The 72,089-nt window shown below is 35.5% G+C and overlaps 1 pseudogene across 1 annotated transcript; it reads right to left on the reverse strand.

The window, feature by feature from the left end:
* Positions 1–2,898: 2,898 nt before the first annotated feature.
* LOC307057949 (neurexin-1-beta-like) lies at positions 2,899–40,591 on the reverse strand (annotated as a pseudogene). The gene is made up of 2 exons: positions 40,550–40,591; positions 2,899–4,145 (listed from the first exon to the last, which is right to left on the reverse strand). The product of its transcript is annotated as a neurexin-1-beta-like (transcript).
* Between the last annotated feature and the right edge of the window lie 31,498 nt (positions 40,592–72,089).

Here is a 72,089-nt window from a genome sequence, read left to right on the forward strand (position 1 = left end):
TATTTTTTTTTTTAAGGCAACACGTTACATGGATAAAAAGGCATATTCAATCAGAAAAGTTACAGTCTAGAGATGTAATCAAATTTATTCCAGGTAGTGTGAAATCCTCTATTAACTGCCAACTATGCATGGAACCCTGATACATTTGGTATGAAGATACTTGGGATTTTATTAATATCTTTTCTCTCCCTAGCTCGTGTTCCTCTCTTTTCTTTCCCCATTTACAAAGAAAGAAAGAAGAAAAAAAGAAAAAAAACTGCTAGATTTTGTGTAGGCCAATAACATTAGAAATATTTTTACCAACAATATTGCATGAAAATTAAAAATTTATGCTGGAAAGAAACACTGAAATCAATTCCAAACAACATGCTTCAGAGATATACTGCTTAAAAATACCATTATTTAAGTTATTTTCTATCACAATTTAGAATCTTCCCAGATGGAAACTAGTTCAAGTTCAGTAGATCAAATGGAAAAACAACCATTTTTTTTTAAACCTCAAGATGTAAATGAGTGGTTTTATATTTACCTTCTATTTCACTGGCTTTCCCTGAGTAAGACTGGATGAGAGGAAAACAACAACGACTTATGAATCCTTTAACCTGGCAAATTAAAAAAGAAGAAAATCTGAAACACAAGTAATGAATAATAAATTTTAGTTTTATACCTCTACTTTCTGGGTCATGAAAACCCTTTAAGACTTTTCATATATAGCAATTACTTGGCAACCATAGATGGTGGTGATTTGCTATGAATTATACATATATCTAAGGTGCTGTATGTCTGAAATCCAGGCCACGTCTTGGCTTTTTTCATCAACTGAAGTATCACAGAAGATGTTTTGCATTTTTTGCCTTTTCTGATTAAAGCTAATTGTAAAAGTATTCTTCTCTTCTATGAAATCTAATATCATTCTTTTAGGAGATGTTAAAGTAATGTGACCAATTTTTACTGAGGCATCACCTTCCAATCTAATATTGCATTTCCTTCTCATGCTAATAATTTATTGCTATGAACATCATTGAAACAATATGCAAAAACAAGTGAATAATCTATACATTTCTCCTTAATGTGTGTTAAACTAAAACTATATTTAATGATACATATGTAAAACCATAAGTTAAATTATACTCTATAATCAACAAATAATGATTTTCTTAAATGGATAGTAATACAGAATCAAAAATTACTGAAAATACTTTCTTAGTTGAGAAAGTGTGTACTTTCCAAAAATGTTTATCATGCACATCAGGTTCAGAGACTATATATACATACATACATATATATATATATATATATATATATATATATATATAATTTTATTGGAAAAATAGTTTTCATTTTCAGAAGCCAGGGTTAAGGTGTAGATCAACCAATTTTGCTTCCATAACCTGCCCACCTAATGGTTCATATTCATGCAGCAATATGCCATTGATAGTCTATTTGATAAGGAAATGTTCCATTTCATTAGGGACTAAAATCTTCTGGAGGTTTCCTGGGAGCATGATCTCAATGAAGTAAATCACCCCATTTGTCATCAATACCTTGGCACAATGATCTTCCTTTTTGCTTTTCAATGTGTCAGTAAATATTTGCTATTATATGTACGTCTGGGTCTTCCATCCTATCTGATGGGTTCCTCTGGATTTGTGTGTGTGTGTGTGTGTGTGTGTGTGTGCATATTTGTGATCGTGAATGAGGAATGTATGTGGGAAATGTGAGTAGTTGGGGGAGCAAAGAAGATTATATGTATATAGTTTACCTTCTAAATCACACCTTTCATACAAATACTAAAACTTAACTGCAACAGAATGAAGGCTGTACATGTAAGGAAAAAAAGGTAGCTGAGTCTTTTTATATACATTCATACATATCTTCCTTAGAATAAACACTACATTGTAATTTTTTTTAAAGTAAGTAATTGTGGCAATTTATAATGGTGGCAAAAAAGAAAACCCTGAAATAATTATTGATCTGATGTCATAAAACTCCCTATAGTTAGCAACACTTATAACATCGAATTCACCAAAAATGGCTGAAGAGCAGAAATATATTTTGCATTTTCTATACAGCAGGCTACAAAACGTCACTTATCACAGTCCAGGAAGCACACAGAAATGGATTTTATATAAACACATGTAATAACATATTAAGCGTGCATGGACATTTCCCAATGATTGCATCTATACCCTCTTGTTTTTTTCTTTCTGTTTTGAAATTTTAGTGTGAAAATGTGCCTTATCTTTCACATTGTTGAAAATAAGGCCTCCATACTTTGTTTTTTTGCCCTCACAACCAGAAGGAGGCTTTTTGAATGTGTTCCTACACAAGTCTTCAAAAAAGCCAGCACTTTGTTTCAAGTGCAAGTTCCAGCCACTGCTCCAGTTGTGCCAGGTAACGGACTCTGAAAAGGCTTGCAGGTCGAGTCACTCAAAATGACAGTCTTCTCTGGCAATTGGACTAACTGACTTCTCGGGAAAGTGCTAGCACTTTGGCTAAATCCAGGATCATAGGTAGCTTCTTTTTCTGTGTTGTGTTTTGTGTTATTTTTGTGTTGTGCATCCCGATGTTGTAATACTCCTTTGCTTTATGAATGCGTGCGATCACCACTGTCTTTTAGAAATGTTCCAGCAACATAAAGACAGGCAGAGTAAATTAAAACACTGTGGATGTTAGGGAATTTATTGACCTCTGCTTTTTTTTTTTTTTTTCCTTTTCTTTTTTGGAGAAACAAGAGCATGAGATACTTGTTATTATTTTTTAAAAACAGTCTTTCCTTCCTGATTGCATTCCCTGTCTTCTTTTTTATGTGCTTCATAAAAAGGAAAGTAAATAAGTTTATATTATGTCTCAGATAAAATGAAGACTTTCTATACAAGGGTCCTTCAGATCTTGGGATTAGACGTAATACTCTTTATCCTTGTTTTTCTTGTTTTTGTTGGCGCTTTTCACACTGCTAGGTTGTTTCTCCTTTACTACAGCCCCATTGGACTGTGCTGAGTTACTGATGTAGTTTCGACTCTCATCCACGTGGTATGAGCCTTCATCCCGGTTTCTGTATTTGTACATGGTGTAGAGGAGGATGGGATGCACAGGGTGGCAGCGGCTACGATCCCCACAACCATGCCCATGGTGCTGCTGGACTCCCGAATCACTTCTGCTGAGCCTGGGTATGGCTCTCTCCCGCCTGCCCGGGTTGGGTTGGCTAACCCACCTGAGCTCGGCTCACAGGGGTCAATGTCCTCGTCATCGCTGGGACACTCCGCTGAGGCCACAAGGATGTCATCTGTGGTCTGGCTAATGGGTTCTTTTGTAGGGGGCTTTCCTCTTCTGTCTGTGCTAGTACCCAGGGTTGTGGTGGTCTCCATAATTGACATGGACATCTCTGACTGCATTGCAGTGGCTGTCGACTCACTTGTCATAGAGGAAGGCACTTCACCAACCAGTCTCATATTTCCCACTATGGCAATGTTGGCATCATTTTCGGCTGCCATATTCAGAACTTTCAAGCCATTGTAGTAAAGCCCAGAGAGCTCACCCTGGAAGGGCTGGCCCTGGTCTTTCCCGCCAATTATTATGGTTGCTTGGCTATTGAAGATTGTGAGCTGACGCCCTTTGTCGAGTAGCCATTCATCAACTACTTGACCAAATCGATATGGAATTCACTGTCTAGCAATCGCCAGGCGCTCGTTATCATTGTTTCCTGCAGGGTAGCGCTCAATCACTGGCCAGCTGTCCACCTGTAACATGGCATTGCCACCACTCCTCGTGAAATGGACTACATGGTATTTCCCATCATTAATGATTACATTGGACTCTTTGATGGTGATGTCATCTGTCCCAACATTAAATTTAACTCCGATTTTTCCTTGATGTATATGCAGCTCTAGGTAGTCTCCCAGGCCAGAAGAACTGTCCACTCGCACCAATACAGCTTCTTTCTGAACAGTGCTAAACCCTATGGCCAGTCTGTCTGCTCGTGTACTTGGCCGGTCATTAGGAGGCCACTTATACGTGATTTGCCAACCACCTTTGTTAAAGATATATGTTGTCCCAGACGTCTGAAGCAAGGTCCTGAAGAGAACCCCATTGTGTGCGTGCAGCGGACTGCATGCCACACATGGCGGCAGACTTTGCTCTGGCTCCTGGGGTAAGGAGTATCATGTATAGTTTTAAGCAAGGGGTATTTGGATCCCCATGACAGTAAGCATTACTCATCCAATTTTAGGACCACAGGGCCATTCTCTAGTATATCAGTCTTTCTAAGACTGGAATTCCTAGCTGATGCTATTTCCACAAAGCCCGGCAACAGAAAGTGTATTAGAGTGGGTTGTCTTTGAATACATCTCCCATTTAAGACATTCTAAGGAGCAAATGTTTAGTTTAAATGCCTCCTACTTTTTTTATGTATGTACAGCTTTTTAAAAAGGATTCATTTTTGAAAAGATTTATTGATAAATGGTAACTACTTATAACCAGGAAGGTTGGTGTTCCAGAAATTCTGAGAACAGGAGGGAATCAGAAATATGACCTAATGTTTCAGGGTTACTCAAGTATCTATATATAAATTATTATCAAGATGACTTTTTTAAGAAGAAAAGTACTCTTCAGTAAAGACGTTTATTTTTTAATTCTAGAGAATAACGTCATATTTAACTTTTGTCCAGACTTATGTAGCAATTCCAAAAGAGAATGTCAAAAAATAGTATATATTCAAGTAAAGATTACCTTAGCTACAGATAATAAACTATAAAATGTTCAATATTTCACATAAAATCTTAGGTAAGACTGGAAAAAATGAATGAAAGCAGAAACATTGACACCCAACCTTGTTAGATCAATTAAGCAGTTTGCTAAAACATCTCTAGGCAAAAGATCATTATAAAATAGTAGTACTTATGTGAATGAAACTCAAACTACAATAAATGTAATAGAAAATTTAACTACATTGTTGACAAAATGACTTGCTTAGATTCCTTTGTAATATGGCTTTGGGGCCTGATTTATTTACATTAGTAATCATCTCATGAACTCCAAGTGGCAGGGTTTCACATGAAAAATAATATAGGATTACAATTTCTAGGAGTCTTGATGTTAGGCAATAGAACAAATAGACTAAGTTTATGATGTAGAAATTTTCTGATACAACGTGAAGCAGTCAGATACTAAGATTTTCTTTTATCCTCAGAAAGAATCAAATAAATCTTGAGTTGTTATACCAAGAGGACTTAAAAATATATTAACAGCAACACATGTAAAAGTGACACTCTTTATTTGATGTATAATTTGTCAGTCTTAGAATAATACCCCAAAATTCTATGGGTTCAGCTGCAAAATTATGGTTAATCAAGATGTCAATATCCTGTCTTGAAATAAGAAGTCAAATAGCTCTCATGCTTTTGGTGTAAGAGAAAACATTCTAAGGAAAATTCTGTACCAAACCATACTGGAGTATAGAACAGATGTGTGCTGTGTCTTCCCCAAACTCTTCCCCTATTTTTCTTCAGTAATAAACACAACTTGTCTGAGGTTTTCAAAACAATGACCCAGCTAGCAGGGTCTATCTTTTGGATAAATGTGATTTGAGCATTGATAGAAAGGTTCTTTCCCTACAAAATACATCCTTCTCTCCTTGATAATGTTAGTAGAAGTACATGACTTATCCAATGGTTTCTTCTTTATATATCCTGACATCACATATATAAATATTTTCACTAATTACGGAGTTAATTTAGTATAACTTTGGGATGATACAACAAGGCTATCATTAGGTTACACTAGGAAAAAAAAAAAAAAACTCAAAGCTGCTAGAGTTCTATCCAAACCCTTCCTTCCACCCTATGTCTTGGATAAATACCTCTTGACCCCTGACAAAGGCTAGCTAGTTCTAAACCTCCCGCCCCCCCAAAAAAGAAGAAAATTAAAATTTTGTAGAAAATAAGGAAAGATACACGAGAACCTTGGGAAACATCTGTATTTAAGAACTAAGAGAAACCCAAGTGTCAGTTAAAACAGGGAAAACAAGAGAAGTTGGGAGGGCAATAATAAAAAATTAGCATTATAAAGCCAGAAACGAAAGAGCTGATTCCAAAAGCTATCAAAAATTTGAAAATAAGCCATAGAGAAAAAGGACTGCGAAGAAGACCATTGGAAAACCATAGATGACTTTCAAGTAAATTTCAGAAATGTGGTGTGATGGAAGCAGGTGTGTAAGGTTAAAGAATTACTTGGTGATGAATAAATGAAAAATTTTATAGATATGAATCTTACCAAGAAATTGAGAAGTAACAGCAAGGCAAGAGGTAGGACAGTAGTTTAATAGGGAGAGGTTGTTTGTTTTCTTTTGTTTTCTCACAGTGTACTTGTTTATATGCAGAGGAAAACAAATCCATGGAAATGGTAAGCCCGGTGATGCAAGTGGGATAGAATGTAATTGATAGTGGAGGAGATGGCAGCAAGTGCCTGCAGGGCGACATTACTTATCTTTGGATTCCTAGTTCCTAGCATAATTTCTGGCTCAGAACAGAAGTGAATAAACTGGTTTTTAAATTAATGGGCACAATGGGAGACGTTAGACCAAAAAAAGAGGAAGCCACTTCTGAAACCATAGAAAATGATAACAATATGGGCAAACTTATAAAAACAGTGTGGAAGTTAAGAGAGATTGGAAATATAAAGGAATTTCAGAGTATAGAAATTTTCAACCAAGTAGGAGGCAGCCTGAGGCTGTTTTGGGAGAGTTAGTAATGGGGATAAGTGTGGGAGAGTGATTAGAGTAGAAACTTTTGGAGATGAGCCCTGTGTAGAACTAAACAGTGCTAGGAAAGCCAATTCTAAGAGGCACTGACTGTTCCAAATGAAATACAAAACTTCAGTCAATAAAACTCAGAGTAAACTACTTATGTTTTTGACAGATCTTTATGATTATATCACTTCTTCTCAAAATCACTTTGGGCTTAATCATTAATATTTCAGTTTGTGTTCTTTTGAAGAAATATTTCTGTCACTTAAGACATTTAATATAGCTGCTTAATAACTTCTGGAATTTGGAAAGATAATACCCAGTTGCTGTTACTCTTGTAGTAAAATAGTTTTCTGTTGCTAGAAGTCCAAGACAATTAATAAATACTATTCCATTTATATACAGTCGTATTCAGGTACTCCTTTTAAATTACATTGTAATTTAAACAAAATGGAACAATGTAATTTTATTTCCATATCTAATTCTCGATTGACTTTTAGTTGAATGGTAACAAGACTAGTTTTCCTATTTCCAGCAGTAGATTGGACCTAACAATGATAGATCAAAGCTATTAGTCTGTGCAGAAGATCAGTTAAAGTAGGAAGCCCCTCATCATAATCCTTGCTACAGCTGTCATTAAATTCCTCCTGCCGCATGAAAGGCTGGAACAGCTGGAAATGGAGAAAAGCAGTTAGAAAAACAACTGGGTTTTTTAATCAGAAATGTTGCCTTGTGTCTACTGCCTTTTGACAAGGAGTACTGCTGTGCACACAATGTGTCTAGACTATAAGTTGTCGACACTCTCTTCTCAATTTTATTCTTTGAAATTGAATGAATATGCAGTGAGAAAGGAGACAGTTCTGATTTGAATTTGAGCACAACATTCAGCTGTGTGGTTAAAAATCTCTCTTAATTCTTCTCCACCTGAATTCTGAACATCCTAATTACACTTGGCAATACTTTGAAATAGCATGATGGACTTGATAAAGGATGAATTGTGGATGAAAGCAGAAATGTGTTTTATTCCAGACTCAGCAGCTATCTTAAGTGTATGAGTTGAAGAAAGCTATTTAATCTGATGTCTTAGTTCATCATCCTTCAAATTCAGATAACACTAGGCACATCATAGTGTTGTTGGGAGAAGGAAATACAAACAAATCACCTAACTCGGTAGGTGCTTAATAGATGTATGTTTCAAGAATTGCCTCCGTTTATTCATGTTTACAGGAAGGAATCAGATTACGTTTGTTAGATACAGGTTCTCATTTCATTGGTGCATTTATTCAGGAAAATGTTGTTAGTTTTCTTTGAAGAATGACTGAAATGCCCATCAAATCTGTTTTTGTACAGTAATTAATTCACTTCCAATGCTTTCAATTAGCTTAATATAAGCCCATTGTTTAAATCCCTCATCTTCTTTGGATAAAATATTCTCTTTTGACCCCATGTTTTGTTCCTCACAAAACTAAATAGCTTATATCCTGTAGTTCCTATCTCAACGGATTCAGACAATTTAAAAACTGGTTTATGAAAGAACTCATAAATTTTACCTTCTAAAAGAATTGTTTTCTGAAAAGTAAGTTTTTCTATTTCATTCAATAAACACAATTATCAGCAAATAATATCAATACCTTAAATCTAATACGCCCACAAGTCAGGTTCTTTTGTAATTCCACAAGATGTAATTCCACTAGGATATATTTTACTGAGGTTTTATAGTATGCAAATGGATAACTGAAGTGTCTTCAATTAGATTTCCGTGAGTAGAGCATACTATTTCTTTATAGGTAGTTTGAAGAGAATTACAAACACATTCTGTAAATGTTTTCTCTTAAGGTCAGATGGGTTTTAGGGAAATGTAATCTTTATTTTTAAATCATTGATATTAAACTCATTTTTGAAACCAAATTAGCTTACTTCCAAAAAAAATCAGTTGGGTATTTAAAATCATAATAAATGGAAATTATTAAATCACAGTTTGTCCAGAAAGATTTCAGTTTATTTTAACACTAATCTTCAAAGTTAATCATGTTCATTTTTTTCAACCTTATCATCAGCTTTTCGTAATAATGAACATTTACGACCTTCATGAGTTTTCATTGATTTCGGTTACTATCTTTTTCAGTTGTAAAATGTTTTCTTTTGTATCTTCCCCTTCTGTGTTGAGACATTTTATTACATCACTGGGGTCATGCATATCCATAATTGCTTGTTGAAGCATTTTTGTGGTGACTGCTTTAAAATCTTTGTCAGGTAGTCCTAACATGGTTGTCATCTTGGTTTAGCATCTGCTAATTGATTGGATATAAATTTGAGGAGGAGGAGAAATAAATCTACCTGGACTGCCTTTTGTTACTAGATTGGGAGTCAGGAAATGCAAAGCATAGTTTATTTTTTTCTGTTAGGTGTGGGGCTCATAAGCAGCCCCTGCCACTATACTGTTCTTCCAGTCCTGGAGTCTCTAATTAACACTATCTTCCTCATTACATTTCAAAAACTTTTCTTTTGTCTTTCAGAATTATCCTTTATTTGCCTCTTGTGTTATTTCCAGAGTTATAGTTGCACCTAGCATGGAGTAGTGAATTTACATAATCTTTTCTGGCTGGAATCCCTGCACTTTTTAAAGGAATGAGTAACGGTGCTAACTTCAAAACACTTTGAAAATAAATACGTAATACAAAAATCACTTCTTAAAATTTATATTATAATCTAGATTTTATTCAGTGCAGTACATATCACAAAATGAGACATAACTATAATATTTGTTTAAAGTAATATTTTAAACGGGTAAAGATGAAAATGTGAAGACTATTCACCTAGAGCAGTTTTAAATAGCTTAAAATCTAAAAAGACTAGTTCTAGTAGGAAAAAATATCTATAAATGAAAGTAAAAAAAAATAGCAAACTAAAATGGACTGTCAGTCCAGATTCTGCATCTCATTTTTATTCAGCAATCATTATTCATGTTTCAGTTTGCCTCTATTCCTAATTTCTTGATAATGAACTTCAGATCATGACATCCAAAAGTTAATTTTAAAGTGGAAAATTACGGAGTGGTCTATGATGTGGCTGAATTACTATAAAGTTTTAGAAATGAGATAAAGTGATTGTGAGTGAAATAATGCTTTTGTTCATTTTATTGGAGCATTTGGAGGTTTAGAGCAAAGACTTGGTTTAATTAGAAGGATTAAAAATTTAATATCTTTCTCTTTTCCTCCACTTTCTGATCTCTGAAATCACTGTGTGTTATGTGGAAATCACCATAACATTACCTTTTTAAAAGTTGACTTTCAGACCAGAGGGCAGAAAGCAGAAGCAAGAAAAACTACAAACCAGCAGCCTGTGGAACAAAAACCACATTCGCAGAAAGATAGACAAGATGAAAAGGCAGAGAGCTATGTACCAGATGAAGGAACAGGATAAAACCACAGAAAAACAAGTAAATGAAGGGGAGATAGGCAACCTTCCAGAAAAAGAATTCAGAATAATGATAGTGAAGATGATCCAGGACCTCAGAAAAAGAATGGAGGCAAAGATCAAGAAGATGCAAGAGATGTTTAACAAAGACCTAGAAGAATTAAAGAACAAACAGAAATGAACAATACAATAACTGAAATGAAAACTACACTAGAAGGAATCAATAGCAGAATAACTGAGGCAGAAGAACGGATAAGTGACCCAGAAGACAGAATGGTGGAAGTCACTGCTGCGGAACAGAATAAAGGAAAAAGATTGAAAAGAAATGAAGACAGCCTAAGAGATCTCTGGGACAACAATAAATGCAACAACATTCACATTATAGGGGTCCAAGAAGGAGAAGAGAGAGAGAAAGGACCAGAGAAAATGTTTGAGGAGATTATAGTCGAAAACTTCCCTAATATGGGAAAGGAAATAGCCACCCAAGTCCAGGAAGCACAGAGAGTCCGATACAGGGTAAAACTAAGGAGAAACATGGCAAGACACATAGTAATCAAATTGGCAAAAATTAAAGACAAAGAAAAATTATTGAAAGCAGCAAGGGAAAAATAACAAATAACATACAAGGGAACTCCCATAAGGTTAACAGCTGATTTCTCACCAGAAACCCTACAAGCCAGAAGGGAGTGGCATGATATACTTAAAGTGATGGAAAGGAAGAAACTACAATCAAGATTACTCTACCCAGCAATGATCTCATTCAGATTCCATGGTTAAAAGCTAAGAGAATTCAGCACGACCGAACCAGCTCTACAACAAATGCTAAAGGAATTTCTCTAAGTGGGAAACACAAGAGAAGAAAAGGACCTACAAGAGCAAACCCAGGGCTTCCCTGGTGGCGCAGTAGTTGAGAGTCTGCCTGCCAATGCAGGGGACACGGGTTTGTGCCCCGCTCCCAGAAGATCATACATGCTGCGGAGCGGCTAGGCCCATGAGCCATGGCCGCTGAGCCTGCATGTCTGGAGCCCATGCTCCACAACGAGAGAGGCCACAACAGTGAGAGGCCCACATACCACAAGAAGAAAAAAAAAAGCAAACCCAGAACAATAAAGAAGATGATCATAGGAACATATATATCGATAATTACCTTAAACGTGAATGGATTAAATGCTCCAACCTAACGAAACAGGCTTGCTGAATGGATACAAAAACAAAACCCATATATATAGGCTGTCTACAAGAGACCCATTTCAGACCTAGGGGCACATACAGACTGAAAGTGAGGTGATGGAAAAAGATATTCCATGTAAATGAAAATCAAAAGAAAGCAGGAGTAGCAATACTCATATCATATAAAATAGACTTTAAAATAAAGAATGTTACAGGAGACAAGGAAGGACACTACATAATGATAAAGGGATCAATCCAAGAAGAAGATATAATAATTATAAATATATATGCACCCAACATAGGAGCACCTCAATTCATAAGGCAACTGCTAACAGCTACAAAAGAGGAAATCGATAGTAACACAATAATAGTGAGGGAATTTAACACCTCACTTGCACCAATGGGCAGATCATCCAAAATGAAAGCAAATAAGGAAACAGAAGCTTTAAATGACACAATAGACCAGATAGATTTAATTGATATATATAGGACATTCCATCCAAAAAGAGCAGATTACACTTTCTTCTCAAGTGCGCACGGAACATCCTCCAGGATAGATTACATCTAGGGTCACAAATCAAGCCTCAGTAAATTTAAGAAAATTTAAATCATGTCCAGCATCTTTTCTGACCACAACACTATGAGATTAGATATTAATTACAGGGAAAAAAACGTAAAAAACACAAACACATGGAAGCTGAACAATATGTTACTAAATAACCAAGATATCACTGAAGAAATCAAAGAGGAAATAAAAAAATACCTAGAGACAAATGACAATGAAAACAGGATGATCCGAAACCTATGGGATGCAGCAAAAGCAGTTCTAAGAGCGAAGTTTATAGCTATACAAGCCTACCTCAAGAAACAAGAAATATCTCAAATAAACATTCTAACCTTACACCTAAAGGAACTAGAGAAAGAGGAACAAACAAAACCCAAAGTTAGAAGAAGGAAAGAAATTATAAAGATCACAGCAGAAATAAATAAAATAGAAACAAAGAAAACAATAGCAAAGATCAATAAAACTAAAAGCTGGTTGAGAAGATAAACAAAATTGATAAACCATTAGCCAGACTCATCAAGCAAAAGGAGGAGAGGACTCAAATTAATAAAATCAGAAATGAAAATGGAGAAGTTACAACAGACACCGCAGAAATACAAAGCATCTGAAGAGACTACTACAAGCAACTCTATGCCAATAAAATGGACAACCTGGAAGAAATGGACAAATACTTAGAAAGGTATAACCTTCCAAGACTGAACGAAGAAGAAATAGAAAATATGAACAGACCAATCACAAGGAAGGACATTGAAACTGTGCTTAAAAATCTTCCAACAAACAAAAATCCAGGACCAGATGGCTACACAGGTGAATTCTATCAAAACATTTAGAGAAGAGGTAACACCCATCCTTCTCAAACTCTTCCAAAAAATTGTGGACAAACGAACACTACCAAACTCATTTTATGAAGCCACCATGCCCCTGATACCAACACCAGACAAAGATACTACAAGGAAAGAAAATTATAGACCAATATCACTGATTAATATAGATGTAAAACAAAATACTAGCAAACAGAATTGAACAACACATTAAAAGGATCATACACCATGATCAAGTGGGATTTATCCCAGGGATGCAAATATTCTTCAATATACACAAATCAATCAATGTGATACACCATATTAACAAATTGTAGAATACAAACCATATGATCATCTCAATAGATGGAGGAAACGATTTTGAGAAAATTCAACACCCATTTATGATAAAAACTCTACAGAGTGTGGGCATAGAGGGAAACTATCTCAACATCATAAAGGCCATATATGACAAACCCACAGCAAACATCATTCTCAATGGTGAAAAACTGAAAGCATTTCCTCCAAGATCAGGAACAAGACGAGGATGTCCACTCTTGCCACTATTATTCAACATAGTTTTGGAAGTCCTAGCCTCAGCAATCAGAGAAGAAAAAGAAATAAAAAGAATACAAATTGGAAAAGAAGAAGTAAAATTGTCACTGTTTGCAGATGACATGATACCATACATAGACAATCCTAAATATGCCACCAGAAAACTGCTAGAGCTAATCAACGAATTTGGTAAAGTTGCAAGATACAAAATTAATGCACAGAAGTCTCTTGCATTCCTATACACTAACAATGGAACATCAGAAAGGGAAATTAAGGAAGCAATCTCATTACCACTGCAACAAAAAGAATAAAATATGTAGGAATAAACCTACCTCAGGAAGTAAAAGACCTGAACTCAGAAAACTGTAAGACACTTCCAGGCGTCAGACTATACTACAAAGCTACAGTAATCAAGACAATATGGTACTGGCTCAAAAACAGAAACATAGATCATTGGAACAAGATGGAAAGCCCAGAGATAAACCCGTGTACCTATGGTCAGCTAGTCTATGACAAAGGAGGCAAGGATATACAATGGCGAAAAGACAGTCTCTTCAATAAGTGGTGCTGGGAAAATTGGAAAGCTACATGTAAAAGAATGAAATTAGAACACTCCCTAACACCATTCACAAAAATAGACTCAAAATGGATTAGAAACCTAAATGTAAGAGCAGACACTATCAAACTCTTAGAGGAAAACATAGGAAGAACAGTCTTTGACATAAATCACAGCAAGATCTTTTTTGATCCACCTCCTAGAGTAATGGAAACAAAAACAAAAATAAACAAATCATACCTAATGAAACTTCAAAGCTTTTGCACAGCAAAGGAAACCATAAACAAGACGAAAAAACAACCCACAGAATGGGAGAACATATTTCCAAACAAATTAACAGAGAAAAGATTAATCTCCAAAATATATGAACAGCTCATGCAGCTCAATATTAAAAAAACAAACAACCCAATCCAAAAATGGGCAGAAGACCTTAATAGACATTTCTCCAAGGAAGACATACAGATGTCCAAGAAGCACATGAAAAGCTGCTCAGTATCACTTATTATTAGAGAAATGCAAATCAAAACTACAGTGAGGTATCACCTCACACCAGTTAGAGTGGGCATCATCAGAAAGTCTACAAACAACAAATGCTGGAGAGGGTGTGGAGAAAAGGGAATGCTCTTGCACTGTTGCTGGGAATGTAAATTGATACAGCCACTTTGGAAAACAGTATGGAGGTTCCTTAAAAATCTAAAAATAGGACTACCATATGATCCAGCCATCCCATTACTGGGCATATACCCAGAGAAAACCATAATTCAAAAAGACACATGCACCCTAATATTCATTGCAGCACTATTTACAATAGCCAGGTCATGGAAGCAAACTAAATGCCCATCAACAGATGAATGGATAAAGAAGATGTGGTACATATATACAATGGAATATTACTCAGCCATAAAAAGTAATGAAATTGGGTCATTTTTTGAGACGTGGATGGATCTAGAGACTGTCCTACAGAGTGAAGTAAGTCAGAAAGAGAAAAACAAATATCGTATATTAATGCATATATGTGGAACCTAGAAAAATGGTACAAATGAACCAGTTTGCAGAGCAGAAATTGAGACACAGACATAGAGAACAAACGTATGGACACCAAAGGGGGAAAACTGTGGGGTGGTAGTGGTGGTGGTGTGTTGAATTGGGCAATTGGGATTGAGATGTGTACACTGATGTGTATAAAATTGATGACTAATAAGAACCTGCTGTATAAAAAAAAAAAAAAGATTTTTCCCTTTTCCCCTTTGTAGCCATACTTTTCTTCACCCCTAACTCTTGGCAAGTGCTGATCTGATTTCTTTTTCTTTCTTTTCTTTTCATTTTTTTTTCTTTTGAGAAGAACTAACATTTATTGAGCACTTCCCATACACAAGGAATTTTCTTAATCACAGAATATCTGTAACATAGGATATGTATTTTATTTTGCATGACTGTCCCTGCATAGTCTTATTACCCCATGCTTATTTTTATTTTTTTAACATATTTATTGGAGTATAATTGCTTTACACTGGTGTGTTAGTTTCTGCTATATAACAAAGTGAATCAGCTATATGTATATATATACCCCCATATCCACACCCACTTGTGTCTCCCTCCCACCCTCCCTATCCCACCCCTCTATGTGGTCACAAAGCACCCAGCTGATCTCCCTGTGCTATGTGGCTGCTTCCCACTAGCTATTTTACATTTGGTAGTGTATATATGTCAATGCCATTCTCTCACTTTGTCCCAACTTACCCTTCCCCCTGCCTCTGTCCTCAGTTCCATTCTCTACATCTGTATCTTTATTCCTATCCTGCTCCTAGCCTCTTCAGAACCATTTTCTTTTTAGATTCCATATATATTTGTTAGCATACGGTATTTGTTTTTCTCTTTCTGACTTACTTCACTCTGTATGACAGTCTCTAAGTCCATCCACCTCACTACAAATAATTCTGTTTGTCTTTATAGCTGAGTAATATTCCATTGTATATATGTGCCACATCTTCTTTATCCATTCAGCTGTCTGTGTACACTTAGGTTGTTTCCATGTCCTGGCCATTGTAAATGGAGCTGCAGTGAACATTGCAGTACATGACTCTTTTTGAATTATGGTTTTCTCAGGATATATGCTCAGTAGTGGGATTGCTGGGTCATATGGTAGTTCCATTTTTAGTTTTTTAAGGAACCTCCGTACTGTTCTCTATAGTGGCTGTATCATTTTACATTCCCACCATCAGTGCAAGAGGCTTCCCTTTTCTCCACACCCTCTCCAGCATTTATTGTTTGTAGTTTTTTGATAATGGCCATTCTGACCTGTGTGAGGTGATAACTCATTGTAGTTTTGATTTGCATTTCTCTAGTAATTAGTGATGTTGAGCATCCTTTCATGTGTTTGTTGGCAATATGTATATCTTCTTAGGAGAAATGTTCATTTAGGTCTTCTGCCCATTTTTAGATTGAGTTTTTTCTTTTTTGGTATCGAGCTGCATGAGCTGCTTGTATATTTTGGAGATTAATCCTTTGTCAGTTGCTTCATTTGTAAATATTTTCTCCCATTCTGAAGGTTGTCTTTTCATGTTGTTTATGGTTTCCTTTGCTGTGCAAAAACTTCTAAGTTTCATTAGGTCCCATTTGTTTATTTTTGTTTTTATTTCCATTTCTCTAGGAGGTGGGTTAAAAAGGATGTTGCTGTGATTTATGTCATCGAGTGTTCTGCCTATGTTTTCCTCTAAGAGTTTAATAGTGTCTCACCTTACATGTAGGTCTCTCTAATCCATTATGAGTTTATTTTTGTGTATGGTGTTAGAGAGTGTTCATTCTTTTACATGAAGCTTTCCAGTTTTCCCAGCACCACTTATTGAAGAGTCTGTCTTTTCTCCATTGTATGTTCTTGCCTCCTTTATCAAAGATAAGGTGACCATATTTGCGTGGGTTTATCTCTGGGCTTTCTATCCTGTTTTGTTGATCTATATTTCTGTTTTTGTGCCAGTACCATACTGTCTTGATTACTGTAACTTTGTAGTATAGTCTGAAGTCTGGGAGCCTGATTCCTCCAGCTCCATTTTTCTTTCTCAAGATTGCTTTAACTATTCGGGGTCTTTTGTGTTCCCATAGAAATTGTGAAATTTTTCATTCTATTTCATTCTATTTCTGTGAGAAATGCCATTGGTAGTTTGATAGGGATTGCACTGAATCTGTAGATTGCTTTGGGTAGTATAGTCATTTTCACAATGTTGATTCTTCCAATCCAAGAACATGGTGTATCTCTCCATCTGTTTGTATCCTCTTTATTTTCTTTCATTAGTGTCTTATAGTTTTCTGCATACAGGTCTTTTGTCTCCTTAGGTAGGTTTATTCCTTGGTATTTTATTCTTTTTTTTTTTTTTTTTTTTGCAATGGCAAATTAGAGTGTTTCCTTAATTTCCCTTTCAGATTTTTCATCATTACTTTATAGAAATGCAAGAGATTTCTGTTCATTAATTTTGTATCCAGCTACTTTACCACATTCATTGATTATTCCCAGTAGTTTTCTGGTAGCATCTTTAGGATTCTCTATGTATAGTTGCATGTCATCTGCAAACAGTGACAGCTTTACTTCTTTTCTGATTTGGATTCCATTTATTTCTCTTCCTTCTCTGATTACTGTTGCTAAAACTTCCAAAACTATGTTCAATAATAGCAGTGAGAATGGGCAGCCTTGTGTTGTTCCTGATCTTAGTGGAAATGGTTTCAATTTTTCACCATTGAGAACAATGTTGGCTGTGGTTTTCTCATATACGGCCTTTATTATGTTGAGGTAAGTTCCCTCTATGCCTACTTTCTGGAGGGTTTTTATCCTTCAGTTTGTTATTATAGTGCATCGCATTGATTGATTTGCATATATGGAAGTATCCTTGCATTCCTGGGAAAAACTCCACTTGATCATAGTGTATGATCCTTTTAACGTGCTGTTGGATTCTGTTTGCTAGTATTTTGTTGAGGATTTTTACAACTATGTTCATCAGTGATATTTGCCTGTAGTTTTCTTTTTTTGTGACATCTTTTTCTGGTTTTGCTATCAGGGTGTTGGTGACCTTGTAGAATGAGTTTGGGAATGTTCCTCCCTCTGCTGTATTTTGGAAGAGTTTGAGAAGGATCGGTGTTAGCTCTCCTTAAATGTTTCATAGAATTCGCCTGTGAAGCCATGTGGTCCTGGGCTTTTCTTTGTTGGAAGATTTTTAATCACATTTTCAATTTTAGTGCTTGTGTTTGGTCTGTTTATATTTTCTATTTCTTCCTGGTTCAGTCTCAGAAGGTTGTGCTTTTCTAAGAATTTGTCCATTTCTTACAGGTTGTCCACTTTACTGGCATATGTTGTTTATAGTAATCTCTCATATCCCTTCGTATTCCTGCAGTGTCCGTTTTTACGTCTTTTTCAGTTCAAATTCTGTTGATTTGAGTTTCTACCTTTTTTTTCTTAGTAAGTGTGGCTAATGGTTTATCAGTTTTTTTAATCTACTGAAAGAACCAGCTTTTAGTTTTATTGATCTTTGCTATCATTTCCTTCATTTACTTCTGGTCTGATCTTTATGATTTCTTTCCTTCTGCTAACTTTGGGGTTTTTTCTTCTTCTTTATCTAATTGCTTTAGGTGTAAATGAGGTTGTTTATTTGAGATTTTTCCTCTTTCTTGAGGTAGGATTGTATTGTTATAAACTTCCCTCTTAGAACTGCTTTTGCTGCATCCCATAGGTTTTGGCTCATCATGTTTTCATTATCATTTGTTTCTAGGTATTTTTTGATTTTCTCTTTGATTTCTTCTGTGATCTCTTAGTTCTTTAGTAGCATATTGTTTAGCCTCCATGTGTTTGTATTTTTTACAGTTTTTTTCTGTAATTGACATGTAGTCTCATAGCATTGTAGTTGGAAAAGATAGTTGATACAATTTCAATTTTCTTAAATTTAACTAAGGCTTGATTTTTGACCCAATATATGATCTATCTTGGAGAATCATCCATGAGCACTTGAGAAGAAAGTGTATTCTGTTATTTTTGGTTGGAATGTCCAACAGATATCAATTAAATCTGTCTTGTTTAATGTGTCATTTAAAGCTTATGTTTCCTTATTTATTTTTATTTTGGTTGATCTGTCCATTGGTGAAAATGGGGTGTTAAAGTTCCCTACTATTATTGTGTTAGAGTCCATTTCCCCTTTTATGACTGTTAGCATTTGCCTTATGTATTGAGGTGCTTCTATGTTGGGTGCATAAATATTTACAATTGTTATTTCTTCTTCTTTGATTGTTCCCTTGATCATTATGTAGTGTCCTTCTTTGTCTCTTGTCACATTCTGTATTTTAAAGTCGATTTTGTCTCATATGAGAATCACTATTCCAGTTTTCTTTTGATTTCCATTTGGATGGAATATCTTTTTCCATCCCCTCACTTTCAGTCTGTATGTGTCCCTATGTCTGAAGTGGGTCTCTTCTACACAGCATATATTTGGGTCTTGTTTTTGTATCCATTCAGCCAGTCTATGTCTTTTGGGTGGAGCATTTAATCCATTTACATTTAAGGTAATTATTGATATGTATGTTCCTATTACCATTTTCTTAATTGTTTTGGGTTTGTTATTGTAGGTCTTTTCCTTCTCTTGTGTTTATTGCCTAGAGAAGTTCCTTTAGCATTTGTTGTAAAACTAGTGTGGTGGTGCTGAATTCTCTTAGCTTTTGCTGGTCTGTAAGGTTTTAATTTCTCTGTCGAATCTGAATGAGAACCTGGCTGGGTAGAGTAATCTTGGTTGTAGGTTTTTCCCGTTCATTACTTTAAATATGTCCTGCCACTCCCTTCTGGCTTGGAGAGTTTCTGCTGAGAGATCAGCTGTCAGCCTTATGGGGATACCCTTGTATGTTATTTGTTGCTTTTCCCTTGCTGCTTTTAATATTTTTTCTTTGTATTTAGTTTTTGATAGTTTGATTAATATGTGTCTTGGCATGTTTCTCCTTGGATTTATCCTATATGGGACTCTCTGTGCTTCCTGGATTTGACTAACTATTTCCTTTACCATATTAGGGACATTTTCTACTATAATCTCTTCAAATATTTCTCAGTCCCTTACTTTTTCTCTTCTTCTTCTGGGACCCCTATAATTCAAATGTTGGTGCTTTTAATGTTGTCCCAGAGATCTGTGAGAGTGTCCTCAATTCTTTTCGTTCTTTTTTCTTTATTCTGCTCTGCGGTAGTTATTTCCACTATTTTATCTTCCAAGTCAGTTATCTATTCTTCTACCTTAGTTATTCTTCTATTGATTCCTTCTAGAGAATTTTTAATTTCATTTTTTTGTTGTTCATCACTGTTTGTTTGCTCTTTAGTTCTTCTAGGTCCTTGTCAAATGTTTCTTGTATTTTCTCTGTTCTATTTCTAAGGTTTTAGACCATCTTTACTATCATTACTCTGAATTCTTTTTCAGGTATACTGCCTAGTTCCTCTTCATTTGTTTGGTCTGGTGGGTTTTTACTTTGCTCCTTCATCTGCTGCATAGTTCTCTGTCTTCTTATTTTGCTTAACTTACTGCATTTGGGGCCTCCTTTTCACAGACTGCAGATTCATAGTTCCCTTTTTTTTTTTTTCTGCCCCCAGTGGATAAGTTTGGTTCAGTGGGTTGTATAGGCTCCCTGGTAGAGGGGGTTGGTGCCTGTGTTCTGGTGGATGAGGCTGTATCTTGTCTTTCTGGTGGGCAGGACCATGTCCGATGGTTTGTTTTGGAGGGTCTGTGAACTTATTATGATTTTAGGCAGCCTCTCTGCTAATGGGTGGGGTTGTTTTCCTGTCTTGCTAGTTGTTTGTCATGGGGTGTCCAGCACTGGAGCTTGCTGGTTGTTGAGGGGAACTGGGTCTTAACGTTGAGATGGAGATCTCTGAGAGAGCCCTCACCAACTGATATTACGTGGAGCTGGGAGGTCTCTTGTGGACCAGTTTCCTAAACTCGGCTCTCCCACCTCAGAGGCACAAGCGTGACACCCAGCTGGAACACCAAGACCCTGTCAGCTACACGGCTCAGAAAGAAAGGGAGAAAAAAAAGAAAGAAAGGAAAAAAAAATAAAATAAAATGAAGTTATTAAAATAAAATTTTAAAATATTACTAAAATAAAAAAGAAGAGAGCAGCCAAACCAATAAACGAATCCACCAATGATAACAAGCTCAAAAATCTATACTAAGATAAACATAAAAATCAGAAACTAGTCAGTCGTATACAGCAAACCCCAAGTCTACAGTTGCTCCCAAACTCCAGCACCTCAATTTTGGAACGATTCATTGTCTGTTTAGGTATTCCACAGATTCAAGGTACATCAGTTGATTGTGTAGATTTAATCCACTGCTCCTGAGACTGCACAGAGAAACTTCCCTTTCTCTTTGTTCACACAGCTCCTGGGGTTCAGCTTTGGATTAAGCCCCACCTCTGCATGTAGGTCGCCCTCTGGCATCTGTTCTTCGCCCAGAGAGAAGGATGTTAAAGAAACGGCTGATTAGGGGGCTCTGGCTCATTCAGGCTGGGGGAGGGAGAGGGTACAGAATGCAGGGTGAGCCTGCAGTGCCAGATGCCAACATGACATTGCACCAGGGTGAGGCGTGCTCTGTGTTCTCCCAGAGAAGTTGTCCCTGGATTACGGGTCGCTGGCAGTGGCGGGCTGCACAGGCTCCCGGGAGGGGAGGTATGGATAGTGACCTGTGCTTGCACATAGGATTCTTGGTGGCTGCAGAAGCTACCTTAGCATTTCATTGTCGTGTCTGATGTTCACTCTGATAGCCTCGGCTCACGCCCGTCTCTGAAGCTCATTTAGGCGGTGTTCTGAATCTCCTCTCCTTGCACACCCAGAAACAATGGTCTCTTGACTTTTAAGCAGTTCCAGACTTTTTCCCGGACTCCCTCCCGGTTAGCTGTGGTGCACTATCCCCCTCCAGGCTGTGAAGCTGCCTGTGTTCATGCAGCCAGACCCCAGTCATCTCCCCAGGATCTGACCTCCAAAGCCTGAGCCTCAGCTCCCAGCCCCCACCAGCCCCAGCGGGTGAGTAGACAAGCCTCTCAGGCTGGTGAGTGCTGGTCGGTGCTGATCCTCTGTGTGGGAATCTCTCTGCTTTGCCCCCTGCACCCCTGTTGCTGTGCTCTCCTCCGTGGCTCTGAAGCTTCCCCCCCGCCCACCCCCCATTTCCACCAGTGAAGGGGCTTCCTAGTGTGTGAAAACTTTTCCTCCTTTACAGCTCCCTCCCAGAGTTGCAGGTCCCATCCCTATTCTTTTGTCTCTGTTTTTTCTTTTTCCTTTGCCCTACCCAGTTATGTGGAGAGTTTCTTGCCTTTTGGGAAGTCTGAGGTCTTCTACCAGAGTTCAATAGGTGTTCTGTCGGACTTGTTCCACATGTAGATGTACTTTTTATGTATTTGTGGGGAGAAAGGTGGTCTCTATATCTTACTCCTCTGCCATCTTGAAGGTCCTTCAACACATTGTATTTACACTACTGAATATTTGCAATAAACCCTTACCTCTCAAGTAGGGGGAAAAAGAAGTCCATCATTAAATAATCTGTGGAGCAATGCCATGTTTAACCATTCTCATTGTTTGATTTTAATTACCTGTTTGTATCAGGAAACTGATTCACATCCTCTGAATACCATCTAAAATTACAACCTAAAATCTAAGTGTATTTGTTTTTGTTGTCAAACACTAAGTACCATGTAGGAAAAAAAGGAAAGTTTCCTGCCCATCCGTATCTTTGTCATTGCTTTAAATAGATTTTCCTTTTTCTTATGAAGAATTTCAAATATCACCAGCTCTAGTAGCAGTCATAAAAGTTTACCTGTCGTGTTGAGCTCTGTTTCATGAACATTTCCAAAATTCGTACTTGCAAATCTAATATTAATCTGTTGGGAAAGAAATTAGGTTCTGAGAAAACCAGATATCTGAAACTTTTCTCATTTTGCTTTTCAGAACATGCCTTATTTTTATCTTATAACTAGTGTTTCTATAGATTAAAACTTTAATAGATCTGCTCTTAATTTATTCACTGAGTTATATATTCACATTGTTCAAAAATCTAAGGTCACGTTGATTCTTGTCATTCTAGCCAGTGGAGAGAGGAAAAGAGCAGATGTCCAGAGCCAGAGTTTCCCTCTTAATTAAGGAAGACAGAAGTTGTACACATCACTTTGGATTATACTTCAGTGCCAAAAGCTTAGTCACATATGTACAACTACAGGAGCTTAGGGATATGGCTTTCCTGTGTGGGCAGCCAGGACCCAAACCAAATTCTATTACTGTGGAATTAGAGAAGAATGATATTAATGGGCATCTGGTAGCCTTCAACCACCAGAGAATGCCTATTCCCAAGTCACTGGAGCCTGTATGACTCCAAAGCCTATGCTCTTTACATTTCATATCCAGATGTACTGGCAAGAAATTTATTTTGTTGTGTCATCTTTATAAGTATACTCTCTTCCCAGTAGCCCTTCACTAACTGAGGATTTAAAGAGAAAAGTTACCTGTTTTTAGTATACTATTTGTTACTTTTGGAATACTGTATTTCCCTCCCACTAAGTTATAGTAGACATGAATTTTAGGTAGCAAGCATATAATAAAAGGATTTATTGAATTTGGAAATTACATTAACATAATAGTACAACTAGCCCATCCTAGCAAGAATCTCTGCTGTAGCAATTCTGGTAAGTGACTCCTTAATCACTGTCAAAGCATTACTTCTTTGAGGTAGAACACACTCTATTCATGAGGCAGTCCATTCCTTTGTTGGATAGAGTCTGATTGAAATGTTCTTCTTTAATTAAACAAAAATCTCTTTCCCATTAATATTCACTCAATAGCTTTAGTTTATGCCTTCTAGAGCTTCACTGTTTTATATGACTGCCACTAGACTCATGTGACTATATAAATTTAAATTAAAATTAGTTAAAATTAAATAAAATTGAGAATTCTTCGGCCACACTATTGAGCACATTTAAAGTCTCAATAGCCCTATGTGGCTAGTGGCTACAATACCAGACACTGTAGAGAACATATTTGTTATTGCAGAAAGTTCTTTTGGACAGTAGTATATCCAGAGAAAAACAGACTAAATCTATTATGATTATTAATTGCCCTTCTAACATCAAAAATACGTTTTCTTTTTTTTTTTCTTTTTTTTGGAAAGGTCAGCTTAAAAATCACTTTAATTCAATTAAAAGTATCAACATCTTACTTTGTTTCATGCTCTTTTTTGAGAATTCAGGATAAAGTAGTGGACAAAACATTCTTGTCCCCATGGAGGTTTCATTTTAAGAGAGAAAGATAACCAAAAACAGACAAATCAAATAAAACAACAACCATAATAAATAAGTAAAATATGTAGTTTGTAAACTCTGATAGTCCTTTGGAAATAAAAAATGTAGGGGAAGGGGAGGGAGGTGTAGGAATAGATGTGATTTGAAGTTTTAAATAGAGTCATCAGAACAGGCTTCACTGAGGTGGTATTTGAGCATGGACTTGAAAGAGGTAAGGCAATTGGCCCTGTGACTGTTTGGGAGAAGAGTGTTCCAGGTAGAAAGAACAGCCAGGGCAAAGAGCACAGCAAAATAGTCATTGTGACTGGAGCAGAGTGAACAAGGAGGGTTATAGTAGCAGATGAGGACATCATAGCAGTGTGAGGGAGGGTTGTACACAGCTTTGTAGACCCTTATAAGCACTTTGTGGAGCCATTGTAGAGTTTTGAGGAGAGAAGTGAAATTTTTTGACAGTTTATAAAAGCTAAATTCTGCTGTAACGTTGGGAATAGGTTTACAGCAGGGTATGGGTATATAGTAAGGGTAAAATCATGAAGTTATATTTATTACTTTGCACAGTTTATAAAATTATTTCCTGACCCCTTATCATCGTAACTTCCATTGTATTCTCTAGTTGGCATGATCCAGTTACAAGAGTCCTTCTTAAAATATGGCTCCAAGAATCGAACACAATACCCCAAATAATGTGACAAGAGATGTATATAAGACAATTACATTTCATGATATAAACACTCTTTTTCTAATGCTACATTTAAAGATTTTGTTAGATGTTTTTAATAAGTCACATCTCTTGAAGATTTTGATTGAATTAAATCCCTGATGATTTTTTTGGACTTATTAACAGAAGTTTCCTAAATCATGCAGTTTATTATTTTGAAATTAAATGCAAATCTTATGTTTATCCTTGTAAAGTTTATCTGTGTTTTTATTTTTTTCTTCCTTACACAGTGTATCCTAGTGTTTTTAGTTTAATGTTTAATATTAGCCATTTTATAGCTTTATTTAAACTTTAAATATAATAAGTATTAGTTCTATGCTTTCACTCAAATTATCAACATATTTTTGTAAGACAAGGACAAGAACAGAGCGCTGTGGCATTCCATTGCCTGGAATTTCCATTTAGCTGGAAAGATGGTAACTTGGGTGAAAGAATAGAAAAAATACTCATTTTCCAAATTAATACTGAAGCATTAATTAATTCTCATTTAGTACAATGCAAACACTTTCTAAAATCACTATCTTAACTATGAATAAAGTTTACAGAGAACTTTTCAAAATGCTTAAAATACCCATAAATTCCTATCCAATCTGCCCCCAGGCATTACCTATCTGGTCCTATCTCCTATTTTTCATCCCTTTCTCTCTCTGCTCTTGCTACTCAGGGACTCCTTCATGTCCCTCATACTTACCAATCATGCTCCCTCCTCAGGCCCCCTGCATATCATGTTCCCTTGTGTCCATAATGCTGCTCCCTGACCAGATACCTGAATATATAACCCCAAAACTTCCTTTAAATGTTTCCTGAAATTTCATCTCTTACAGAAGCCTTCACTCTCTACTTTATATAATATTGCAATAAGCCTTAATATTTCCTAGCCCCTTGCCCACTTTATTATTCATCACATTAACTTACATTTTCTAACACAATATACTATTATTTTGGCTACTGTCTTTCCCTTGCCATGGGATCATATGATCCATGAGAGAGGGGCTTCTGTTTCCTTTAGTTTACTGATGTTATTTCCAGCACTTAGAATTGTGCTTTGCACATAATATGCAATTAGTAAATATTTGTTGAATGAATAAATCATCCTATCTCCTGGGATTATCCCCTTAAATAATTTGATTTGATTAGCTGACTGTGGAAATCCAAGAAGAAAAATCAGTAAAGAAAATCACTAAAACCTCATACAATTTCTCAATGAAGCCAAAGAATCTACTTGTTCCAAAATTGCAACTGACTTGTCATCACCAGAATCCACCCTTGTTCACATAATAAATATTATGTGTATTAATCATGAATAAAATGAAAGATGATCTTCAAAACTTAATTTGACTATAGATTTTAATATTGTTTACACATAAATATTTTATCAGTTATAAATGAGAACTGGAATTTATTTATTTGATTTTTTTTTCTTATTTCTATAGTTTACTGTATTTGGGATACTAAAGAGCACAGAACTAGGGTGTGAAAAATATAAAAATTGAAATACCATTTGGTATATAATTTAGTTAAACCACATTGAGAAAAAAACTTTTAAGAAAGCAATTTGATATTTATTATTAATCTGACTGGAGCCTTGGTGGTAAAGCGTGTGGTGATGGGGAGAGCCTGCATTTGAGAATGAGCAGGTCAGTTAATAGGTCAAAATATTTCAATAAATAAAAGCCAGACAAGCTTTTTAGATAAATACCCACAATCTTGGTCTTTGGAGAGTTAACTAGTTACTTCCAAGAAAAATGTATCAGTTCCACTCATAAATTCCAAATTTGGTACAGAGATGATTTGGACAGAAACAGATGATTTGGTACAAGTTAATCCTTCCTCTTTTGAACTTCAGATACTGGAAACTAAAACCCATTGTTTAATGATTTCTGAAGTCATATGACCAACAAAAACGTTTCTGCTCTAAATCTGTTTTTACTGATATTGGGTGGATATCTCCTGCATCCATTCATCAGGAATACTTATATTCCACATTTTGTTAATCTGGAAGTACAAATAGTTAGGTACGTCCAAATTTTAGGAAGTCCTAACTAAAGATTAAAATACTGGCATGGGGATTCTTTTATTTATTTATTTATTTATTTTATTTTATTTTTTTTGTGGTACACGGGCCTCTCACTGTTGTGGCCTCTCCTGTTGCGAAGCATAGGCTCTGGACGCACAGGCTCAGCAGCCATGGCTCACGGGCCCAGCCGCTCCACAGCATGTGGGATCTTCCCAGACCGGGGCACGAACCTGTGTCCCCTGCATCGGTAGGTGGACTCTCAACCACTGCGCCACCGGGGAAGCCCATTTTATTTCCAAGTTGGTTCTTTGTTTGCATTTTAATAATTTAAATATTTGGTTACTTCGTTTTCAATAGAAAGAGTGGTAAAAAGAATGAGAATGACATGAATGAGCATAAAGAATTTCTGAATTTGATTACATATGCTTTTACTTAGTTCTTATTCATATGGGCAACATGAAAATCTATTTTGAATAAACTAAAAAAAATTTTAGCTAATAAAATTTTTGACCTATATTTGATCATTTTAATAAGGATGCATTGTGTGTAAACACATGTTGATGAATTGAGAATTAAATTAGAATAATGCATAGCTATTATTTTGTACCTTCAAATATACATTAATAGGATCCAGATCAAAGTATTTTAATTGATTGAAATCGTATGATTGAAACTACATTTACAAAAGAAGCCCTTTAAAATGCTAATTTTAGTGATAGTCCTGTATCTGCATTACTGCAAACCTTAAAATGTATTCTTCTATTCCACACAGCAATATTTTCACATTTTAAATATGGATTTTGAAGCACATAGATTCGATTAATGGCATTCAGACATATGTTCTTTTCTTCTAAGACATTACACCAAAGAAGTCAGAAAATGCATTAGAAAAGCCACACATGTCTTGATGCTCATCAATGCTATTAGAAAAATAAAATTCTCTTTCCAAACTTAAGGTTTTAAAAGTGATTTTCAGTTGGAAATCGTATTTGTCTATTCTATCTTAAAGCAACTAAAATGGAATTTACAATTAAATTAAAGACTTCAATGGAATAGTAAAAGGAAAAAAGCAATCTCACTGATAATGATAAACCAAAATAACCTGCTTAATAAAAGTTGTCAAAAATTATAAAAGGATATTTTGGAATAACGCATATATCCATTTGAAAGTTCGTCCTTAGAGAGCAGAGAATCTGCTATGTCTCAGGAGCTCGGTAAACATTTAGAGAATAAAAGAATGAGTAAATTAATGAAGTTTAAAGAATTTGATGTACTTTACAAATTCTCATCTTCTGTTCTCTCATAAATTAGTGTAAAAAGGATAAAATTGAAGTGCTATACACACCTTGGAAATCTAGTCCATTGGGCTATACAACAAAGAGAAATAAATCAAAAGGAGGTATGCAGCTTAACCTGAAAGATTCACAGTCGTTCCGAAGTACAAAAGACAAAACTATAAACTGATGAAATAAACTACTGTATATTTTTAAAAATTAATTTATTAAATGAACATTTATTGAACATCTGCACTACACAAGGCACAATGAAAATTAGAAAGAAATCGAAGGAATTGTAAGTATCTGTGGAAATAAAAAAAAAGGAAAGTCACAGTAAAAAACACTGAAAATTATTAACACATTATGAAGTAGTGAGCTTATCTTTTTAAAAGATTTTTTAAAGGATGACTGTACCATTAAAAGTTTAAAATTCTACTCACAATAACTTCCCTGTTCTATTTCTATATTTACCACATTCTGAATTTCAGAAATTCAGTTTCTCACATAACCTGAAGGGAAGAATGATCTATCTACTTATCAGTACATTTAACATTATAAATTAATGATTTTTTAAAAAATATTTGCATCTCATTTGCTTTATTTTTTTAAATCTTCCAAATTGTTTTTCAAAAAATCTATACTCATTACCACTAGAAATCTGCAAGTTTATCCACATCCTCACTCGTACATGGTACTATCAGACTTTCAATTTTAGTCATTCTAATGGTTATGTGGAGGTATTTCACTGTGGTTTTCATTTGCATTCCTTTAGTTACTAATGAGGATGAGCATCTTTTATTTGCTTATTTGTAATACATATTTTCTTGGCTAAATATCTGTTCAGTCTTTGCCCGTGTACTAATTAGGTTGTCTGCCTTCGTGATATTGAGTTGGAAGAGGTTTTTGTTTATTTGTCTGTTTCATAAATTCTAGACACAAGTCCCTTATCAGAACTACTTTTTCAAAATATTTTCTCAGTCTGTGCTTTGACATTTCATTTTCTTAAATTTTATTTTATAGTTTGTAAGGTTATTTTGTCCTATTTAAAAATTATTTGTCTAAATGAATGTCACTAGATTTTCTCCTATTTTTATCTAGACATTTTATAGTTTTGTTCTCAAATTTAGCTCTGTGATCCATTTCTGGCTATTTTTTGTTAAAGTAACAAAATGGTGTAAGAGAAGCATCTGAGTCCTCGCACCATTTATTGAAAAGATTATCCTCTTCAACTGACTTGCCTTGGAAACTTGGTCAAAATTCAATTGACCATATGCATGTATGAATTTTATTTTGTTAATCTATATGTTTATCTTCATGCCAGTACAACACTATCTTGATTACTATAGCTTTATGTAAAAGCTTGAAGTCAGGTAGGTGAGATCCTTAAATTTTGTTCTGTAATTGATTTTTATATATTGACTTTATATCCTGTGACATTGCTCAACTCAGTTTTTAGTTCTAGTTGCCCTTTGTTAATTCTGTAGGATTTTCTACATAGATGATCATCTTGTCCACAAATAAAAACAGTTCTGTCTATTCCTTTTCAATCCATTTCCTTTTAATTTTGTTTTTCTTGCTGTTTATTGCACTGGCTAAATCTCCAGTACAGAGTAGAATGGAAGAATACTCATCTTTACCTTGTTCCCAACTTAGGGGGAAAGCAATCATGTTTTCACCTTTAAATATCATGTTAGCTTTAAAATTGTCATGTTTCTCCTTTACCTAGATGCTTTATAGCAAGCTCCCTTTTATATCTCATTTACTGAGGCTATTTTTATTATGAATGTTGAATTTTGACAAATGTACTTTTCCCTGCATCTGAGATGATCCTCTGGTTTATTTGTTTTATTAGTATAAATAATTACATGATACCAGGATAATATAACCCCGCAGAGACCACTCTGTGCAGTCATTGATCTCTCCAGGCAATAGTTACCAGCTTTTGGGGTGAGCTACTACTTTTCACTTCCATGCCACAAAAAAATATACATCGTGTATTACCAGGAATTGTTATCAACTGATCGTGGTGTAATGTATAAAAGTTGCTTTATCTTAAGATTTAGTTGGTACATTTTAAAACATGATTTTTCCTTTAATTTTTATTATTTAAACAAACAAAAGAATAAAGAAAATTGTGCATTGACCCTCATATGGCCATCAGCCAGATTTAGCAATCATCAAAACTTTGCCTATTTGTTTCTTCTGTTAGTTTTCATCTTTTCCTTTTCCTTGCTGAATTATTTTAAGGCAAATTTAAACCTCTTTTACTTCAAACCAATACATTTTAGTATGCATATCTAATCACATAAAAAATCATTTTAAAAGTGAGTCATTTCTTATATATTAAGAAATTATCACACCCAAGAAACTTAAAAATTACTCTTTAATATAATTTAATACCTTGCTTCTCAAAGCATAGTCTGCAAACAAAAAGCAGCAGAGGGCTTCCTTCGTGGCTCAGTGGTTAAGAATCCACGGGCTGATGCAGGGGACACAGGTTCAAGCCCTGGTCTGGGACAATCCCACATGCCATGGAGCAACTAAGCCTGTGTGCCACAACTACTGAGCCTGCACTTTAGAGCCCACGAGCCACAACTACTGAGCCCACATACCACAACTACTGAAGCCTGTGTGCCTAGAGCCCATGCTCTGCAACAAAAGAAGCCACTGCAATGAGAAGCCTGTGCACCTCAATGAAGACTAGCCCCCGCTCGCTGCAACTAGAGGAAATCCCGTGCGCAGCAACGAAGACCCAATGCAGCCGAAAATAAAAAATTAATAAACAAAAATTAATTTAAAAAATTAATTAAAAAGAAGCAGCAGAATTTGGTAGCTTGTTAGAAATTCAGTATCTCAGTTTCACTGAAAACTATTGAATCAGAAGCTTCATTTAAAAAGATCCCAAAGTGCTTAGCATACATCTGAAAATTTGAAATCTAATGCTCAGATATGTAGTCACATTTCCCCAATTGCTTTAAAAATATATACTTTTTACAATTGGTTTGTTTGAAGAAGTTTCCAAACAATATTTACATGTGACATTGACATTTTATGTCTCTTAAGTTATTTTATATAAAACATCCCCCTCCCATTTCTTTTCTGCCTTTTGCTTACTGAAAAAAGCTGAGAGTTAATTAGAATGCTCCCAAGTTTTCTATTTACATTTTTTGGTATCTTTAAAATTGTTCCCCTGCTCTCTGTATCTCTTATGATTTTAGATGAGCTTCAGAGGCTTGATTTGACTCAGGTTCAACTTAAATAAAATATGGGTGATTCTGTGTGCTTCATATTAATTACATTAGGAAGCACACAATGTGTTACTCCACCATTTTTAGTCATGCTAACACTAAAAACACAGATGGCAGAATTTCATTCTTTTTATGGCTGAACAATATTCCATTGCATTTATATACCATTTCTTATTTATCCATTTATCTGTTGATGGACACTTAGGTTGATTCAGTATATGGGGTACTGTAAATAACACTGCTAGGAATATTAAGGTGCCTATGTCTTTTTGAATTACTGTTTTCATTTTCTTCAGGTATATACCCAGGAGTGGAATCGCTGGATTATATGTTAGTTCTATATTTGTTTTTTTTTTTTAGGAAACTCCATACTGTTTTCCATTGTGGCTGCACTAAGTTACATTCCCACCTACAGTGTACTAGGGTTCCCTTTCTCCACATCCTCACCAATAGTCATTATTTCTAGACTTTTTGATGATAGCCATTCTGACAGGTGTGAAGTGGTGCCTCATTGTGACTTTGATTTACATTTCTCTGATGATTACTAATGTTGAGCATCTTTTCATGTGTATGTTGGCCATCTGTATGTCTTCTTTGCAAAAAGAAGGTCTGCCCATTTTTAAATTGGGTTGTTGGCTTTTTTGATATTGAGTTGTATGAACTGTTGATATATATTTGATATTGACCCCTAATTGGTCATATCATTTGCAAATATTTTCTTCATTCAATAGGTTGTTTTTTCTTGTTGATGGTTTCCTTTGCTGTGCTAAATCTTTTAAGTTTATTTAGGTCACATTTGTTAATTTTGCTTTTGTTTCCTTAGCCTTAGGTACAGGCCCCAAAAAAATATTTCTCTGATTTATGTCAAAGAGTGTTCTAGGAGTCTTATGGTTTCTGGTTTTTAAGTCTTTAATCCATTTTGAGTTTATTTTTGTATATGGTGTGAGAAAATGTTCAAATTTCATTCTTTATATGTAGCTGTCCAGGTTTCCCAGCAGCACTTATTAAAGATACTATCTTTTCTCCATTGTATATTTTTGCCTTTGTCAGAGATTAACTGTAGGTGTGTGGGTTTATTTCTGGTCTCTTTATTCTGTTCCATTGATCTATGTGTCTGTTTTTGTGCTTGTGCCGTGCTGTTTTTTGATTACTATACCTTAGTAGTATATTTTGATGTCAGGGAATGTGTTACCTCCAGCTCTGTTCTTTTTTCTCAAGATTACTTTGACACTTTGGGGTCTTTTGTGGTTCCATCTTAGGATTATTTCTTCTAGTTCTGTGAAAAATGTCATGGGTATTTTGATAGGGTTGCATTAAATCTGTAGATTGATTTGAGTAGTATGGTCACTTTAACAATATTAATTCTTCCAACCCACGAACATGGGATATCTTTCCATTTATTTGTATCATCTTCAATTTCCTTCATCAGTGTCTTATAGTTTTCAGAGTACAGGTCTTTCACATCCTTGGTTAAATTTATTCCTAGGTATTTAGTTGCTGATTTTAAGGGCAAGGAATTGATGTCAAGTTATTTCCAGTGGTTTACAGTGAGTTTCTCTACCCCTTCCTCTCTTTTTTTACCTTTTTGTTTTTCTTTCACTCATTCTTTCTCTACAGTTTTGAGTGCTGTGTACAGTTACCATTAATCATTCTTTTTGATGTTCAAATTATCCAATATTTGGAAAATATGAGCTCTTTTATATTGATCTCCATGTTGTTTCACACAAAATAACAATTGATAAATACTTGATTGCCCACTGAAATTCCCCAGGTTCATTATATATTTTCTGTTTCATGGCTGAAATCAGTATTCTTTGCAAAATCCATAGTTCTGTTTAATGGGGAATCATATCTGAGGACCATATCATGGATGAGTAGTGTTTATTCCTATTGGGTTGTCATTGTTTGTAGGCATTTTCAGTGACCATATTTTGGAAATAATAGTAATAATAATAGTTATATAATTATATATTATAATTATTATCCTAGTGCTAATTTTAAATTTTTAATATTGCTTTTAATTGAGATAATATTCACATATAATTAAATAACATTAAATAAATACACATGTGGAAACTCTGCTTCTGGTAATATGGCTATCTAAGGGCCCAGGCTGACCCACTGTAAAATGTTGTATAAAAATCTTCTTAAATTCACCCACGAGCTGTAAAAAATGTAAGGATTCAGATCAAAATTAAAGGGGCACTAAATTTGCCTTTTCCTGAGGAATTTTTTCTGAATCAGGTTTTGCAAACTTGTGGAAATTGGGTGGGACAAGAATTCAGTTTCAGAGCCTGAGGTGATGGATAGACTTGAAGACTGTTACAAAGCCCAACCCACCAAAAATCTTCACCTGATTTGTAAGGATGAGCTAGAAATCCCCTTCCCCAAACTGAGTGCTACTAGCCAACAGACTGCACAAAAGATTAAAAAAAAAATCACTTGTGAGAATTTGATTTGTAACCATAAGTTAGATATTATACAAGTTGACAGCCTGAGTTCAAAATAATGTGGTCCAAAACGGTGGTCCAAAAACCACTTAAGCCAAGAATTTAGTTTAAAATACCCTAGATCAGTGCTCCCAGATGACTGACAAAAGTAAATACAAATACTCTCTGAAAAAACCCACCTTCATCCCAGGCTTAAAGTATTTCCATAGACAAGATTCCAACTAGCATTTATACTCAAAAGTAGCAATACATACAAATATCATCATGAGCAAGAAGAGGAAACAAAATATGTAGCTGAATTATACTAATGCGTTTATGTGTGTATATATAATTTACTATAGGGTAAATGAATACTAAGGACCTAGAATTAAACCTAACAAAATATGTGCATAATATTTGTACATATTGTATAAAGCTATAATAAAACATTTGAGAGACCTACCTAATGGAGAAATATATCACGTTCATGGATTGGAAGATTCAGTATTATAAAGATCTCATTTTACCCACTTTGATCTACAAAGTCAGTGTAATCCCAATCAAGATCAAAAGAGTCTTTTTGGTAGAACTTAGATGTAAATTCTAAAATATATGTGGAAATTTAAAAGGTTGAGGAAAGTCAAGACAATCCTGTAATAGGAGAAAACTGTGGCTGAATTTGCCTTGCCAGATGCCAAGACTTAATTTGAAACTGTGATAATTAAGACAATGAATAGTGTTAATAACAGAATAGAACATAGTACCCTAAAACGCATACAAATATAGAAACTTGATTTTTGACAGAGCTGAAGTTGCAAATTATTGTGCTTGGACAATTGGTCATCCATATGTTAGTAAATCTTTGACAGCATGTTTTTTTAAAAAATGTCTTTTTCTTTTATTGCATAATCAGCTCACCTGAAATATGCATGAGAGATAAGGTCAATGACAATGTCCAAAAGCTATAAAATAAGTGATCAGATTTCCAGAGGGTGTAATCGTTTTAGGCATAAAGAAAACTTAAGTGAAATAAATGTTAAACTCTATCCAGTTGAGAATAATAGAAGTTATAATTTGTTTACCCTAAATAGAAGGAAAAAGTGGAGTCAAATCCAATAATTTGAATGAAAAATCAGAGACCTTATATAAAAATTACTTCATTCAAAAACAATGGCTCAAAGACAATAACGTGTCTTACCAACTCAAACCAGGCAGTAGTTGGACAGCAAGGATTAGATTTTTGCATTTTCTAATTCTCATGTAAATTCTTTCCAGCACAACACAACATCCATAGGAGGTTAAATCATAGAACAACAGAGATAAATGATGGTGACATATTAGAAAGTTTCAAATGAATTGTACAGGAAACAAATATATAGAAGTTGATGAAAGAATAGATTTACTTTCATGAAAGACTTGAAGAAAAGTGTTTATAAATTATGTAAAATAATGATTTGATTAAGTAATACCAAGCTGTAAACGAGTGAATAAGAAATGGAATGACTGAGTCATAATTTTACTCTACCATGTGTATGTAAGTCACCAATGAGTCAGCAGCCTCCACACGTACAAATCATAATAGTAAACAAGTTTTACGTCTGGAAAAAATTCCTTTCTCTCTTGGCTCTCCCAATTGTTGCTATTTATAGATTTAGGGCTTTTATTTGAGATATATTTATAAATTTCTATAGTGTCTCTAAAATATATAGGAATTTATGGCTAATATCCAATTATTAGAGCATGAATAGATGCAGTCTTCATATTTAAAATATTATAGTAATATGAAAATCTATATACTAGGTATTTTTCAGAATTAAAATGTTTGTTCCACAATTTTAAAATAATTTTTTTCACTGAAAGTATTTAAAGTTTATTAAACCAAATTTATAAAAAATTGAACCCTATTTTTTAGGAAAATGCAGCCCTGATGCAGAAAATGGGCACATAAATAAGTTCTCTCCTACCCTTTAAAACATCTGAATATTGTCCTGTCCAACTCTAAAAATGAATCAGTGGTTCGATTTACATTTAATTTGATATTAGATCTAGTCCTGAAAAAAATACCGAAAATAGAGAATACAGGTTTGAATTCACAAATATAATTTCAGCTGAAAGTGATTTACAGGATTTTAAAATCATTTTAATAAGTTTCTTTTCATTATCCTAATCTTCTTGGCAATAACCAGCTGTTTATTGATGCCCCTTGGCAGAATAAAAGTGAAATAGTCTGTCCAGTGGTAACAGTTCCTGAACCCCATGATCTGCAACATCTCAACTTCTGGAACATCCTTGTTGTCATTGAAGCTTTCACTATACATCTATTTCTTGGCTCTGCCCTAGCTGGAAAACTAGGGAGTAATAATATTTCAGGTTTTCCAATGATTGCAAAAGAAATTCCTGTATACTGCAATCAGTATATCCTTTCCATTCTAAATACTAAGCAACTATATATTGATTTTTTTGCCATTTTATATTATAATGTGATCTGTTCTCAGACTGAAAAACTGTGATTTTTTTTCCCTTTTCAATTATTCTTTCAGAAATAAGAAGAACCATTCCATTGGTGTTATGCCTTTGGGCTCCCTATCTAAAGAATATATATTTTTCCTGCTTTCTTATGGCTTTTATTAAAGTTTATGCAATGATTGTTAAATCACTCAGATTCTGACACTCAAAACAATGTGTAACTCTTGAATGATCAAAACCAATTTTCTCAGAATTTCCCCATGGCTGCAATAGGGTAACTTTGGCTGACTAACACTCCTAGAGAGAAGAACTAGAAAAAAAAACAGCTAAAACTACAAAGTGGGAGGGGATTTGTTTGAAGTCCTTGGAGAGTTGCTGAAGCTATCAGGACTAAAGGGGCCAAAATCCCAGAGAAGTGAACCACAATGAGATGAGCTAACATTCTGTGAGCAGATTTCATTCTCTGAGCATTTGCTGATTCTTGGAATGGGGAGAGAAACTGATAATTCAGGCAGAAGACATCAGTTAAAAGAAAAAGAAAACAGTTTGGGTTAACACATGAGGTATGTAGGGAACCATATGGGATTGAAAGACAAAAACTGGAGTGAGTCATCCAGAATTTAAGAAGCAAAATCTAAGAGTGAGGGAGGCAAAGAGAATTGGCATTACTTACACTTAACAGTATTCCTCCTTGAAGCATTTGTTCAATTCTATGCACAAAGAAAAAGTCTAAAAAACTAAGCATAAAGGAGAAACTATTTAAAAACCAAGAGGAGTATTTGGAAGTGTTTTCGTGCCAAGAAAATAAGAATTGAAATTAAGGATCTTAAGGAGAACAGACTCTAATAAGTATCCTAGGCTCTAAGGTAATGCTCCAAAGAACAATGGGAGTACTGGATAAAACAGAGATAAACTGAGCCATCTAAAAACTGCAATCCAGTTACATAAACGAAGCCCTGATTTACTGTGATCTTTCTCTCAACTCAGGGTCTCCACCAAACGGTAGTCTAAACCCTTTCTGAAGCTAATAGCACCACCCTGAGCTCCTACAACATTTTTAAAGAATTCTAGCTTTCAATCAGAAACAGACCTACAGATCACTTATGAAAGTTGGCAGCCACAGATTTTATTAATATGTTTTTTAAAATAGGTAGAAATCTAGTTCTGTAAGCAGAATACCTGAGAAAAGAACCAAATGGAAAGTATAAACCTAAAAACTGCAGTAGTTAAAATTAAGAACTGAATTGTTGATTTTAACATCCTGTTAGACACAGCAAAAAGTAGGATTAGTAAACAGAAATATAGATCTATAGAAAATATTCAAGCTGAAGCACAGGGATTCAAAGGAAGCACAGAAAATTCAAGAGAAGTACAGAAGGAGGAAGAGGAGGATAAACTGAGGGGAGGAAGGGGAAGAAAGGGAGAGAAAAGAACATTGAAGAAATATGGGACATTGTAAAAAGAAAAAAAGATCTATCATATGTTAAGAGTCCCAAAAACTGAAAAGAGAACTTAAAGCAAATATATATACAGATACATATATATGTATATGTATATGTATTTGAAATACTAATATCAAAGCATTTTCTAAAACTGGCAAAGTATTTAAGCCAATGATCCAAAAGTACCATACACCTCAAGCAAGATAAATTCACCACATTAAGAAAGAGGAGAGGGACTTTCCTGGCCATCCATTGGTTAAAACTAAGTGCTTCCAATGCAGGGGGCATGGGTTCGCTCCCTGGTCGGGGAAATAAGATCCCGCATGCCACATGGTGTGGACAAATAAATAAATAAATAAAAGAGGGGAAATTATAGGATGAGGTTAAGAGATGCAGAAAAAAATTTTTTAATAAAACACAACAAATAACTTCTTAAAAATCTAAGAAAACAATGACTAGGATAGAACTTTTGATTTAAAAAAATCTACCAAAAAAGAAAAAACCCATCAGCAACTATGATATGTATTGTAGAATGTTGAAAGCTTTCCTCTTGAGATCAGAAATAAGATATTCATTTCTATTAAACCTTGTATGGGAAGTCCTAGACAGTTTACTAATAAGGCAATAAAAAGGAAAAAAAAAAGTATAAATAGTGGGAAAACACTAAAAGGGTCAACATTTGCAGATAACAGAATCTAGAAAATCCTAAATAATCCACAAATTTAAAAAAATAGAGCTAACACACAAATAAACGGCACAATATATACTGATATGGCCAATATACAAAGATCAATGAATATATATATTTATAACAATTAATTAGAGAATGAAATTTAAGGATACCATTTGCAATAGAATAAAAAATCAAATAACTTAGAGTAAGTTTAATGTTTGATATACAAGAATCTAAACAGGAAAAGAAGGCCTAAACAAGAGAATGCATACACCATACATTTCAAAGATTCAATGTTGTAAAAATATTTATTCTTCAAAAATTGATCAATAGAAAAAAAACAATCTCAATCAAAACCCTAGAAGATTATTTTTGTGTGTATATGTATATTAACAAGATTATTCTAAAATTTACATGAAAACTCAGAGTCAAGTATAGTCAGTCTATTCTTGAAGCAGAATAAAGTTCAATGATACACACTATAGGATATCTAGACTTGTTTTAAGTACAGTATATTACTGGTGAAAGCAAGACAGACAAATACATCAGGATAGAGTTCAGAAATGAACTTACTTTTATAAATTCAGTTGATTTACAAAATGGTGCCACTTGAAATACAGTGAAGAAAGGGCTTCCCTGGTGGCGCAGTGGTTGAGAGTCCGCCTGCCGACGCAGGGGACGCGGGTTCATGCCCTGGTCCGGGAGGATCCCGCATGTCATGGAGCGGCTGGGCCCGTGAGCCATGGCCGCTGAGCCTGTGCGTCTGGAGCCTGTGCTCCGCAGCAGGAGAGGCCACAGCAGTGAGAGGCCCGCGTACCGCAAAAAAAAAAAAAAAAAACAGTGAAAAAAGATGTTCTTTTCAATAAATGACATTGATTCATTTGGATATCCATGTGAAAAATTAAAAATATCTACAGCTTACCCATACACAAAAAATGGTATGAATGGATTGCAGACCTGTAAATTTAAAAGGTGAGCAATAAAATTTCTGAAAGATAAGATAGGAGAATAACTTCTTGACTTTGAAATAAGCAAACATTTCTTAAGCAGGATTTAAAACCAATAGCAAGAAGAAAAGGATTAATATAGTCAAGCTCATTAAAAATAAATATTTCTGTTTATCAAAAGATAGCATTATGACAATGAAAAAGTAAGTCTCAGAGTTGAAAATATTTGCAATATATCAACCTGACAAAGAATTTTTATCCAGAGTGCATATTAAAAACAAACAAACAAAAACATACCAACAAAATCCCTACAATCAGTAAGGAAAAGACAGAATCCCAGTTTAAAAAAAAAAAGGATTAAAAATTAAATGGAGGAGGGGGATCAAGATGTCTGAGTAAGAGGACATTGAGCTCACTCCTCCCACAAACACATCAAAAATACATCTACATGTGGAACAGTTCTCATAGAAAACCAATGGGAAACTGGGAGAAGATCACCTATACAACCAGAGCTGCAAGATAGATCTCCAGGTAATGAAATAGGATGGGGGAAAAGGGCATCAGGACAGGATCTGTGCCCCTTGGAGGGATCTGTAAGGAAGAAAAGTTCCACATGGTCAGACCCTCACTCTGGGGAGCCCCCTTGCCTTCTGGGAAATCCACTGGAACAGACAGAAGGGATAGAGAAGCCTAAATTCTACTTGCAAGGAGTGTGCACATGCTGGCTTGCTAACCATCAGGGCAGGGAGAGACTTGTGCCAGGGGCTGCTGCGTTGCTGCACTTCCCAATCCGAAGGGGCAAACACCCTGGCCCTACTTGCTCCACACCACAGCCTGGCAGGAGATCAGAGCAGAGATTCAGTCTAGCTGCACATGGACAGATCACCGTGCCTGGGATGTGATCCAGGCTAACCACAGAGACCATTGTCAGCACAGATGGGAGCAGTGGGTGAAACTGGGCAGACATTGTCAGTGCCTATACCGGGCAGTGCCACAAGATTGCACAGCAGATAAGTGCCGAATCTAGGGTAGACAGGCCCTGGGGGAGGATTTGATCTAGCTGCGCAGAGAAAACCCTGAGGGCCTGGGGTATAGTCCCCCCAGGGAAGTTGTCAGCACAGGCATGGCAGGGCTAGACTAGCCACAGCAGACATTGTTGAAGCATGCACTCTGTGGCATCGCAAAAACACACAGTGGCTGGGTGCTGAGTCTCCTGGAATACATAGCAATTCATTACCTGGTGGGAGCGCCCCAGCTCTGCCCACTCCACACTCAGCATGGTGCCGGATTTGGTGCAGACAGGTCCTGGGAGAGGTGTGCCACAGAGGCAGCCCAGCTCCCAGGCAGCAGCACAGCAACCTCAATTTATGCAGCCACAGTGTCCCTCCCCCAACACCAGCCTGCTCCACACCACAGCCTAGCACTAGGTCTGGGACAAACACAACAAAGAAAGGGAAGTGACCTTGGGCTGCCTTTGGGCCGAACCGCAGATGCCTACATGGGCGGTGCATAGATTTGCTGTGACCACATGTGTCTCACTTACTCAGTGGTCACCTCTTTCAGGGCAGGGCATGCCCTCAAGGGCAACAGAGCCTGATCGAACCCAACCCTCAAGATTTCTACTCTAAGGACTGTGGAGCAGACCCTGTCCCCTGACAGGGCAGTGACAGCCAGGGGACAAAGAGTAGGCCCTGACCCACATCCAGTGCAGTCTCCAAACACCACAACACCAATCACACCCCCTATCAAGGGGATAATGGCCATCACACTCTGAGGAAAGACATGGCTGGTATCCATACCAAACCAGCCCTCGCAGCAAAAATATTGGACTCACAGTCTACACAGGGACACTCCCACATAAGAACAAACTTTCAAGACCACAGTACATAGCTGTTTCTCCTAAATTCATAGAGACAGAGGAAGTTAAGTAGAATGAAAAACCAGAGGAACTGCTCCTAATTAGAAGAATGAGAGAAATCCCTTGAAAGAACAAATAATAAAACAGACCTCTCCAGTCTGCTAGACCCCAAGTTAAAAAAGGAGTTAATAAAAATGCTAAAGGATTTAAGAAAGATTATCAGTAGAAACGCAGGTCACTGTAACAAGGAGCTAGATATTATAAAGGTGAACCAATTAAAATTAGACAATTCAATTGCTGAGATAAAAACCAATCTGGAGGGCTTCACTGGTGCTGCAGTGGTTGAGAGTCCACCTGCCGATGCAGGGGACACGGGTTCGTGCCCTGGTCTGGGAAGATCCCACATGCCGTGGAGCGGCTGGGCCCGTGAGCCATGGCCGCTGAGCCTGCGCGTCTGGAGCCTATGCTCCGCAACAGGAGAGGCCACAACAGTGAGAGGCCTGAGTACCGCAAAAAAAAAAAAAAAAAAAAAAAAATCTGGAAGCAATGGTGGCAGACTAAATGACACAGAACAAATAAATGATCTAGAAGATAGACGAATAGAAATTACCTCATCAGAGCAACAGACAGAAAGACAAATGAAAAAAAAAAAGCAACATATGAGATCTATGGGATAATGTAAAACATGCCAACCTTCACATAATAGGGCCTCCAGAAAGAGGAGAGAAAAGGGGATCAAAAATGTATTTGAAGAATTATGGATGAAAACTTCCCAATTCTAAAGAAGGAAACAGATATCCAGGTACTGGAAGCACAGAAGGACCCAAACAAGATGAACCCAAACAGACCCATTCCAAGACATAATTAAAATGGCAAAAGTTAAAGAGAAGGTTCTAAAGGCAGCAAGAAAAAAACAAAGAGTCAGTTACAAGGGAGCTCCCATAAAGCTATCAGCTGATTTCTCTGCAGAAACCTTGCAAGCCAGAAGGGAGTAGCATGACATATTCAAAGTCCTAAAAGGGAAAAACCTGCAAACTCTAATACTCTACCCAGCAAGATCATCATTTAGAATGGAAAGAGAGATAAAGAATTTCTCAGCCAAGCAAAAACTAAAAGAATTCAGCAATACTAAATCTAACCTAAAAGAAATATTGAAAGATCTTCTCTAAATAGAAGAGAAGCAAGATTCTACATCAAAGGGAAAATCAAATAGGAAAGGCAAATATATAAAAGGATTGAAGATAATTAAACTAAACCAGTACATAGATTTAAAAACAATTAAAAATTTGTGTAAAATTGATTTTAAGTACAATTAATAGCAAAAGGTTAAGCATGAAGATGTAAAACAGGACATCAAATTCACAAATTGGGGAGTACAGTATAAAAATAGAGATCTTTTAGGATGTGTTTGAATTTGTATGACTATCAGTTTAAATCAATAGATATAGTTATGGGTCAACATACTTGAACTCCAGGGTAACTACAAGTTAAAAACGTACAATAGATACACAAAAACCAAAAAATAAGGATACTACAAAAAATAATAATAAACCACAAAAGGAAACACAAAAAGAAGAAATGAACAAAGAAGAACTACAAAAACAACTAGAAAAGAAGGAATTAATTTCCAAAATATACTTACAACTCAGTACTGAAAAAACAAACAATACAATAAAAAAAATGGGCAGAAGACATAAATAGATATTTCTCCAAAGAAGACATACAAATGAAAATATGCTCAACATGACTAATTATTAGACAAATGCAAATCAAAACCACAATGAGATATGACCTCACACTTGTCAGAATGTCTGTCATCAGTAAGTCTATAAATAATAAATGCTGGATAGATAACGGAGGAAAGGGAACCCTCCTGCACCGTTGGTGGGAATATAAATTGGTTGCAGTCCCTATGCAAAACAGTATGGAGGTGCGTTAAAAAACTAAAAATAGAGCTACCATATGATCCAGCAATCCCACTCCTGGGTATATATCTAAAAAAGATGAAAACTCTAATTCAAAAAGATAAATTCACGCCAGTGTTCATAACAGCACTATTTACAGTATTGGAAACAACCAAAGTGCTCATCAACAGATGAGCTTAAGGAGATGTGGTATATACAATGGAATATTACTCAGTCATAAAAAGAATGAAATATTGCCTTTTGCAGCAACATGGATGAACCTAGAGAATATTATACTTAATGAAGTAAGTCAGACAAAGACAAATTTTATGTATCACTTATATGTGGAAACTAAAGAATAATACAAATGAATCTATATACAAAACATAAACAGACTCACAGACATAGAAAATAAACTTACGGTTACCAAAGGGGAAATGGGGTGGAGGGATAAATTAGGAGTATGGGATTAAACTACTATACATAAAATATATAAGCATTAAGGATTTACTGTATTGTACAGAAAACTATATTCAATATCTTATAATAACCTATAATGGCAAATAATCATATATATACATATTATTATATATATGTGCATATACATATGAATATATGTGCATATACATAACTGAATCACTTTGCTGTATACCTGAAACTAACACAATATTGTAAATCAACTATACTTCAATTTAAAAAAATTGAATGAGACTTCAGCAAAGATGATATCCAAATGCTCATTTAAAATATCTAACATATTTTTAACATCATTGCCCATGAGATAAACAATTCAATTTTAAACTGCAAATCACTACTATGCACCTGTAAGAATGGATAAGATTAAAAGACCATACCAAGTATTGGTGCAAATTCAATAATAGTATAGGACTTTTTATACACTGCCAATGGGAATATAAAGGGACACAATCACTCTGAAAAATTGTTTGGCAACCTTTTGTAATATTAGACTTATACATAACCAACAATTCCATTCCTAGATGTATACGCAACAGAACTGCCTTTATATGTGGACCACAAGACAAATTCAAGGATGTTAATAGAAGCATTATTCATAAGAGCCCCAAACTGAGGGAAAAATGTTCATCAATACTGGGATTGATAAATCGTGGTAAATGCTTAAATTGGAATACTATAAGTTAGCCTTTAAAAAGACAAAGCTCACGTTCCACCCAAGAGCAGGGCAAAATGTAGCATATTGTTGAGTGAAATAAGCTAGAACCACTTCAAGAATATTCTCACTTGCATCCCAGTCTCCCAGCCTTCCAGCCTCCTGGTACAGTTTACCTATCTACTTCTAATTGTCAATTATACCTATATTAAATATTTTATATTAAATGTTAAAGTGTTGCCTAATACGGTTAATAAAATTTTGATTTCATCAGTATGTTCTTTGGGATTCATCTGGTCCCAGATTCATACTTTGTATTCTAATATTCATGCATCTGTCACCAGAGCAAAGAGTCACTGGCTCTTTCTCTATGTCTAGCATATGCTTCCTCCTGGATAACAGAGGGGGAGAATCCTGAAATCGTCTCATTTCTTTTGCAGACACTGAGCCTCTACTATGACAGTGCCTCTGAAGCCTGAACTATTGCTATATAAATTGTCAGCCTATCTAAACTTATATACTAGTTTCACTATTTTAAAGCATAGACGAAAAAATATGCTTTAGTTCAATTCAATAACTATATACTGGGCATCTATTATGTAAAAGACATTCTAGTGCAAAGAAATAGACAGCAAAACTCTTCTCTGGTGCCCAATCCTGCCACCTCTAAAAGAGAGTCTCTGTATTTTTTCAACAAATAGAGTTGAATTTGTGCCATGGGAAAGGAATTTTATCTATGTACACACTAATTAAAAAACAGAGGGATAAAATAAAAGAAAAAAAAACCTTAATTTAAAACAAATCATATTTGACTGATTAAATTAGTCAAAACTACTAAACAATCTGAACTTGGAGAAAATAACCTAAAATAACCTCAATTATTTTTAATGTATTTTAAGAACTGGAGAGTGACACTTGTAGTAATAACTTAAATGTGTTATGCTGATATTTTCAAACTAAATTCCAAGCCCTTAGATTTGATTAGAAACATCGGACTACTGTAGGTTAGATGGGTGAATACGTTCTCTGCTGGAAAATGAGGGAGTAGCCCCAGTCTTGGTTAGGTCAGCCAAGAGCTAAAGGGAGGAGAAAGAAGGGAGCAAAAATCAAAAGTTATTAAACCATATTGTATGCATTTAAAAAGCATATTTTATGTTATTTCTTCCAGGTAGAAAGAAGAAAAATCTGGTAACAATTTACACTGATATTTAGATCCATTCCTAAGAGTGTTAGTTAATGTGGAGTAATAATAAATGTACCAAGTTTGTATTTATTATTTTAAATTTTATGATTATAATTTTAAATTTTGGACTGTAACATGGGACATAGTTTTTTAATCCCGGTGGAACATGGACTCAAGCCTCTCTATCCAGCCTCTGCAATGTACAGTGTTAATACCCAGACCTCCATGCTCCAAGAACCACCTTGCCTACCTGCAAGAACACTGCTGCCTATGCATCACTTTGAAATGTAATTTGCCCCTGCAAGCAGCACAGCTGGGTTTGGGTGGCCAAGTCCACTGCAGATCCACAGATATAGTATTTCTATGAGGTCATTTCCAAGAGGACATTGGATGTTGGGACATCTTAGGCATCACCTTCTACTTTCTTTCTGCTCTTCCAAAATAAAAAGGAGCATATTTTTTTCCATGTTACGCCCATTTAGGACATCCAACAAAAGCTTGCTTAAGACAAAATATATTACAGAAATTGTTAAAACTGTTCTGTCAATGGTTGCTTAGACAACTGAGCCAGAACAGTGCAGCTGGTCCAGTTTTCCAAACCACAATGATTATGGTTCCCAGTGCACCTTCTGAGGCCATTGCTGTCACCTAGAAGCTGGTGAAGTCAGAAATGTGCCACTCCAGAGTGGATTTGAAAACTACCTTTGGACCATGTAGCAGTTGTGCAACATCTCTGTTCTAATAAAGTCAGGAAACAACACTCATATGTGACATTATACTTGGTAAATAGGCAGTATACTAAACCAAATTTGTTTCTATTTTAAAAGATTATAGCCTTGAGAAGATCTTTCAAATTACGCAAAGAGCCTCTATCTTCTAGCACTGAAATACAGTGCCAAGGCAGCTGGGTTAGAATTAGCATAACTCATGAACCTACACTTGGACTTCCTTTGTTCTGGAGCTGTCTCTGTCTGAATCTGGCTCACCATCCTAATTCCTTTCTTTGGTTGACTTTTCTCTAGGAAACCCTTTTCTTGCTCCAGGCAATCTGAACTCCACAGATATAGAATCAGTCCTTGAAATCATTTTGTTTGTGCCACTGTAGTTACATAAGCTCAACTTATTTATCTGGGAGGATCATCAGTCCCAATATAAATTAGTGGATATAAATAGTTAAAAGCAGGGATGGTATATCACCTAGCTCCATTCATTAGGGGACATTGGTATGGGTGTGATGGTCAGGAGAATTAAAGACGTGTAGTTGCAGTGCCAGGGGTAGATAATAAGAAATCACAGAAACTGAAGTTGACATTTTCAAATGTGTGTCAGCCAAGAAAAAGATGTTTTGGTACAGAAACACACAAGAGACAACATAGGGTGAAATTTCATTATGTCATGTACAAAATATAGAATTTTGCTATTATAGAATGTGTAAAAATAGCAACTGTTTTGATATGTTACCAAGAAGTCTAGTTTAAAAGAAATGTTTGGCTTCCTTGACTTGTGATTTAGTATATATTAATTTTCAGAAGATGCCTCTTCAGTTATTTTTGTTGTATTTATGTTCTATTGATACTTCTTTCCAGCAAAAAGTTAATATATTATTTGATAGTAACATCAGCTTTCTCAAAGTAAAACAAGATCAGCTCAGATCAAGAAGCTAATCCCTATGGGATATCGAGGAGAAAGAAAATATATCTCCAGAGTGTTTGGATTCATTTGAATTTTTCACTGGCATTTTTTTTTTTTCTTTTTGAATGTTTCCATGTCATAGATAATTCCAGTTTTACTAGTTTTATTTATTTATTTATAAATAAACACAAGTTCTCTTAAAGTTCTAGAGGTCAAAAGTCCAGAGTCAGTTTTCACTGGGTTAAAATCAGGGTGTCAGCAAGGCTAGTTCCTTCTAGAGGGTCTAGGGGAAATCTGCTTCCTGACTTTTACAGCTTTATAGCCACCTGTATTCCTTGCCTCTTGGCCTCTTTCTCTGTCTTCAAAGCCATCAACAATAGCATTTTCCAGTCTCTGTCTCTCTCTTTTCTCTCCCTGTCTCCATCACTTTGCCTTCATTTATACTTTGATGTCACATTAAGTAAATTGCACTTGTGTTTAATTGATTTAAGGATAAAACCAGAAAACTGCATCCTTTTGGGGTATTATAATAATAGTAATAATAATAGCTAAAATTTATTCAGTGCTTTCTATGTTAAATACCTGTACTAAGTTGAATCACATGAGATTGGCTTTTTCGTAGATCATATAAGTGCAGGATTTGGAATTAAAATCCAAATGTTCTTAGCCACTATGCTATATTCAGCATCTTTTTCAATAGGCTAATCAACCCTTAATACTGGAACATGGCAAAGTACACATGTATAACTAGAACTCTCAGAAAGAAAGACTACGTATAATTTTTATAGAAATGTAAACAAATAAAACCTGGGAATTGTTAATTATGAAATCCTATGTTAGAATAGAGGCAATTATTCAAAATTCTTCAGGTCAAAATACATATAATATTAATAAGAAAAAGAAAACCATGGTTTGGATTGTTAAAGTCTTTAATATAGTGGGTAATTATTTACATGTAAAACATATTACTTATGTGTAAAAATAGTTTCTGTATTCATTTTCCCATTGCACAAAATAGAATTCAGCAGATTAGTCATGGAATTTTGAATCAAACTCTCTTCATCTTGAATGCATACTCTGCGTTACGTTGGTTTGTTAATTTCTCCAGGCTGTATGATTAGTGAAATGGAGATGATATAATAGTATGTAATTTATAATAATAGTGATAACTTATATAACACTCATGATATGTTAGGCACAGTTCAAGGGACTCTGTATACACTAATACATGAAAACATAAGAGTGCTGCGAGGTAGATTATTTAACCAAACCCCACAGGTAATAAGTAGTGCACTAGGACAGAACAGAGGTAGTCAGACTTCAAGTCTATACTCATAAATAATGCACTCAGCTGCCGCATTGTGTGTTTTCCCACTTGAATGAAATAATGTGGGTAAAATGTTGATATATTGTACATAGTAAGATCTCAGTAAATGTTAGTCAATGTTAAATTTGAAGATTAAGGCACTTATCTAATTTTTTGACCTATTGAAAACTGAGCACTGTGGCAGCGTTTGGCCTTGTTTGCTAATAAACATCACTAAAACTATAAACCCAGTCAGTATTCAGTTCTGCGTGTTAAACTAACCGTGTTTAATAAGTATGTTAGATTGCAAGAACCACAATATACACATTGCCTTTCACTGAAATTCTGGATGCCTACCCACTCTGATGCTGGGCTTGGCCATGTGACTTGTTTGGGCCAATAGGGCAATAGCAAACATGAGAAGAGCAGAAAATTAGGAAATACTTGTGTCACCACAGGGCATTGAGTCGAGTTCCCTATGCTACACAGCAGGTTCGCATTAGTTATCTATTTTATACATAGTAGTGTATATATGTCAATCCCAATCTCTGTCCATACATTTCTTCTCTATGTCTGTGTCTGTTTCTGCTTTGCAAATACGTTCATCTGTACCATTTTCTAGATTCCACATATATGCGTTAATATACGATATTTGTTTTTCTCTTTCTGACTTACTTCACTCTGTATGACAGTCTCTAGGTCCATCCATGTCTCTACAGATGACCCAGTTTTGTTCCTTTCAATGGCTGAGTAATATTCCTTTAAAAAATTTAAAAATTAAAAAATAAATTAAAAAAAAAGAAAATACCTGTGCATTGGGGCTTGTCCTTTTCTTGCTCATGAAACTCTCCAACCACCTTGTAAGTGAGCCCAGGCTAGCCTGCTGGATGAAGAGAGATCCATGGCCCAGCCACCCCTGTTGCACCAGCCACCTGTCAGCCATCTGCCAGGGCTATGAATGAGGTCATTCCAGACCAACGAGCTCCAGTCACTCCCCAAGTGAGTCCTGATGCATGAGTGAGATTAGGTGAGACCTGTGAAAAAGCCACCCACTAGATTCAGCCCATTTTGCAACCTGACAAATTGTGAGCTAATTCAATAAGTGTCATTTTAAGCCACTAAGTTTCAAGGGTGACATATTACTCCCCCAAAATCATAATAAAAAAATGATATTTCAATGAACCATTCTCAGTACTATGGTATGACTGGGATAGAGGGGAAATTATGTGGAAATTAGGCAATTATTGGATTAATATGGTGACATGGATAGACAAATTGAGGAACTCACATCTGAATTCTGCTCTTCATTATCTATCTTGGCTCTAAATAGGAGCATGTCATATGCAAATTATTAATGCACAGGTGACTGCTCATTTCTGGAGTTATTTAAGGTTATCTGGCTTTGTATTCAGTCTCATTTTTGAAGCTGGCATAGCTAAACCCTAATGTAAATTAGCAACTAAAAACTATTAGTTAACACGTCCCAGCAAGATTGTATCTGGCCAAACTTCTCAGTTCTATTCTCAGAGTGAATGAGAAAAAATGTCATAGGAAATCCTGCCAGTCTGGAGGAGTGGATGCTTTTCAATATGACAGTCTCAACCATACTTACAGGGTGTGTCACCTTCCTTTGTATATATCTCCATTTTCAGAGGGATTGTTACAGACTCTAAAATGTGACTTTCCAGCTAATACCAAAATTGAAATCCAAAAAGATTTTTGTATTGAACTAGCTAATACTGTCAGCATTTCTAATCTGTTACATATTTGAAGACCAGCTAATGATCATATTTTTCTAGGTGAACAGGTAATCATTTTATAACATTAGAATAAAGAATTCTATATGTGTAACATAGCAGTATCAAAACAAAACAGTTTTGTTTAATTTTTTCTAAAACATCAATTGCACACAGAAAAGCCTGATATAAAAATTACTTCTTAGACAGTTTTAGTCATTTCCCTAATTCCAATATCCATAAAAACATGTAACTTGGCAAAACATTTTTGAATGATTTTGTGTTTTAGTTTCCATTGTGGAAAAATATTTTTTCAAAAGATTAAAAGCTGGGTACTCTATTATACTTAAAAACATACCAGAATAATATAGCACAATATACACGATCAAATAGATTTTTCAATATCCTAACATTTTTAACAATTATTTATATTTTCATTATATGTAACATACATGGTATGATACATAATAACTCAAAACATTTGTGTTTTAAAGATAATTACATGTATTTTTTGAGCACAAATATAGAATGAAGTCTCTTTGACCTGGGAACTGCACAGCATAGGAAGTGTTTGGCCATGGGAAGTGCAACTGTCAGTTGGTAAGAATATATTTACCATCTGTCATCTACCATGTTTCTGCTTGGCACTGCCCACTGGAACATTCGGAGTGGCTTTTAGCATTAAAATTCTCTCCCAGTAGTGATCTCCCCAATTCAGTATTTTTCCAACTATTACAATGCATATCTGTTAAATAAATCGTTCTTACTACCATAGCTTTGTCTGATGGGAGGCAAAGCACTTAGACAGGGTGATTTGTACATAGCAGAAAAAGTGCAAGCAGCAGATGGACCAGTGGGGCCATTATTGCTGGTATGTTTAAAATAATGGAAGAAGTTTTTTTTTTTAATGTTTGGGGGAAAAGAGCAGTTTGGAACTAGCTTTTCATTCACTGAGCTATGAACTAATGAGTGTATAGTAATAATAGCAGCCACATTTTTAATAAATGAAATTAATATAAATGTTCCATGAATTAATTTGACTGTTTATCTATTTGTTCATCACCATGGATACTTTCATAAATAACAGTGTTGATATTTTATTGTTAACATTGCCCAAGGTTAGGATTCCAAGAAATATCCAGAACCACTGACAGAAATTATTTGTAATATATTATGAGCCATCTTCTGTGGGCTGTACCATATGCTGATTCTATTTTTAATATTCTCTTTTAGGGTTTCCTCTAGTACTACTTTCATTAATCCTTTAAAAATATTTCCTGAAGTCATATTTAGAACCCAGCATAATGTAAGTAGACACACAAAACCTTAAATTGGTATTTTTTATTGTTTCTTCTCTTACCCAAAGAGCATTACAAGTAGATTTGGCTAACAATAAAGTTATACCTGATATACATTTATAGATTAGTATTTGTTCACTCAAAGTGAAGGTGACCCATTTATTTAGGTGCCTCAGTGGTTGACACCAACTACCATAGTTAAGTGTATTATTTTGTGATGCCAGATAATGCCAACGACTGTGAGAACAATAGAAATCATTGCACTGATTATGCTCTTTTATAGCTCTTTCTGACACAAATATTACAATTACATAGTACACAATAAAGAATAAAAGATAATTACGTTCATGTTTTTCAATGAGGAAAACCAAATTATTGACACCAGGTGGAGAAAGAGTGACTAAATAATTCATATGTTAAAATACATAATTTCCCCATGTGTCTAGATATCTCAAGTGACATTAATATTGAAAATACATTAGAGACCATATATATGTATCTAATTAATATTATATATTCTAACGCTGGGCTTCCTGGATTCAGATCTCAGCACTGACATTTATTTTGTGACCTTGGGAAAGTTTCCTAATTTTTGGTCTTCGTATCTTTATATGTAAAATTGGGGTAATATTTCTACTTTCAGCATGGGATTTTTGAGATGGTTAAATGTAGTGCTTAGAGAGTGAGTGGAGCATTTGTTTTCTGCTGTCTATAAAGTGCAAATATTTGTAAGATGAGTCCATATCAATAACTTAGGCATCGCCATGAATTCCATGTATGTACTTTTCTCATCAATTTTTTTTTCTGATTCACCAAATAACCTAAAGGATATTTTATCCATTCGTGTTATCTGATTTGCCTCAGTATGCTGTTTCCTTTCCTGCAATGTTTTTTCCAATATCTTTATATGCTCACTTCTCTTTATTCAGAGAGGTTATTAGTTCCTGACTAAATTTGTATTAAATAAACACCTATCTGTATCATGCTGTATCCTGTGGCTCTACTGAATTTTCTTCATAACACTTATCTAAATATTAACATTATTTGTCATTTATTTTTTAACTCATTTATTGTCTGTTTCCCTCATTTTATTCACCACTATGTTCCCCACGTCTAGAACAGCACTTACTATAGAGTTGGTATCAATGAATATTTGAATAACTGGATAAATACGTGCTCATGTCCCCTTGTTGCTTCCTTAGCCCCAATTCCTACACATTCACTGCTATTTACATCTTTACCACAGTTTCATCCTATATGGACATTTGAATTGGGTGGATGGAAATTTCAGCCTCTTCTGTATTGTACAATCCTTGCCTTATCATCAGTTTTCCCAGCATGAAAAAGATTCTATTGTATCATATTATATTACATTATATGACCTTATATTAGTTATGTTTTATGTATTTTTATATATGCAGAACTTTATCTTGCCTTCCCTATGTAACAAATTCAGGTGTTTTACTTAAGTGTAATATAGAATTCAGAATTTAGGTGTTTGCTCAACTGGTGGCCTACATCACCCAGGAGTATCTGCACTATTTGGTATTTCTGGAAGTTTGTTTTATACATGATTTTAAGTAAAGTTGTGGGTGAGACATAGAAATGCATAAGAGGATTTACTCATTTAAAATTACTTATTAAGCATCTACCATGTTTTATAAAAGCTGGGGATTGGGACCTGTGTTGCCCAACTTCAGAGAATCCAATGTTAATGGTGTCTATTGGACTTGTACAGTGGTAGCCCTGGTAAGGAACACTATGCTATATAAACATACAAAGTTTCTGCCCTTATGAATAAAGAGTTTAGAGGTGGAAGAAGGGAAACGAAATCACTAACTACCATGATAGAAGTATAGAGAACTATGAGGACATAAAAATGAGAGTTACATGTACCACAAGTCAGGAAATGCTTCCCTGGGAAAACGATGTTTATCCTCATTCCTGAAGGAAAAATAGGGGTATCCTGAATGTTCCTTACTGACACATCAAAACTAGAGGGAGCTGCATTCAGAAGGGGCTCCAGGCACTAATTGTGCTGTGCACAACAGAGGGAAAGAGACATCATTCCCATAGGTAACTCTGGAGCCTAAAACTTTCCTTTTAAAAAATCCTGGGAAATTGCCAGTGACTAGGTGCCTCCCCTTAAGACATTGCCTGACAGTATTCATTAACCAAACAAGAGGCTGGAGTAAAAGAAACAGAACTTCTGAGACAAAGGGCTCCAAGAAGTAAATGGCCAACATTTTCCGATATTTCATACTAGGAGGGAAAGTGATATCTTGCCATTGAGAGAGAGCCCGTGGGATTTGGGCATTAATATTAATGAATCCTTATCTGAACCCACAGGCTGGTGAGGCCGGCACACATTTCTGGGTAGATTGCTATAACAAAGAGGATATATTCCTAAAGCACTTTAACTTGGGAAATCCTTTCATATAAAGTAAAATTAACACATTTTAATGTGGGGGTGCTTTTAACATATAGATTTCTTTATGACTGCTCAACTCTAGTCTTTCGGGAGATTGCTAATCCCCAGATCACCTAGAAGCTGCAGCTCTATAATCTTCTCTTTCCTGAAGAGAGGCACACAGATCCCTCTGAATCATTTTCAATTCAGGAGCCCAAGTAACACTTTCACAACTCTAAGTTACCTGGATTATGAACTCCAGGAATTTAAGTCCCCTTCGTGAATGGATTCTGTACTGCTTCTTTTTCCTCCTTGTCCACCACATGCCCAGGCCAAGCAAAGAAAAAACCTGAAGCCCTCCCAGTGTCCATTACACACAGATTGATTTTGCTAAAGTAGTATAACTTTATTTCCAGATGAATTGCCAACCAAGATATCACTAGGATATGGTTTTAATAAGATGTTTATAAAGTAGGATCTAAAAAATATGTGTGCCTTTGAGTGTCACCTCTTCGTAGTTTATTTGCATAGCCCATTCAGTCTTTATAAAGACATATTCAATGCCAGGCTAACATGAGGATAATATATAAAACAAAGAATGGTTGTCATAATTGGCAGCATGGGCAGCAGTCTTCAGTGGAGTCAATTCATTTAATTAATATTTATCAAGGGCCCAGACGGAGCCTGGCAGTCTGTGAAGTGCCAGCCACTCCCACCCTCGCTGCCTTTTTGCCATCTGCTGCACATAGGAATGGCAGGCAACCAGCCACCTCAGGATGAGAAAATGTTGTGTTCCTCGCTTGTTTCTCTTCTGCTTCCAATTCCTTGGCTGTCTCTAATTTCTCACATGGCTTGAGCTTACATATAAATTATACTCAAAGGTACAAGATTCAAAGTTCCAAATATGTTTGTCTACAGAATAGTTTAGTGTTAGGGTTTTCTTTTTTCCTTTAGAGCCTAGTGAATCCTAGATTTACTATAAATGGGTTCGTATGTCTCTAATGATTTATGAAAACAACAGTGAAATGGTTTTCTCACAGAATCATGGTAGTCAAGAACTGTATTATACAGAGCTTAAGGGTAGAAGAGTAAAGTTCTTCACCTCACATCTCACTGAGACATCAAAATCAAAACCTTCATGACTTTTCAAGTTGTATGAGCAGTCACAGAGTTCTGTTCTAAATCAGTGCTCATGTTTGGTTCCCCTCCCATCCTTCTCTTGTTACTCCATAGATTTCCCCAGTACAGAAACAGAGTATGTACAGCCTGTAGTATCCCAAGCATTGAATAATCCATCCCTCAAATGAGCATCATAGGGCTGAATATAGCCAGGCATTGTCATTGCCCATATAATGGCCCTCCAACTCCTTGTTTTCTCTCACTTGTCGTTCTTTATCTGCTGAATAGTGCTTTGAACCCTAGTGTGTTCCAACTCTGAAGGCCTGAGTTAGATCCTGTCTCTGCTACAGTGATGGCTTTTCCCATCATTCCTCATGACGTTTGCCCACAGTTCTGCGGCACCCCTGGGTACTGTCTCCTGCTGAAAGACTGAGATTCTGCCTTTGCCATTGTTACACCCCTCCTCACTGCCAGACACATTTTGTTCCCTTGCTTCATAAGGGTGATTTTCAAGACTGTCTCACTTTGGCCATACTGCCCCTTGTTGCCATGACTTTTTCAAGGTTTGTACTTACTTTTTCTGATGAATCATGCTTAATGGGAAAATTGCTTTCACTTTTTCCCACTGTTCTCAGAGAAGAGGGTCTGAATTAGTCGAATTAACACAATCACCATGGGACTTATCTGACTTTCTATGTTCCAAAGAGGGGTGGATTTCTAAGGTCAGGTGAATGCAAGATCGAGTGTAATACAGTTTCCCTTTCCCACTCTTATAGTTTTACCCCCAACTTCTCTCAGGAGTGTAGTTGACTTAATCATGGCACTTGAAGGGTTGAGGAACAGTGCCTGAATTTTTTTCATGGGAAAGGGATGTACAAAAAATTCTATCCATATTTATTTTGCCAGTATTGGCAGATTCTATTTTAGCTTATCCTGACCCTTTGAATCACTCAATTTTCTGTGGAGAGAAAGTGCTATCACCAAAATCAGTCTTGTTCAGGCTTCCAAGAACCTGTGTAAATGGTTTGATATAACTTACTTCCTTCCCTGGCCTCTTTTTCAGGAGTCATACTTTCTAGGCACTTGAAAAAAAGTTTTCACAAAATCTTGATTTTCATGTTTACATTCATTATTGAATGGTGAGTAACATTCATTTCACTACTGTGGCCAGTGCAGTATTAGTCCCTATGAATAATTCCTCCAAGTGCATCAATGTGGGAGAGGAGAGGTTGATTGCTTATTCATCAGCACTTACAGTAAAAAAAAAATATTTAAAGGTAAAATGAAAGTTGTCATTAAACTTTTGTAAATATTTTGAGAGAAACAACTATTTAAGAGAATTGTTATGATGATTATAATAGAGTCACTTTGATGACTAATTTAAATGTCTGAAAGATGACAAGATGCTTATATAGGTTTTATTCAACTCAAAAGTCCAAAATTCACTTAAAGTATTTAAATTGGAATAAAATAACTGTGTCTCTAAAAATTTTCTCAAAACTAGTGTAAAATGCAAACTATTAAAATTTACACCGAAAATGATAAGTTAAATAAGATTTTGCTCTTCCACAGACCTACTAGAGAATGGACTTGAGGATATGGGGAGGGGGAAGGGTAAGCTGTGACAAAGTGATAGAGTGGCATAGACATATATACACTACCAAGTGTAAAATAGATAGCTAGTGGGAAGCAGCCACATAGCACAGGGAGATCAGCTCGGTGCTTTGTGACCACCTAGAGGGGTGGGATAGGGAAGGTGGGAGGGAGGGAGATGCAAGAGGAAAGATATATTCAAACATATGTATATGTATAACTGATTCACTTTGTCATAAAGCAGAAACTAACACACCATTGTAAAGCAATTATACTCCAATAAAGATGTAAAAAAAAAAAAAGATTTTGCTCTTCATTTTTTTCAGTCTGATTTGTCTCATAAAATGATATTTTTACACACAAAAGAAAAATGATTCTGAATCATCAATATGAATAAAGAGTAGTTTTAAATGTCACATGGCTTATTGGAATAGATGAGTGTTTCTCAACCAGGGCAATTTTGCCCACCGTGGGACATTTGGGAACTTTTGGAGACATATTTGGTTGTTCACACTGGAGAGGAACTTTTGGCTTCTAGTATCTGGAGGTTGGGAACACTGTTAAACATACTAAAATGCACAGGACCAAGGTAGGAAAACTCTGTAATAGATAAGCTTTAAGATCATGTGTAGGGAGACGTAACAGGGAAGAGATATGGGGATATATGTATATGTATAACTGATTCACTTTGTTATAAAGCAGAAACTAACACACCATTGTAAAGCAATTATACTCCAATAAAGGTGTTTTTAAAAAAATCACATGTAAGACTGTGATATAAACAAATCTGTACATAAATGACCAGCTTCAGTATCACAAAAAGTAGTTTAATTTAATCAGTTGCTAAATATGTATTATCTGTGTTGTACCAGTTCATTTGAATCAATAGTAAAACTCATGGTCTTAAACTAAATACTCATATTTATGTTCCCTAAAACTGAGCTCATATGCACAAAGTGAATGACATATCAGGTGACTATTTGGATGTCACTGATAAAAATACATCAATAACATTTGCTTTTAAAAAACTGAAATATACTGGTATTTTTCGGCAGATAAATTTTGCAACATCATACCGCATCTAAATGAGGAAAACAATTATATACAGATGATGTAAAAGATTTGTTTACAGTTTAGATATGAAGTGGTTTTAAAAAGGAGTTTCCATTTATTATTGTACTAATGTCCCAGGGTTACTTAGACTTAGCAGAACTTTTATGCACATTCAATTTAAGAATATATGAACTCTCAGTCAATTTACTAAACATAGTTTTGTCCCCCCCTTATAAATGCAAATCCTATATAGCACTGCATATTTTCCTTCATAAATGCAAACACTGAAAAAATCAACTCTCTTTTCTTAATATATATCCTTCTCCCAAACTTTCAAATTGTACTGACCACATTGAAAGACAGACACACAAAGAGAGATCAATGAAAGGAATATAAACTAAGATAGAGAAAGGGAAAAATAAATCAACTTTGGGATGTGTGGCCTCCATTAGAGCAAAAAACTGATCTATACTTGTGTTTGTATAACTAAATCACTTTGCTGTACACCTGAAACTAACACAACATTGTTAACCAACTATACTCCAAAATAAAAGTTAAAAAAATAGTATTAGTAAGTAAACTTATTTTGTGAAGGAACTTAAAATAAAGAAAATGTGTTTTTTAAATGAGAGAATACTCACTCTTTACTTGCATGAAATGGCTGATAACAACAATTTTTAAGAGGAATTTGCCACTGATACTTTAAAATTTCCAAAAATATTAATATTAATGGTTGTCTTGAGGAAACAGTGTTAAGAATAGGGTATAATAGAATTTTCTCTTGGTGCCAAAAGAAATCATATTATCCAGGTATATTGAGATTTTTCATACTTTATTTCTTTGGGCCATTTCATTTTCTTGTTAAGGAAAGTAAGGTAAATAGAGAAATAATAATGAAAGAATTTGAAAATATTTGGTCCTGAAGAGACAAAAACAATGTACATTAAAAATATGAAAAATAAAAATGTTCCTTTTTTGTATATTTTAAACTTATTTTATCCAAGTTTTATTGAGATATAATTGACATACAGCACTGCATAAATTCAAGGTATACAGCATAATTATTTGACATATATATATATTATATATATTATGAAATGATTACCACAGTAAGTATAGTGAACATCCATAATCTCAAATTGATACAAAGAAAAAGAAATTTTTTCCTTCTCATGAGAACTCTTAGGATTAATGCTCTTAACAACTTTCATAATAATATACAGAAGTGTTAATTTTAATAATCATGTGTATCCCGAGAACTTATTTATCTTATAACTGGAAGTTTGTACCTTTTGACCACCTTTATCACCATACAAAGATATTACATTATTATTGACTATATTCTCAACACTTTACATTTCACCACCATGACTCATATATTTTATAATTGGAAGTTTATACCTCTTAATTTCCCTCAACTATTTCACTCATCACCCTACCCTTCTCACCTCTGGCAACCATCTGTTCTCTGTATCTATGACTCTGTTTCTGTTTTGTTATGTTTGTACATTTGTTTTGTTTTTTTAATTCCACATATGTGTGAAATCATATGGTATGGGTCTTTCTCTGTCTGACTTATTTCACTTAGCATAAAACCCTCTATTCCCATCCACTTTGTCCCAAATGGCAAGATTTTATTCTTTTTATGGCTGAGTAATGTTCCATTCCATATATATAATATATGAATATATTCCATTCATCTATGGATGGGCACTTAGGTTGCTTCGATATCTTGGCTCTTGTGAATAATGCTGCAGTGAACATAGGGGTGCATATATCTTTTTGAATTAGTGTTTTTGTTCCTTTGGAAAAACACCCAGAAGTGGAATTGCTGGTAGTTCTATTCTTAATTTTTTGAGGAATCTCCATACTGTCTTCCATAGTGGCTGCATCAGCTCGCATTCTCACCAACAGTCCAGAAGTGTTCCCCTTTCTACACATCCTCACCAGCCCTGTTGTTGTCTTTTTGATAATAGCCATTCTAATAGGTGTGAGGTAATATCTCATAGTGATTTTGATTTGCATTTCCCTGATGATTAGTGATGTTGAGCATCTTTTCATTTGCCTGTTGGCCATCTATACGTCTTCTTTGGAAATATGTCCATTCAATAATTATTTTTCCAGCATTTCTGAAAATTTTGGAGGATATATATTCAGAAATATGGACACAAATACACAGACGTATTACACAAGAATATCTGACCAAGACACACACAAACACACACACACACACACACACACACAGACACACACAACCATTTAGGTTTTTCTGAGTTTTTCCTCTTTCTTTTGAACGGGACTTAATATAGATTTCAGAAGTTAAATTGTAAAATTAAAAATATTTATTAGCAGAATGGTTATATTTGTTTTGCTTAGTCCAAATTTAATTATGCTTCTTAAAAATCTAAACAAACAAAAACAAAATAAGAATGCGTGCAATGTGAGTTAGGTGTACAAAAGAAACTGGGGGCAAGAAATGGAGAAATACTGCCCAGTGCTCTTCCACTTTCAGTTTGGCATTAAGTTAAACCCATAAATCCAAAATATATCTTTCTTTTTACTACTTTTATGAATAATCCCAAATATTGAGTTGACCTTAAATTCTCATTCTCAGATGAACCTCTTCCCTGTGGTGTGCTCAATAGACATACTTAAAGAAGTGGATTGAGAGCCAAGGCTCCAAAGTCTGAAAGTGTAAAACACTTAGCTTGCCTTAAATATGCTAAAATATATGTTTAACATAAATATTTCAGATATCTTAGGTATCTGAGACTTATAGAATAATGCGCTTGTACCCTTTGCATTAAGAATTTGTAGCTACTTAAAGTTATAAAAATTATGATATATTAATTATTGAAACATAACAAAAATGGACTATTTAATGAATAACATCTATTTTAGCTCTATAAATCTTATTCTGAATGCAACTTATCTGCATGTGCAAACTGTATATACAGTTGTCCCTCAGTATCCAAGGGGATTCAAGTACCATAGTTGGCCATCCCAATGGGGATTTCATATTGAGGGTTTTGCATCCACGGACTCAACCATCCACAGAAATTTTGATCTGTGTCTCAGATGCAAAACATGCAAATAAGTAGACCCTCTCAGTTAAAACCATTTTGTTCAAGGGTCAAATGTAATTACAACACAGATTAGGATTTTAGGTTAGTATTTTAGAAAAAAAAACAGAAGTGATATTTATTCATGAGACAAGATAATAATTGATAAGAACAGATAGTAATTGACAAGACCAGCATAATTTTTAGCAGTTAACTTATCCCTGTGGAGGATATACAATCTTGTAATTTATGAAATTTCAATATTTCATACATTTCAAAGTATTGCATTTTCAAAGGATGATCAGCAGTAACAACATTGAATATTGGCAGGGAATATTCAAATAAGTTTATCTAGTGAAATAGTTTTCACTCATTTCGTAAGCCAATTAAGAACCTTAAAAGTTAGGTTCATATGTGATAACTATAGGATGTTTCTTTTTCTATTTTTACTTACTGGTGGTTCTACAGCCATTAATAGTAGTTCAAAACAGATGTTTTTCTATATTTTACTGATTATTTGGCAACATTTACTTTCCCTCTCACTGCACAATTGTATTTCTTGGGTTTTACATTTGTATCAACTCAGAAACCCCTGAAAAATCTGTCTACGAAGCAAGGCATATCCACAATCTATACCCCACCCAGTGAAGGAATTTTTAATATCATAGCTTTAATGCTTTTTGCTGACTTTGTCATCACTTCATATTGTTGATATATAAAATTTGATATGTTATTCTTTTGAAGAGCTATAAGAAATAATCCAGAATTATGGATAAACTTTGATTCTCAGCATCCTCTAGAAAATGTGACTATTGTCTCAATTACTTTTTTTCCCCTCATCTTCAAAAACATGATAGGGTAAACCTTAGGAATTCTTAGACCATCCAATGTGGTAGCTTGGAATGAGCTTGCTATGATGGTAACTGAAATGTAGCAGAAAGAAAATACCATTTAAATAGCTATATGTATGTGATAAAACCCCTAATTGTTTTGGCCTCCTTATTCATAGGCAATTAGAAAAATTGGGCTCATAAAGGGGTGAGAGAAAGATACCTCAGGAAATATTGCAAAGATTCCATCTCCAAATTATGTGGGCAGTAAAACAAATGGATTCATTGTTCTCTACTACTTGCCTGGGGTAAGAGAAAGGCTTGTAATGGATAATAACCATATCCAAAGTTAACCGATGAGAAGGGAGTCATGCATTTGTTTGTTTCTTTTAGTTTTCTTTTTCCCCCAACTAGCCTGGTTGCTTAAATTGGACTCTAAAATTCAATGTTTCTTATAAAGAGAGAGGAAGCCTACGGAGAATGTGTACTCAATTACTGAGAAACTGCATTCTAATTGCCTTCATGGATTTTTATGGCAGAATCCAAAATAATCATTTGGAAGAGAAATTCTGGATTAAAAACATAGTCAACATGAATTTAAGAAAAGCTTTCCAATCCCATAGTTAAGGATTTCAGTGGGGAGATGGCAAGAATATGAGATCTATTATATGATTGGATAGCAAATAAGGCCTACTCAGAAACAAAGATACCCTTGGTAGTAAGTGAGAAAGACACTGTTGCTTCTCTGTCTTAAATTGGAATTTACTAATGTGCAGATCAAATCCACACGTAGTAGTATGACTTCCAGTTTTTTGGTTAACACCAAGACCTTCCACTGTACTTCAGCTGAATGTGTCTAATGGCTTTAAGGCAATTGTACAGACATATGCATACATGCTTTTAAACTCCTTTCAAAAAAACTCATAGAATATTTGGTAATAAATGACAATGGAGTTGTAACAGTGTGTTTCATATGTCTTTGTGCATCTGTATACATTTTCTTTCAGGCATCTTTTTGTATACTTTTAAGCCTGTTTAATGATAATTGTGTGCCTACTTGTCATTATTTCTCACTTAGAAATCTAACAAAGTATTTTGATATCCTTACATAGCCATAAGGAAACTACTTAATAGGTGCATAATTTTTCATTTTGTAAATGTTTACTTTAAAACACATTATTATTATTACCAGTTTATTATTATTATTAGATACTTGCATCATCACTTATATTTTGCTGTTGCAAACACTACTGCAATAAACATTTTATACCATACACTTCGCCCCACCCCCGTATTTTAAATGTTTTTGTCATAGATACATTTCTGAAAAGAAGCATATTGGTATCAAATGGCGTGTACATGTTTAATGCTATTGACATCATAATGACTAAATTTGTTTTCACAAGGCTATACCAGTTTTATCTCCCACCAGTAATACATGAAAATGCCCATTTCAGTGCATCCTCTTTAGGAAAATGTTGTGGACGGGAAAGAAATTGGCTTGAATTTACTGAAAACATTCACGGAAAACACAATTCAGAATGTAATATTCACATGACATTCTTTTGAAAGACTACATGGTTTTCCAAGTGTTTAATTTTTGTAAGTGATAGCAACAGTTGACAATTTTTAAATTTAAGATTCCCCAGTTTTTCTCTGGTGGCAAATATCAGTCTTGACATATATTTGGAACTTGGATCTGAATTCTAAAACTTTAGCCCTGAGATTCCTGAAAGAGTGATTCTAAGTTGATTAGTAGGGGACATTTTTATAGTCATGCACATAGATGTGAAATAGCTCTTGATTAGAATTTTAATGTTGCAATTAAAGAGACACCTCTGCTCTTCCAAGGCCAACCCTTCCACTTCTGTCCCAACCCAGCTCTCATCACACTCTAGGAAGTTGTCCTGCAGTTACCCCATTTTGTCCTACTTCATAAATTTCTATATCCAGGTTGGATCATTCCCAGTACATAGATATACCTTTAAATTATCCTTTTAAAAATAAAGTGTTGTCTTGGACAAAATTACCCTACAACTTCTCCAAAGGGTTACCTATTCTCACTTTAGTACCTTTACTTTTTAACCTTCTCTTTTCTCATCTCAAGTCACTCTGATCATGCTTTTGTTCCAATACTTAACAATAATACTTCATATAAAGGCCATTAAAGATTTACATAGTGAGAGAAGTTGAAAGTTCTCTTTCTCATCTTTTCAAACTCTCAGTGGAGTTGACAAGTTAAACACACACACACACACAGACTGTATGCTGATAATTCTAAAATCTCTGTCTCCTACTATCAAGCAGTTCTCCATGTCTTTTTTTCCACACAGCAGACAGTGATCGTTTAAATGCATAAATGAGAGAACATTACACATTTGCTTAAAAAATCCCAATGGTTTGACTTTGAAATTAGTAAAAAAAAAAACCCTAAATCTTTGAAGAATCCCAACTACCGGTCTACAACATCATCTCCTAATTCCCCCAGCCAACTCAGCCTCCCCTCCAAATTAGTCTTGCTTCTTCGTGATCTTTATCATGCCACCTTATAGCAGAGGCCCCTGTAACTACACTGCCTAATGTTTACCCAACCTTTCACACAAGGTCTCTGGTACCTCCAGTAGGTGCCTACTTCGGCCAGGGAAGGTAAGGCAGTTATTCCCATATGGCAGAATCTGACATATGAGAGTCAAAATGTGGAAGGAGATAGATTTTTTTCTTCTTCCATCTACCCTAAAAGACTGTTGTGAAGTTCCACACGGGTCCTACAGAGATGCCCTTCGTAACTGAGCAACAATTTGTGGTTAGCTTAGTAAAGCCCTACTTGTACTTGCTTTTACTCCTTTCCTGCCTCATTTTCCTTTCTCACTCACATTTGTTACCCTGAGATTGCCCTCTTCCCAATACAGTGTTAGCATGTAAGCTTGCCTCAGGTTCTGTTTTCTAAGGAAACCAGTCTGTGACTATATTCAAGGCCAACATAACTGATGACAGCCTACCTATCCTCCTTCTTTCCTCACCAGTCTCCCTGATCCATTATACTCTAGCTACACTGGCTTATTTTTGTTCTGGAATTTTTTCCTCCTCCTTCAACTGGCTGCCTACTGCCCCTCATTTATGCCTCAGCTCAAATACGAGCGCCTCAAAGAGGTTTTTTCTGCCCACTTTGCCTAAAGAAAAACCCTTCCCCCCTCCAGCACTTTTCATATCTCATTTTATTTTTTAATCACTCTTGATTAATTTTAAGAAAGGGATATCAAAACTTTCTTCTACCAATAGCAAGACATACTACACTCAATCCTCCTAAATGGTTCTTACATTTCTTCTAGTCATGGTCTTATTCTAATTTCTTGCTTTGCCTGAAATAGCCTTAGCAGCCTTTCCTTTTCTTTATTCTGCATGGACCCAATCATGGGATATTCTCTTTTCTTATAAATCTCAAATCACCTTTGCACAAGAATATTTTGTATAAATAATTTTACTTAAATATCAGGAGTAGAGGTTGACGCATGTGGTGGAATGGAGGATTACTTTCAAGTGCACAGAGCATAGCACAGCATAACTACCTACCATACTTACATTCAAAATTGAACATGTCCAGAATATTTGGACCATACCCATAGCTGAGACTGTCTCACAGTTGATTCAATCTTGGGCCCCACATTTCTACAATCTTGCTGGCCTTTTCCTTACCTGCCCTCGTCATCAACTCCAGCTGCTTCAGATCCCCAGGCAATGTAATGCTATTTATGAGCAGCTTTGGGAAACTGAATTATCCTAAATGTATTATGGGGCGAAATTTAGTTTTCTTATATCAATCTGAACACATCTCAGCCCTTTAATAGGCCTGAGGTCTGTCTTTGCCTAACTAAACATGGCTTATAGAAGTAGTGCTCAGGAAAAGACAGATCCCTGAGTAATTCTGACACTAGCCCTTAAACTGACAATTTGTTTTTCACAGCTACCACTACAAGCATCCTTTTTTGCCATTGATGTTTATGAGATAAAAATTGGTTCAAATAAAAGATGACGCAAGAATTCCTTTGTATAATAAGCACTGTGTTCCAAAAGAAAAAAAACTATTTGTTTAGAGAATTTAGAGTCAATTTGTTTTCTCAGGTCACATCAGCACAAAAGCATAAGTTATACAAAAAAGCTAATGTTTACAACTGATACAAAGATGCATTTACTCAATCCTCTACCTCTGTCTCCCTTCCCTAGATGGTGATTAGACATAGAAGAGCCTTTCAGTGCTTTTGGGGTTGAAATTGTGCTGGCAGTTTTTCTCCCTTGCCTTAAAATTCAGCTCACTAGTTTATTTTTTCCTGTTTATCATGCCTATATGTGTAACAAGTTCCAGACCTGGGATCTGGCAAAAGTTTCTAAAACACATTCAGGAGTGATATTACTATGAGACACTCTTGGATTTACAGTCTACAGAATGTATGGTTTGTCTTTTAATCTAGGTGTGTATTCTGAGTAATTCTGCACCATTATGAGTCCCTTAGAGGAAGCAGTTATAGAATTTAAATTTGGAAAAATGTATATATGGGGCTTCCCTGGTGGTGTAGTGGTTGAGAGTCCGCCTGCCAATGCAGGGGACATGGGTTCGTGCCCCAGTCTGGGAAGGTCCCACATGCCGCGGAGCGCCTGGGCCCGTGAGCCATGGCTGCTGAGCCTGTGCGTCCGGAGCCTGTGCTCTGCAACGGGAGAGGCCCCAACAGTGAGAGGCCCGCATACCGCCAAAAAAATATATATATATATGTGTAGGTATGTATTTATATAAGGTTAAATGAAGGTATATTCATTGCTTTTGATGATATATCACTATACAAACATAGCTGTTATTTTAAGGCTGAATAAGCACTATAGGTACAAAATGAAGAAGGATAAGATACTGTTTCTTTGGGGACAAGATAATTCCAAGGGAAATTGATAAATGTTCCTCAACATTTTATCTATCAATTTTGTAACTTCCTGTTAGTGTATTAGGTTTTAACTATTTAATATTCCTGAAAATTTAATGCACCCCCAGGCAACTATAAAGAAAATTTTTGTTCAGCCTCATTCAGACAATTGCTGTGTGTTCTCCATGACAACAAATTTGCAGTCAACATTGGTGTAAATTTAATTTTTGTAAAGTAGTGTATTTAAACAAAATCAAGTTATTTACTTTGCAAAACAACTTGATGAAACAAAGTTTAAAAAGATGCTTCCCAGCATTCCTTAAAAGATCAGACAAATTTTTGTCTAATGATGGCAAATCATGTCCTTCTTCATATTTTTCTTCCTCAGGTGAAATGCAAAACTCAACAAGAAAACACAATTCCTCCCACCCAAGTAAGTGTTATTAAATTAACATTGAAATTGAAACTATAGCATGATATTTTTATAATAACTAAATTTTTTAAGGCCCATTTATTTGGAAATGAACTTTATATTTTTCATTGACAGAAACTCTTTCCTGATAAAAGGTATTGGAATAGTCTGTCTCAAAAGCAAACAAGAATGGTATGCTGCATGGTCAAATGTTTAGAAAGAAGCAATAGTTAGGGCTTCCCTGGTGGCGCAGTGGTTGAGAGTCCGCCTGCCAATGCAGGGGACACGGGTTCATTCCCCAGTCCGGGAAAATCCCACATGCTGCGGAGCGGCTAGGCCCTTGAGCCATGGCCGCTGAGCCTGAGCATCCGGAGCCTGTGCTCCGCAATGGGAGAGGCCACAGCAGTGAGAGGCCCACATGCCACCAAAAAAAAAAAAAAAAAGAAGCAATAGTTAAGTAATTAGATATACTTATATATGCCACTCTTTAAATTTAAATAAGAAAATGTTCTATATAGTATTTACTGCTACCTTGTATAACTATGCTTATGTTGATTATATCATAAAATATTTATTGGTCTTATTCCATAGTGACTTTATCATAATTATTTCTTTTGTTGTATTATTAACTTCAGGAGATTCAAAATACTTCAGTTATCCCTATCATTAGAAATCTAGAATGAGAAGACTAACAATTTCAGTCAAAAATTTTGGTGGCCAAAAACTTACATATAAAATATACACCGTACTAAAATGTTGGAATAAAAGTTTTTTTTCTATCTGGGAGTGATACTCATTTCAGTATCTATAGACATTTTAAAAATAAAGCCTGGGCGTACAAAAAATGGAATAGATTAAGTTACTAAAAATTTTACCATAAATCTTATCATCAGTTATTAATTGAAATTAAATTTCAAAGTCTGTTGCAACACATGTCATGGTTTTACGTAAAATTTTTTGAGTAAATGGTGTGCCTAGTGACTTTCCAATTACTCTCAGCATATTTTATTTTCTAAACAAAATCTTACAAGAAAAAAAATGATGAATTAAATAAAATATAAAAAAGTGATCAGCTGTTTCTCAAGTAGCGATAGGAAGATGAGACTCTCTACCAATCTAAATTCTCCTTCACTGTTTGTAGCTGTATGTGAACCATATCTGGGAGCCAGTAGGTCTCCAAGGAATAGAGTTCCAAAAATCACTTGTCAGTTTTAGTAATGTCATAGTGGCTTATATAAAACTAAGACTCCTGCAAATAACAATTAAACGTGGACAAATTATATTAAAAAAAAAAAGCAATTGAAAGCACTAGAAACTGACACAAAGCAGGCAGAAATTTGATGGAATTTGGTGCTTCAGAAAATGAACCTCACTGGGTGAGGTCTGTGTTTACATGTTTTTTTTCATGAGCATTACTTAGTCCAGAGTGTTCAGGGAGAATATTAAAGATCAAGCAGAAAGTTGCAGTGTAATTGGATTGAGGCATAATGCCAGAGGACAGAGTTTGGGGTTACCAGATGGCTGTAAATTGAGAAGATGAATTCAGAAAAGTAGGAAGCCACAAACATAGACCAGTAAATTTGCATTTAAGTCTCCTCATATCCTTGGCTGACCTTTTGACTCTGCACTAGCAAGAAAGACTACAGGAAATCCAGCAGGAAGCAAAAGGGAGAAAGCAGAATATGTTGAATGGGACTTCAATTGCTGTTCACTGTAGGGGAGATAGAATTTGAAATTTGAAATGTGCTAGATTAGGTGGGTTTACAAAGAAGCCTAAGAGGGCCCACACTCTCACATAGCTCTCTATCTTAGAACTAAAGAACTTTTCTTAAGATTAAGGGCAAAACCCAAACATCCACTCTAACAAAGTGTAAAACCAAGCTTCTACAAGTTCATGGCATCAGTCAGTAATTTAACTAAATGCAAGAAGATAAATGACTACTTTTCAGATGAATATAACAGAATGCAGTATCTGTACAATGTATCATCCACAGTGTTCAGTATATAGTAAAAAAGATATTAAATGTGCAAAGAAACAGGAAAAATTGATCATAATTAAGGTAAAAGGCATTCAGTATATCCAGACCATGGGACCACCTAGATAACAGAATTAGCATACTTGGACTTTAAAACAGCCAGTAGATACATTAATGATTGGCTTAAAGGAAATGATTATAATAATAAGTAAACCAGAGAGGAATATCAGAGAAAAAAATGGAAATTATTTTTAAAAGAAATGAAAATTCTAGAAGTAAAAAGTATAGTATCTGAAATTTAAAAATCCATCACATGGTCTTAATAGTATACTGGAGACAGCAGAAGGGAAGGTCAGTAAACTTGAGTGAAAATCAATAACAACTATTTAATATGAAGAACAGAATGGGGAAAAAAGATTTGAAAATTAAATGAACAGAGTAACTGTGATCTGAGAGACAATATCAATTCCATCTAGTCCAGAAAAAGAGTATAGAGATTGGGAAAGAAAAATATTTGAGAAAATAATTGAAAATTCTTCAAAGTTGGTGAGAAACACCGACTTACAGATCCAAGAAGATCATCAAAACCCAATACAACAGGGCTTCCCTGGTGGCGCAGTGGTTGAGAATCTGCCTGCCAATGCAGGGGACACGGGTTTAAGCCCTGGTCTGGGAAGATCCCACGTGCCGCGGAGCAGCTGCTCCCGTGAGCCACAATTACTGAGCATGCGCGTCTGGAGCCTGTGCTCCGCAACAAACGAGGCCATGATAGTGAGAGGCCTGTGCACCACGATGAAGAGTGGCCCCCGCTTGCCACAACTAGAGAAAGCCCTCGCACAGAAACGAAGACCCAACACAGCCATAAATAAATAAATAAACCCAATATAACAACATTGTAAAGCAATTGCACTCAATAAAGATGTTTTAAAAAAACCCAATCCAAATAGAAACAAAGAAAATTACACATAGGACATCACAATCAAATTACTTAAAAAAAAAAAAAAGATGTTGCAATCAACCAGAGGTGGAGGAAGGCTTAGTATATATAGGGAAGCAATTATAAGAATGGTGGTTAAGTTATCATTAGAAATGGCAGAGGCCAGAAGACAATAGAAGAACATTATTAAAATGTTGAGGAAAAAAAGCCAACTCTGAGTTCTATAGCCAATGAAAATGTCCTTCAAAAATGAAGGCAAGAGTACTGAGCATAATAGAAGCTCCAGCTCACAACTGGCTCTGGCTCTAGCTCTTCCATCTCTACCTCCCCACCTCCCACCACAGTAATAGCTGCCAGGACGCCCTGGGAGAAGACATGATCCATGATCACTTCAGATCCAGTTTTCCCACCAAAGCAACTGGGCACACTCAGACTGCAATGGGACACTCCCACACAAGGACACCCCTTCGAGACTGGGATACGTAACTGTTTCATCTAATTTCATAGAGACAGAAAAAGTTGAACAAAATGAGACTACAGAGGAATTTGTTTCACATGAAATAACAAGAACAAAAACCCTGAAAAAGAACCTAAAGAAACAGAGATAATAATTTACCAGATAAAGAGTTCAAGGCATTAGTAATAAGAATGCTAACTGAACTTGGGAAAAGAATAGGTGAACACAGTGAGAATTTAGCAAGGAACTAGAAAATATAAAAAAGAACAGTCGGAGATGAAGAATAAAATAACTGAAAGGAAAAACATACTAGAGAGAATAAACAGCAGACTAGGTGATACAGAAGGCCTAAATGATCTGGAAGATAGAATAAAGGAAATCACCCAGTCAAAACAGCAAAAAGAAAAGCAAATAAGAAAAAAATGAGGAAAGTTTAAAGGACCTCTGAGACAACATCAGTCATGCTAACATTTGCATTATAGGGGTCCCAAGGAGAAAATACAAAGGGGTGGAAGTGTATTATTGAAATTGTGACTGAAAACTTCCTAAGCCTGAAGAAGGAAACAGATGTCCAGGTACAGGAAGCAGAGTCCCAAACAAGATGAACCCAAAGAGACACACACCAAGAAATATCACAATTAAAATGGCAAAAGTTAAATATAAAGAGAGAATTCTAAAGACAGCAAGAGAAAAACAAAGAGTCACATGCAAGGGAACCCCCATAAGGTTATAAGCTGATATTTCTGCAGAATCCTTGCAGACCAGTAGGGAGTGGCATGATATATTTAAAGTGCTGAAAGGGAAAAAATTACACCTAGGATAATCTACCCACCAAGGTTATCATTCAGAATTGAAGGAAAGATAAAGAATTTCTCAGACAGGCAAAAACTAAGAGTTCACCAAGACTTAATGACCCTAAAAGGAGTGTTAAAGGTTCTTCACTAAGTGGAAAAGTAAAGACTACAACAAGAAGTAAGAATTTTTAGGAAAGGAACTGTCCCACCAGTAAGGGCAAATATACAGTAAGGACTATGGCTTAACCACTTAAATAAGCTGTCTAAAGGGTATTGTGGCCATACAGTGTTACAAAAAATACCATATTTTTCTTTTCCATGGATTCATAACTGAAAGTCACTCAATTTTAGAGACTGCAGCCTAGAGGGCTACCAGGAGAGATTGAATTAACACTTTCCATTTTGAAGGAATTTTGTTTCCAGGTGGTCACAGCAACAAAATCTTTCTAAGTGTCCTTGCTATAGTCACCAAGAAGCTCAATCCCCAATAGCCAGTTCTTAACAATTAAGACAATCAGACATAGATGGACATAGACAAATAAGATCCAAAAAACAAGACCAAAAAGCAGAACCCCAGGCCTCTAACCTAGGTATGGGGTACTTAGCAGCTGTAACCTTTTATACTGTCTGCCAAAAATCCTGCCAGATGGGCCTCTAATTCATGATCTGGACGGGACTGCCAAAAAATTTAAGCACAGCTGCATATTTTTAACAAGGTTAATCACCCAAATGATGTCTTCAAAACCCAAAACCCAAAACCCCCAAATCATTTCTTTGCTGCAAAACAAAACTAAGCACTGAAGTTTGGCCTGCACCTCACCAGGGAAATCTGGGGGACAGTCCCTGGAACCAACAGACCAGGCAGTTGCTTGGACTCATCCACAGGCTCTAAGTACTGGCAAGGGGCCAATGATCCATGGGCAAAAGTTCCATCTGGACTTACCTCCTGGCTGGCTTACCAAATTTGTTACCCAACCAGGTTCCTTTAGCCCAACACACAAGCAAGCCAAAATGCTGAGATGCTGAGGTTTGCCACAAAGAGAAGGTTTATTCACAAGACATCCAAGCAAGGAGATGCAAAAACAAGTCTCAGATCTGCCTCCACAAAGGCAAGGGGCTTGGGGTATTTATAGGATAAAGAATAAAGAAGCAGGGCGGTCTGAGACATGGGGAGCAGTGAT

Source organism: Hyperoodon ampullatus, assembly GCF_949752795.1.
Source record: "Hyperoodon ampullatus genome assembly, chromosome: 9".
Taxonomy (NCBI): Eukaryota; Metazoa; Chordata; class Mammalia; order Artiodactyla; family Ziphiidae; genus Hyperoodon; species Hyperoodon ampullatus.